Source organism: Kogia breviceps, chromosome 5 (genome assembly GCF_026419965.1).
Source record: "Kogia breviceps isolate mKogBre1 chromosome 5, mKogBre1 haplotype 1, whole genome shotgun sequence".
In the NCBI taxonomy this organism is placed as follows: domain Eukaryota; kingdom Metazoa; phylum Chordata; class Mammalia; order Artiodactyla; family Physeteridae; genus Kogia; species Kogia breviceps.
In genome coordinates this window covers 149,206,486-149,276,580 of record NC_081314.1, presented here as the reverse complement: position 1 = coordinate 149,276,580, position 70,095 = coordinate 149,206,486, and the positions used below count along the sequence as shown (strand labels likewise).

The window sequence follows — 70,095 nt, the reverse complement described above, 5'->3', positions numbered from 1 at the left end:
CCTTTCTCCATATTTCCTTCACCATTTCATTGTGAAATAGAAGATGCATTCAGGAAGGTGCGTGTCCTGATCGGCTCTCACCCTGACCCCTGACCCCAACGGCCCTGCTCCACGGTGACGGCACCCTGGTTTCCTGTAGGCCATCGGGCACAAGTGCACACTTCCCACACAAAGGCCCAGTTTCCCCTGTGGGCTGACATTTGCGTAAATGGGGTCGTGTGTGCCCTCGGCATCTGCTGTGTCTCTCCACCTTGCGTGCATCTTGCACAAGGCTCACGGGGTGGGGGGACCGCCAAGTCCCGGGGTGTCACCCTCCCGGGCAGCTGCACCACTGCACTCGATCTCGCCTTGTCCCCGTGGCAGAGTTTGGAGGAGCCCTAGTTCCCACCACTGACGGTGGAGCGTGTCCCCAGCTCTCAGATGTTGGGATGGGGGCTGAGGGGGTGAGCATGGTGCCCACCGGGCCAGAGGAGACTACCTGTTTCTCACCTGTTGCCTGTCTGGGAACCCCTGACCTCCATCCGAGGACAGCTTTCCCCAGGTGGCCACTGCCATTTCCTGAGCCTCCCCACTGACCCACAGCCCCTTAGCGAGAGTCGGGCCTGAGGCAGCCCCAGCGATCTTAAGCAGAGCTGCCCTGGCTGATTCAGGAATGAAATAAATTTCAACTGTCCCATCCATGAGACGTCGTGGCTGGTTGTTATGTAGCAGCAGCTGACAGATACACTTCCTAACTGAGTGTATTGTCAAACTTTGGGGGTTTTGCCTTGAGAGGTGGAAGATGGGTGTCAGCCTGGTTTAATTATCTTTTGTTATATCTGAGGTTGACTGTCTCTTCATATCATTAACGATGGATTTCCTTTTCTGCAGTCTGTTCATGTGCGTAGCCTGTTTTTCTTTTCTTTTTTTTTCTTTTTTTTTTTGCGGTACATGGGCCTCTCACTGCTGTGGCCTCTCCCGTTGCGGAGCACAGGCTCCAGACGCGCACGCTTAGCAGCCACGGCTCACGGGCCCAGCCGCTCCGTGGCACGTGGGATCCTCCCGGACCGGGGCACGAACCCGTGTCCCCTGCATCGGCAGGCGGACTCTCAACCACTGCGCCACCAGGGAAGCCCTAGCCTGTTCTTCTGTTGGGCACTAGACTCGCCCTAAATATCCACCACCTCCAGCTCCTTCCCGGGGGGGTGTCCTTGGCTGCATTTGATCTGCTCTCCTTACGTAGTGAAGGAAGAATGAAGAATATATATTCACGTGTTTGTGTTTGTAGCCTCCTGCCTCCAGGAAGTTCCTGTTAAAAATAATTTGAAAAAATCATCACACCCTGAAATTCCTTCCAGACAGGCTGTGCACATGGAAAAACAAAAAATCTGAATGTACTTGCTAGGTAACCATACAAGATACTAAAAGAAAATGATTTGGGGAGTATATCCTCCTTGAGCAAGGCAGAGAACCCAAATGTTTTACAGGGAAGTCTTACTATCTAAAAATTTAAAAACTTGTTTTGTGGGCTTCCCTGGTGGCTCAGTAGTTAAGAATCTGCCTGCCAATGCAGAGGACACGGGTTTGAGCCCTGGTCCGGGAAGATCCCACATGCCACAGAGCAACTAAGCCCGTGCGCCACAACTACTGAGCCTGCACTCTAGAGCCCGCGAGCCACAGCTACTGAGCTTGTGTGCCACAACTACTGAAGCCTGCATGCCTAGAGCCTGTGCTCTGCAACAAGAGGAGCCCGCGCAGTGCAATGAAGAGTAGCCCCCACTCTCCTCACTAGAGAAAGCCGGCACACAGCAACGAGACCCAACACAGCCAAAAATAAATAAATAAAAAAAATGTATTTTAAAAAACGCCCCCAAACCCCAAAAAACTTGTTTTGGTAACAGACATCATATCCCAAAGTAAATGTCAAGAACCTGTTGGAAGGAAAAAACCCAACATAGATAACAGGTAGAGTTACTATGACCAATAGAAAAAATCCTACAAATTAAACTGACAAAGGACAGTGTCTGAGCAGGTGTGGGGTGGGTGTGCTTGTCTGCGTGTGCAAGCTGGTGTGCGTGTATATGTGCAAATGCAAGGACAGCTCCAGGAAAGTCCTCAAGGGGTGAACTCTGGAAAGGGCGTGAGCTTGGGGTGCAGGGTCTCCCTTACCTCTACCGTATTCTCCCAGTGGAGTGTGGGCACAGGCGAGGGGCCTGCAGCCGCACAGGCCAGAGGCTCTCGTAGGGGCCTGGCCTACACGTGCCAGAAAAACAAAAAGTCTGAACGTACTTGCTAGGTAACCATACAAGATACTAAAAGAAAATGATTTGGGGAGTATGTCCTCCTTGAGCAAGGCAGAGAACCCAAATGTTTTACAGGGAAGTCTTACTATCTAAAAATTTAATGTGGGGGCGGGGGGGGGGGTGGGGGGCTCTCCTGGGGAGGGGACCCGCAGGCCCGTTTGGGGAGGGACGGAGTTCCTTCCAAGAGGTTTAGGGGAAGAACTGCAAGTGCGTTTAAAATCCACCCCCCAGACGGCACATTGAGGGTCCGGGCTGCCCAGGAGGCGCCGCGGCTCCTTCCCGACTCCCTTCATCCGCTCTTTCTTGCTTGTATCTGAAGCAGTTGTAATCGCTCATGGTCGTTATTTTTCTTGGAACTCAACAGCGTCCCCGAGCAGGAGGCCCTCCTCGTGATCCGGGAGCGCGTCCGCTGCGCGGGCCCCACTCCAGCCCAGCCCACTGATCCGGACTCCCCGCGTCTCCGCCAGGTCCCTCTGCTGCCTTTGAGGGCTTGGAAGGCGAGGCGCCTGGGTGTGTGTGTGTGTGTGTGTGTGTGTGTGTGTGTGTGTATGTGTGTGTGGCGGCTCGGAAACGCGGGTCTCCGCTCTCCTTCCCCACGGCCCCGGCTCGGCTGACCCCGGACATCTCAGGGCGGCACCCAGGACCCTGCTTGGCGCCCACCGCACTGCGGGACCCGGAGCACCGATCCCTGAGCGAGCGGAGACCCGCCGCGCCCACCCTCTCCTGCAGGACCGGGTGCGGGGATTGGGGGGGCTCGTCCGGCTCTGGGGAGCTCACGGGAGGCCCTGCAGCCCGCCCGCCTCGCCTCCCGCCTTCCCCGAGGGCCCCCCAATGCTGCTCCGCGCCCTCCCCCTCCCAGGTACTGCCCCCTCCTCCCATGGTGCGACGACCTTCTGCAAGACCGAGGGGGCCGGGCTTCTGCCTCCAGACACCTTTCATCCTCAGCCGCGACCATGTGGCCTGTTTCTTGTGACAGACCAGGGGGGACCCTGTGGGCAGGTGGGAGGGACCCTCCCCTGGTGACACTGAACCCAGGGAGACTCTGACCTGGGGAGATCCTGTCTTTGGGGACTCTGGCCTGGGGACACCCTGTCTGCAAGGGACCCCCACCTGAGTTGGGAGAGACTCTGCTGGGAAAATCCAGGGGTGTCCCTATGCTGACCCCCCACAGGAGACCATCCCCAGGTCTCAGGTATTTCACAGGCTTTGGGACAAATGCTTGTGCTTCCAGATGCTGCTGGAAAGATGCTCCAGTACACGCTTGGGTCTAATTGATTATTAATGATTTGTCGTATAAAAGCCTGTGCCTGTTGGCCATTTATACTTACTTAGCTTTCTGTCTGCTGATGTTCTTTGTCCATTTCCTTGGAGTCACTTTCCTTCCTATGAATCTGTGGGTTTGTTAGAGTGCAGACACAGCCCTCGGCTTGTCATATGTCCTGTAATGTCTCTCCAGTTTGTTTCTTTTCTTTTTTTAAAAAACAATTTTATTTTATTTATTTATTTTTATACAGCAGGTTCTCATTAGTTATCCATTTTAGACATATTAGTGGCTACATGTCCATCCCAATCTCCCAGTTAGTCCCCCCACCACCACCCCCCACCACTTTCCCCCCTTGGTGTCCACATGTTTGTTCTCTACAACTGTGTCTCTATTTCTGCCTTGCAAACAGGTTCATCTGTACCATTTTTCCAGATTCCACATATATGCGTTAATATACAATATTTGATTTTCTCTTTCTGACTTACTTCACTCTGTATGACAGTCTCTACGTCCATCCATGTCTCTACAAATGACCCAATTTCATTCCTTTTTATGGCTGAGTAATATTCCATTGTATATATGTACCACATCTTCTTTACCCATTCATCTATCGATGGGCATTTAGGTTGCTTCCGTGTCCTGGCTATTGTAAATAGTGCTGCAATGAACATTGGGGTGCATGTGTCTTTTTGAATTATGGTTTTCTCTGGGTTTATGCCCAGTATTGGGATTGCTGGGCCATATGGTAATTCTATTTTTAATTTTTTTAAGGCACCTCCATACTGTTCTCCACAGTGTCTTTATCAGTTTACATTCCCATCAACGGTGCAAAAGGATTCCCCTTTCTCCACACCCTCTCCAGCATTTGTTGTTTGCAGATTTTCTGATGATGCCCATTCTAACTGGTGTGAGGTGATACCTCATTGTAGTTTTGATTTGCATTTCTCTAATAATTAGTGATGTTGAGCAGCTTTTCATGTGCTTCTTGGCCATCTGTATGTCTTCTTTGGAGAAATGTCTATTTAGGTCTTCTGCCCACTTTTTTTTTAACATCTTTTTTAGACTATAATTGCTTTACAATGGTGTGTTAGTTTCTGCTTTATAACAAAGTGGATCAGTTATACATATACATATGTTCCCATATCTCTTCCCTCTTGCATCTCCCTCCCTCCGACCCTCCTTATCCCACCCCTCTAGGTGGTCACAAAGCACCGAGCTGATCTCCCTGTGCTATGTGGCTGCTTCCCACTAGCTTGGGTTGTTTGTTTTCTAAATATTGAGCTGCATGAGCTGTTTATATATTTTGGAGATTGATCCTTTGTCTCTTGATTCGTTTGCAAACATTTTCTCCCATTCAGAGGGTTGTCTTTTCGTCTTGTTTATAGTTTCCTTTGCTGGGCAAAAGCTTTTAAGTTTCATTAGGTCCCATTTGTTTATTTTTGTTTTTATTTCCATTACTCTAGGAGGTGGATCAGAAAAGATCTTGCTGTGATTTATGTCAAAGAATGTTCTTCCTATGTTTTCCTCTAAGAGTTTTATAGTGTCCAGTCTTACATTTAGGTCTTTAATCCATTCTGAGTTTATTTTTGTGTATGGTGTTGGGGAGTGTTCTTATTTCATTTTTTTACATGTAGCTGTCCAGTTTTCCCAGCACCACTTATTGAAGAGGCTGTCTTTTCTCCATTGTGTATGCTTGCCTTCATTATCAAAGATAAGGAGACCATATGTGCGTGGGTTTATCTCTGGGCTTTCTATCCTGTTCCATTGATCTATATTTCTGTTTTTGTGCCAGTACCATACTGTCTTGATGACTGTAGCTTTGTAGTATAGTCTGAAGTCCGGGAGCCTGATTCCTCCAGCTCCATTTTTCTTTCTGAAGATTGCTTTGGCTATTCGTGATCTTTTGTGTTTCCATACAAATTGTGAAATTTTTTGTTCTAGTTCTGTGAAAAATGCCACTGGTAGTTTGATAGGGATTGCATTGAATCTGTGGATTGCTTTGGGTAGTACAGTCATTTTCACAATATTGATTATTCCAATTCAAGAACATGGTTTATCTCTCCATCTGTTTGTGTTATCTTTGATTTTTTTGTTTTTGTTTTGTTTTGTTATGTCTTGTTTATCTTTGATTTCTTTCATCAGTGCCTTAAAGTTGTCTGACTACAGGTCTTTTACTTCCTTAGGTAGGTTTATTTCTAGGTATTTTATTCTTTTTGTTGCAATGGTGAATGGGATTGTTTCCTTAATTTCTCTTTCTGATCTTTCATTGTTAGTGTATAGGAATGCAAGAGATTTCTGTGCATTAATTTTGTATCTTGCAACTTTACCAAATTCATTGATTAGCTATAGTAGTTTTCTGGTGTCATCTTCAGGATTATCTATGTATAGTATCATGTCATCTGCAAACAGTGATAGTTTTACTTCTTCTTTTCCAAACTGGATTCCTTTTATTTCTTTTTCTTCTCTGATTGCCATGGTTAGGACTTCCAAAATTATGTTGAACAATAGTGGCGAGAGTGGACATCCTTGTCTTGTTCCTGATCTTAGAGGAAATGCTTTCAGTTTTTCACCATTAATAATGATGTTTGCTGTGGGTTTGTCATACATGGTCTTTATTATATTGAGGTAGATTTCCTCTGTCCCCTCACTATGGAGAGTTTTTTTTTATCATAAATCTGTGTTGAACTTGGTCAAAAGCTTTTTCTGCATCTATTGAGATGATCATATGTTTTTTATTCCGTAATTTGTTAATATGGTGTATCACATTGATTGATTTGCCTATGTTGAAGAATCCTTGCATCCCTGGGATAAATCCCACTTGATCTGTTGTATGATACTTTTAATGTGTTGTTGGATTCTGTTTGGTAGTATTTTGTTGAGGATTTTTGCATCTATATTTATCAGTGATATTGATCTGTAATTTTCTTTTCTTTGTAGTATCTTGGTCTGGTTTTGGAAGATTTTTAATCACAGTTTCAATTTCATTACTTGTGACTGGTCTGTTCATATTTTCTATTTCTTCCTGGTTCATTCTTGGAAGGTTATACCTTTCTAAGAATTTGTCCATTTCTTGCAGGTTGTCCATTTTATTGGCATAGAGTTGCTTGTAATAGTCTCTTATGATGCTTTGTAGTTCTGCATTGTCTGTTGTAATGTCTCCTTTTTTGTTTCTAATTTTACTGATTTGAGTCCTCTCCCTCTTTTTCTTGATGAGTCTGGATAAGGTTTATCAATTTTCTTTATCTCCTCAAAGAACCAGCTTTTAGTTTTATTAATCTTTGCTATTGTTTTCTTTGTTTCTATTTCATTTTTTCCTGCTCTAATATTTATGATTTCTTTCCTTCTACTAACTTTGGGTTTTGTTTGTTCTTCTTTCTCTAGTTCCTTTAAGTATAAGGTTAGTTGCTTTATTTGAGATTTTTCTTGTTTCTTGAGGTAGGCTTGTATTGTTATAAACTTCCCTCTTAAAATTGCTTTTGCTGCATCCCATAGGTTTTGGATCATCGTGTTTTGTTGTCATTTGTCGCTAGGTATTTTTTGATTTCTTCATTGATCTCTTGGTTTTTTAGTAACGTATTGTTTAGCCTCCATGTGTTTGTGTTTTTTACGTTCTTTTTCCCTGTAATTTATTTCTAATCTCATAGTGTTGTGGTTGGAAAAGATGCTTGATATGATTTCAGTTTTCTTAAATTTACCAAGGATTGATTTGTGACCCAAGATGTGATCTATCCTGGAGAATGTTCCATGTGCACTTGAGAAGAAGGTGTAATCTGCTGTTTTGGGATGGAATGTGCTATAAATATCAATTAAATCTATCTGGTCTATTGTGTCATTTAAAGCGCGTGTTCCCTTATTAATTTTCTGTCTGGATGATCTGTCCATTGGTGTAAGTGAGGTGTTAAAATCCCCCACTATTACTGTGTTATTGTCAATTTCCTCTTTTATAGCTGTTAGCATTTACTTTATGCATTGAGGTGCTCCTATATTGGGTTCATATATTTAATTGTTATATCTTCTTCTTGGATTGATCCCTTGATCATTATGTAGTGTCCTTCCTTGTTTCTTGTAACATTCTTTTTTTTTTTTTTTTTTTTTTTTTGCGTTATGTGGGCCTCTCACTGTTGTGGCCTCTCCCGTTGCGGAGCACAGGCTCTGGACATGCAGGCTCAGCGGCCATGGCTCACGGGCCCAGCTGCTCTGCGGCATGTGAGATCTTCCCAGACCGGGGCACGAACCCGCGTCCCCTGCATCGGCAGGTGGACTCTCAACCACTGCGCCACCAGGGAAGCCCTCTTGTAACATTCTTTAAAGTCTATTTTATCTGATATGAGTATTGCTACTCCAGCTTTCTTTTGATTTTCATTTTCATGGAATATCTTTTTCCATCGCCTCACTTTCAGTCTGCATGTGTCCCTAGGTCTGAAGTGGGTCTCTTGTAGACAGCATATAGATGGGTCTTGTTTTTGTATCCACTCAGCCAGTCTGTGTCTTTTGGTGGGAGCATTTAATCCATTCACATATAAGGCAATTATGTGTGTTCCTATTACCATTTTCTGAATTGTTTTGGGTTTGTTTTTGTAGGTCCTTTCCTTCTCTTCTGTTTCTCATTCAGAGAAGTTCCTTTAGCATTTGCTGTAAAGCTGGTTTGGTGGTGCTGAATTCTCTTAGCTTTCGCTTGTCTGTAAAGCTTTTGATTTCTTCATCAAATCTGACTGAGATCCTTGCCAGAGAGAGTAGTCTTGGTTGTAGGGTCTTCCTTTTCATCACTTTAAATATATTGTGCCACTCCCTTCTGGCTTGTAGAGTTTCTGCTGAGAAATCAGCTGTTAACCTTATGGGAGTTCCCTTGTATGTTATTTGTCGTTTTTCCCTTGTTACTTTTTAAAAAAATATATAAATTTATTTATTTATTTTTAGCTTCATTGGGTCGTCGTTGCTGCACACAGTCTTTCTCTAGTTGTAGTAAGCAGGGGCTAGTCTTTGTTGTGGTGCATGTGCTTCTCATTGCTGTGGTTTCTCTTGTTGTGGAGCATTGGTTCCAGGTGTGTGATCTTCAGTAGTTGTGGCACGTGGGCTCAGTAGTTGTGGCACATAGGCTCTAGAGCGCAGGCTCAGTAGTTGTGGCACATGGGCTTCATTGCTCTGCAGCATGTGGGATCTTCCAGGACCAGGGCTTCAACCTGTGTCCCTTGCATTGGCAGGTGGATTCTTAACACTGCGCCACCAGGTAAGCCCTCCCTTGTTGCTTTTAATAAGTTTTCTTTGTCTTTAATTCTTGTCAATTTGATTACTATGTGTCTGGGTGTGTTTCTCCTTGGGTTTATCCTGCCTGGGACTCTCTGTGCTTCCTGGATTTGGGTGGCTATTTCTTTTCCCATGTTAGGGAAGTTTTCAAATATAATCTCTTCAAATATTTTCTCAGGTCCTTTCTCTCTCTCTTCTCCTTCTGGGACCCCTATAATGTGAATTTTGGTACATTTAATGTTGTCCCAGAGATCTCTTAGGCTGTCTTCATTTCTTTTTATTATTTTTTCTTTATTCTGTTCTGCGGCAGTGAATTCCATCATTCTGTCTTCCAGTTCACTTATCCATTCTTCTGCCTCAGTTTTGCTGCTATTCATCCTTCTAGTGTATTTTTCATTTCAGTTATTGTATTACCCATCTCTGTTTGTTTGTTCCTTAGTTCTTCTAGGTGTTTGTCCTTTAATTCTTCTAGGTCTTTGTTAAACATCTCTTGCATCTTTTCGATCGTTGCCTCCGTTCTTTTTCCAGAGTTCTGGATCATCTTCACTAACATTATTCTGAATTCTTTTTCTGGAAGGTTTCCTATCTCCACTTCATTTAATTGTTTTTCTGGGGTTTTATCTTGTTTCTTCATCTGGTACATAGCCCTCTGCCTTTTCATTTTGTCTATCTTTCTGTGAATATTGTTTTTGTTCCACAGCCTGCAGGATTGTAGTTCTTCTTGCTTCTGCTGTCTGCCTTCTGGTGGATGAAGCTATCTACGAGGCTTGTGCAAGCTTCCTGATGGGAGGGACTGGTGGTGGGTAGAGCTGGGTGTAGCTCTGGTGGACAGAGCTCAGCAAAACTTTAATCTGCTTGTCTGCTGATGGGTGGGGCTGAGTTCCCTCCCTGTTGGTTGTTTGGCCTGAGATGATCAAGCACTGGAGGCTATAGGCTCTTTGGTAGGACTAATGGCAGACTTTGGGAGGGCTCACGCCAAGGAGTACTTCCCAGAACTTCTGCTGCCAGTGTCCTTGTCCCCATGGTGAGACACAGCCACCCCCTGCCTCTGCAGGAGACCCTCCAACACTAGCAGGTAGGTCTGGTTCAGTCTCCTATGGGGTCACTGCTCCTTCCCCTGGGTCCCGATGCACACACTACTTTGTGTGTGCCCTCCAAGAGTGGAGTCTCTGTTTCCCCCAGTCCTGTCAAAGTCCTGCAGTCAAATCCCGCTAGCCTTCAAAGTCTGATTCTCTGGAAATTCCTCCTCCCGTTGCCGGGCCCCCAGGTTGGGAAGCCTGACATGGGGCTCAGGACCTTCACTCCAGTGGGTGGACTTCTGTGGTATAAGTGTTCTGCAGTCTGTGAGTCACCCACCCAGAGGTTATGGGATTTGATTTTATTGTGATTGCGCCCCTCCTACCATCTCATTGTGGCTTCTCCTCTGCCTTTGGATACGGGGTCTCTTTTTTGGTGAGTTCCAGTGTCTTTCTGTTGACAATTGTTCAGCAGTTAGTTGTGATTCTGGTGCTCTCGCAAGAGGGAGTGAGTGCACGTCCTTCGACTCCGCCATCTTGAGCCAATTGCTCCTCTCCAGTTTGTTTCTAATTCTGTTTATAATAGCATTTTGGTTACAGAGTCATTTAAAAATTTTACAGTCAAACTTATTATATATATGCTTATCAACTTCAGGGAAGGGGAGAAGGATCTAATTACAGTTTTTGTTTCTCTTTTTTCACTGAGAATGCTACTAGGACCCCCCCCCCCCACTATCCCCACCTGGATGGGTGCCCTCCCGGGCCCTTCACACCATGGCCAGAGGTCCTGGCATCAGCCCCTCGCCTCTGACCTCCCTGGACAGCAGTAGGCCCAGCCGTGCGAGCACGGCTCTGTCCCCGGCTGCCCGGAGGTGGGGCATGGGGCCTTGGTGGCAGGGAAGGGAGATGGGCCCTTCTGTCTGGGGAGCACAGCTACAGCTTGACAGGGTGGTCCTGGGAGAATCTTACTTCCTGATGGAGGCAGCCGAGTGCAGGTGGGGTGGGGCACAGAGGCCACCCTGGGAGGGTCAGCTGGGCCTGGTCGGACCTGGAGGGGGTCGTCCCGGGGGTCTGGGAAGGGCCTCAGGCGCTCAGGGGCAGCCGTGATGGGGACTCACTGAGTCAGGCCCGAGTGGCCACCGTCGAGCTGTGGGACTGCGTCCCGTCGGCCCCGGGGTGGCCTCCTGGTCCTCGCAGCCTCCTTGCTGGGGCTGCAGCTCCGCTTCAAGCCCAACCGAGAGCTGATGGGTCCCTGTCCCAGCCCTGTCCTGTCCTCTCCCTGTCCCCCAGCCCTGCACCCTGCCCAGGCCCTTCTAGGGATGGCTGGAGCCTGTGCCTGGGGAAGGTCTGGGGAGGTGACTTTGGGAAGAGACGCTGGTGTCGAGGTGTCACTGGGAGTACGCTGGAGAGGTGGGGTGTGACGGTGAGCGGTGTTACTGTGGGAGTCTGGCGAGGGTCCTGGGTGAGGGGGTGTCTGTGCAGAGGTGTTGCTGGGGGGGTGCTGGAGAGGGGCCGCAGTGTTGGGCTGGCCACGAGGGTGTCGCTGTGGGGAAGCTAGGGAGGGGTGTACCACTCTGAGAGACAGGAGTGTGGCTGGCTCCTTACGGACACTTCGAGGGCCTAGAGCGCTCTGGCCCGAGTCTGTCCTTCCTGTGGGAGGTGGGGTTGACAGGCATGACATCCACTCAGGCTGAGGGACCACCTCGAACACTGTGTCTCGGCCACAGAATGAGGGCGTGGGTCCTCACTCTGAGGACCCACGGCCTTGTGCACACTTTTGAGGCCTGGGGAGTCCACTGGGCCCCCCCGAGGACGGCACGCTGGTGATGCCTGCACAGCGGCCGTCCTGGGCGGGTTGCGTGGCCGCTCTGCTGGCTTCCTTCTGTGACCTTGGCCCCAGGTGAGCCCATCTGGGTTCGTCTGTGCCGAGTCTCCTTCACTCATGTCCCCTGCTCTCAGGGGACAGGACCCATGTCCGAGTGGGGCTGGGTGGCGGTGAGCAGGCGGTGAGCAGGCAGAGCGGGGGCCCAGGTAACCCCGGCTGTAGAGGAGGGCCGGAGGGTGTCCCGTGTGTATGAGGGAAGGCTCTTGTAGGAAAACGCAGAACCCTAACTCAGACACCACACGTGGCAGGGAGCGTGTCTGAGCGTCCCTCCAAGGGGCTGAGGGCTGGGGACATGAGGCCTCAAGGAACAGCCCTGAGAGGGAGCTGGTGCCCTTGGCCTCCAGGGAGGTCGGGGCCCCAGGGGAGAGCGCGGGGGACACCAGCATGGCGGGCGCCCTGCAGGTCCCCACGGTTGCTTGCGCCCTGGAAGGACCCCGCCCACCCGCTCACTGGGGTCGTACGTAGGCCGGAGTCACGGAGAGGGACGTCCTTTCTTCTGCGGAGGGGACCCCGTGCAGGGTCCAGCGGGCAGAACTCCGGATCAGTGGAAGGAGGGGCCCCTGCCTCCCCACACCTCCGCCCCCGGGAAGTTCACAGGCGGTAGCCCTGCGGCCTGAGGCCTGCGGCTGCCGGGCTCTTCTCTCTCTCTCTCTCTCTCTCTCTCTCTCTCTCTCGTAGGCGTTTTGTACGGTTCTGTACGGTTCTTTGCGGGGAGGGAGGGGGACGGAGGAAGAGAAGATACTTGGTGTGACACCCTGCATTTCAGCTGCAGGCCATGTAGGCAGATGACAGGAGAGGCGGAAGTGAGTCAGTCACCCCCAAGGGGGGGTCAACAGGGTGTCATCGTGTTCTGGGCTGAACTGTGTCCCCCTCCCCCAAATTCCCATGTCGAAGTCCTAGCCCCCAGTACCTCAGAATTTGACCTTATTTGGAAATAGAGTCGTTGCAACATAATCTGTAATTAGTTGAGATGAGGTCATCCTGGGGTTGAATGGGCCCTAATCCAAAATGACTGTGTCCGTGTCCAAAAGGGAAACGTGGACGCAGACGGGCCCGGGGAGATCACGTGTGAAGATCCGAGGGTCGCTGCGAGTGGAGGAGCGACGGGGCTGGGGCGCCTGGAACAACCCCTCCCGAGGGCCGTCAGCGGGGGCGTGGCCCTGGGCCACCGGGACTCCGCCCACTGCGGGCCTCCAGGCTGTTGTTTAAGCCCCCGGATGGAGGTACTTTGTTAGGCCAGGCCCCGCAGACTAAGCAGCCTGGGGTTTAACAGGGCACTTCCCAGAGGGTGAACTTAAAAGACCTGGGCGTCTGGACAAAGAGTCACTGAGGCTGCCAGAAAAATAGAGCCTCTCTCTCGTTTCTCCCGTCTATCTATCTATCTATCATCTATCTATCAATCATCTATCTATCTATCTACTTCTCTCTCATCTGTGTACCTGTCCTCTATCTATTATCTATATATCAATCATCTATCTCTCATCTGTGTACCTATTATCTATATATCAATCATCTATTTTCCTCTCTCTCACCTGTGTACCTGTCACCTGTCTACTGTCTATCTGTATCACCTCTCTTTCTATCATCTGTCATCTCTCTATCATCTATCTCTATCCACAAATATCCTCATGCAAACCAGCAAACATCCCTAAAGTGCTCTGGCCCCGTTTGGGGAACAGAGTGAGACTTCACTGACCAAACACTTTGTTTTCAGCCCAAAGCCAACTAGACAAAGGTGGATTCCACGGTTGAGGCCACCCAGTCAGTGCCCTTGGGAGCGGGGTGCCTGTAAGGACAGCAGGCCAGGCCCGGCACAGAGCAATACGGGGGACCCCGGGGTATGATCAGTCCTGGGGCTTGTGGGAACGGTCCCAGCATCCCCACTGGCACAGACACTTGGAAGCTGGGGAGCGAGCGGGGTTCAAAGCCTTTATTGGACTGGGGTTGTGCACACAGGGAGGTGCAGGGCCTGCTGTCACAGCTCAGTCTGATGGGGGAGGTGACGCCCAGAGACCTGGGAGCGGGGCCAGGAGGGCTGGCAGGGAGCCTCTGGAGGGCACTCGGGGGAGGACAAGTCTGGGAACGAGGCTGGGCCGAGGGGGGCCCCAGATGTGCTCCCGGGAAGCCTCTGGGGTCCCGGGAGGGCACAGAGGGCAGGACGACGGTGGATGGTGAAGAGGGGCAGCGCGCTCAGGGTGTCCGGGGCTGCGGGATCCCCGGTAGGAGCGGGGCTGGGCGGGGGTCCTGCGCTCCTCACTTTACACCCACACGTGGAGAGATTGAGCCCTCAGTGCGCCGGAGCTCTCAGGTGGGGTCTGAGTAGCACCACGGACAGGAGGGCAGCGCCCGCGGGGCAGGGGGCGCGGGGCTGGCGGAGGCGGCGGGCAGGGGGCGCTAGCAGATCCAGCGGATGAACCTGTCGAAGAAGCCAGGCTGGGCCAGGCTGTCGTAGTCCTTCTCGCGGAAGACGGCGGCCGGGTCGCCCAGGCTGATCTTGGAGAGCACGTCCGCGTCCACGTCGCTGCCCACGGCCACCACGGTGGGCACCACGTTCTGCTTGCGCATGGAGTGCACCGCCTCCTCCAGGCTGTCGTTGCCCGTGACGCCGTCCGTGAGGAACACGAAGTCCAGCTCGGCGTGGCGGCGCGCCCCGGCCCGCGCGCCGCGCACCACCTGGTTGATGGCGTGCACGATGCCCGCGCCCACGTGCGAGAAGGAGTTGAGGTAGCGCGCGCTCGCCAGCGCCTCCTGGATGACGGTCAGGTTGGAAGTCAGCGGGAAGGCCACCTGCTGCTCGAGCGGGCCTCCGAACTGCAGCAGCGCCACGCGCGCGTTGAGCGGGTCGTCGTCCCTGCGCGCCAGGGTCAGCCGCCGGGACACCTCCTCCACGAAGCGCCGCGCCTTGTCGAAGTTCTGCTCGCCCAGCCGCTCGGAGCCGTCCAGCAGGAAGACGATGTCCACGGGCCGCTGCGTGCACTGGGCCACGTACAGCTCTGGGGGCGAGACGGGGTGGTGCGCGGGCGACCTGGGTGAGGCCCCGCTGCCCCGCCCCAGCCGCGCTCCCCGGGCTGCGCCCGCCCCGGCCACGCCCCGCGCCCGCCTCTCGGCGCACACCCCACCCACAGGAGCCGCTCAGACCGCGGGAGCGTCACGCAAGATCACCGGCGGTCGGGAGCCCCCGGGACGTGGGTCCAGGCTCCTGCCCTGTCTCCCCGGGACCGACACCGTCTCTCCTGGTTGTGCTCCCACCAGGAAACGTCCCCAAACCCGAGGCTGAGGGGTCCCTTTCCACTTTCCCAGCACCATCTCTGCCCAGCGACCTCCTTCAGGCCTCACGGACAGGCAGGCAGGCAGGGAGGGATCAGTAAAGCCCCTTCTTCTGGCCCAAGAATTGGATGCGCCCCGAAGGACCACGGTCCATGGGGAGCAGGAGTGGAGAGAGAGGTGTCATCACACCTGTGATTGTGTAAACAAGACCTCATGGAGATCCCCAGACGCAAGGACCCACCTCTGGAGGCTGGGCCGTATCTCTCCCAGCCCTGGGAGCATCAGGGAGCGAAGGGGCCTGTGTCCCCTCGACTGGCCAAGGCTTTGGTGGGCAGGGCACACAGGTGTGGCCAGGCCCCTGTGGCAGCCCGGGTGACTCCCTGTTACCTGACACCCTTGCCCTCATCCGGGCACTCACCAGCCCAGGACATGCCAGACAGTGTGAGGGCAAGGCTGCCACCAGGGCTGAGGCTGGGCCTCTGAGGGACGTGGGCGTCTCTGCACAGCCTGAAAACCCGCTGCACACATGGGACCACAGGCTGGGTCTCCACCCAGGAACAAGCAGCCAAGCCCCTCGCCCAAGGCACTGCTGAGATCTCAGCTCTAATGGCCAACGGGGCTCGGCAGGGGCGGGGCTGGTCCTCCCTCTTGGGCCCAGCCCCTCAGCCCCGTGGGCACCCTCCTGACCTGGGCAGGAAAGGACTCCGGGCACAGCCCAGGCGTGCTGACCCAGGGCTGGAAGCACGGGGATCCCATCGGAAGGAGGTCCTGACCTGTGGCACCAGCACGAGGGGCTCAGGATCCCCCCTGGGCCCCGCAGGTGCCAGGTGCCCCCCTGCATGGGCAACCCCCGAGGTCCAGGCGAGCAAGCAGTTCGCCCCAGCAAGTCGCTGACCGCAGCACACATTCACACTCCTTGTTTTTCAGCTTTTATAGAATGTATGAGATGCGCTCACAGCACCTGGAGGACACCCTCGGGTGTGTTGCCTGCAGTACTGGGCTACCCGCGGAGGAGCGAGGGTTTCTGGCAGTTTTTTTTTTTTTTTTTTTTTAAAGGAGCTTATTTATGTGGCAGTGCAGCTGAAGAGCAGCTTTGGCTTTAAACCCACAGAGCTGGAGCTGGAGCTGGAGCTGCCCAGCGAATTCCCTGTGCGCCCCTGGGCCTCTAAGTCCCTGCGGCCAGAGTCAAATGCAGGGACTGGTGGTTTGGGGGGTTTCTCAATGTATCAACCAGGGGGACGAGAGAAGCGCACAAGGGGTGACCTGGGCACAAAGGCCAGAGGTGAAGCCGGGAGTTGGGGCTGTTTATGAGGCTCTGGTCTTCCCTCTTTCTTTTTGGCTAAATAACGGCCCCCAAGAGATGCCTACGTCCTAATCCTGGAGCCTGTGACTGTGACCTTATATGGCAAAAGGACTTTGCAGATGGAATTCAATGGACTTTGCAGATGGAATTCAATTAATAATTCCCTTGAAATAGGGAGACTCTCCTGGATTATCCGGCCCTAAATGCCACCACAAGTGTCCCTGTAGGAGGGAGGCCGGGGCGGGGGGGGGTGGGGGAAGGGGAAAGGCCATGTGTCCACAGAGGCAGAGACAGGAGCTGGAGAGGCAGGAAGGGCCCTCCCTTAGAGGCCCAGAGGGCACGCGGCCCTGGGATGCCTTGCTTTTGGACTTCTGGCCTCCAAACCGAGAGAACAGCTTCCTGCTGTCTCAAGCCCCGCGGTGTAAGGCAGGCGGCCCCTGGGAGCTAATGCGGCCGGTGGGGCTGCACCCCGTGGGTTCAGCAGAGCGCCAGCACGGTCTCGGGGTCCCCCACGATGTCCCTGTGCACCAGCTTAAAGGTGTCAATGAACAGGTCCATCCAGTCCTGCCGCTCGCCTCCTGTGGCGAACTTGGCCCGCTCCGCGGTGTAGACCAGCACGGCCACCAGCCTGGAGTAGGCGGCTGGGTCCTGTGTGAGCTCCGTGGCGTTTAGCAACTGTTGGATCAGGGGGATGGTCCTGGGGAAGGAGGCGTCCGGGCCCTCTTCCGTGCGGAGGAAGGTGACCGGGGGCTCGCCGCCAGGCCGCGGTCCATCTGCAGGGGATTCCAGAGAAGTCTTTAAGGGACTTGGTCGGCGTGATCGGGGCTCCAGCCACCTCTCTCCTCGGAGACGAGGAGGGGCCGAGAGCTCAGCGAGGGGGTCAGATGAGGAGCCGGGGAGGCTGCAGCTCCCCCATGGTCAGCACGGGGCGCCGAGGAGAAATAAATGGGGCTTTGGGGAGCCCGGAGGAGGCGGAGAACAGAAGGTCGAGAACTGTAAGACGCTTGGCACAGGCGGCTGCTGAGACTAGCCAGGCTCTGGCGCTGCTGACAGCTCAGGGCCCTGCCCTGGGATGACCCCAGCCCCCTTGCGATGCTCAGCGCTACCGGGAGAACTTCCTGCCTGTTCCAGCCCCGCCTGGCGATAGGCGGGGGCCCCCTAGAGCCCCTCTCAGGGCGGTTTCTCTGGCCGGCTTGTGATTACAAATCCTCCTCCGCCCTTCACCTTCAGACGTAAACCTCCCCGCCCTGCGTCCCGTCCCGTCCCGGGGGAGGTCAGGGCCTGCCCTCCGGGCCCCTCGCTCCAGGCGCACCACGGCCCCCTGTCCGCACGGTGCCTCGGGCACGTCCAGTTAGCTCGCCTGGGTGGCCTGGCCTCACGGCCCCAGCCCTGCCCTGCGCCCTTCCTTTGGGGCGCCCAGCCTTCCGGAGCCTCCTGCCTTGGCGTGGGGAGCAGGGCTCAGGTCTCCCTGGCTCTCCGCCTCCCGCAGCAGCTGCCGCAGAAGAAAACCCGCCTTGGCCGCCCTTGACTGGTGTCCACCTTTGTTTCTCTTCGACAGCCTCGTGGTTCTGCCCCAGTTGAGCTGCCCCCCTGGCTCGGTCCAAGCCCAGATGCGGCTGAGCCTCGGGGTAGAAGGGGCCATTTGGCCCAGTAGGTCAGGGCTGTGCCAGAGCAGGCAGCGTCCACCTAGCGCCCCTTTGCTCTGCCCTCAGCGAGCGTGCCAGGGTCCACTCATGTCAAGGAGGTCCTTTGTAAATGCATATTCTGTAGTTACATCTACTTTCTTCCCTTCTGGTCACAACGTCTAATTTACTTGGAAATTTCCAATTGCTTTAAAGGAGAACGAGATTGTGAGCTTAGCAGAAGGGGGGCTTAGGAGAACAGGGGAGGGGTCCCTAAGGGGGCTGGCTCCCTTTCACTGTCAGGTCCTGGAGGCTCAGGGGAAGTGAGATCACCAGCATTACTCTAGCATCAAAACCAAAGACATCACAAGAAAGGACACGACAGCCCAAGATCTCTCACAAACACAGACGCAAAACTCCTCAATAAGATATTAGCAATCAACTCTAACAATATACATGTATTATACATCCTGACCAAGTGGGATCTATCCCAGGTCTTGGAAGGCTGGTTCAGCGCTCAGAACTCAATGAACATAATCCATCACATCAGCAAGCTAAAGGGGAAAAACTACCTGATTATATCAACAGGTACAGAAAAAACATCTGACAAAATCCCACACTCGTTCACGATAGACTCTCAGTACCTAGGAATGGGGGGCCACCCTCAGCTTGATAAGGAACATCTACAGAGACCCTCAGCGGACTCCCCCATGGTGAGAAACTCACAGCTTCCCCAGCAAAATCACCGCTGGGCCCTGGCACCAGGGGCTGGGTCAGGTTTCTGCCCTCGAGGGGCCAAGCTGACCACGGGACCCGCACCCTGGGAGGAGTCAGGCACCCTGAGGACAGGGGCACAGACCAGGGGTTAGCTGGGTCTCTGCGTGGACCCCACCCCCTTTAGCCCCCGGGGGAGACTGGGGTTGGCGCTACTGGGCCAGCCTCTGGGGTTTGGGGTGGCACTGGGCGCCACACACAGCCGTCTGCAGCTGGCTCTGGGGACCCCAGGCCCAGGCCGTCTCTGGGATGACCCCACAGCTTGCCAACAGCCATGGCATAGCCACCGGTACAACCTCGGCGAGCACTTCCTTGGAAGGTCTCTGTCAGAATAAGTGTGCGGATGGACCCGTCCCCAACTCAGCACGGCCCCTTACCTGGGGCGGCCTTGGTGCCTTTGAACCTGCCCGGGGCCCCCTGGCGCCTGGGAGGAGCCTGCCGGGACACTGACCTCGTGGCAGACGCGGATGTGGACGCAGGCCCCAAGGCTCCCCTCAGTGTTGGACCTGCCAGCAGTCCAGCCCGACTCACCCTGCACCCCCGCCTGCTGCAGAGGCCCCACCACCCAGAGCTGGCCCCGGGGGCCCCTCTGAGGCGGCAGCAGGATGCCCAGAGAAGCTGGTCGAGGCCTCCTGCCCCTTCCCCGCCCCGAGGGACCCCTTGGGGGCAGCCTCCGTGGGTCCCCAGCCCCCAGCCTCCTTCTAGTGCAACCACGTAGGGCTCGAGGCACAGCCCCCTAAACATGTCTGCTCCGGAGGGAAGAGCAAACCCCAGCCGCCAGACAGCAGCTCAGGGCGTCAGGGCAGAGGCCCGCTCTGCAGCCGCCCCTGTGGCTGTGGATGTGTTCGCCTCCCTGAGGGTTTAAGACCAGCCATTTCACTTACTGGATCCAGGGCTTCCGCCTGCAGGAGCCAAGCGGCCCTGGGGTGTCTGTGCCTCTGGGCACCTCAGCCCATGAGGCCATGAATCTGTGTTAGAGACCAGCGGCCCGAGAGCTTAGCGCACCCCCTCCCCACATGCGCCAGGTGGGTGGGGTGGCCGAGCGACTCCAGACGTCAACTGCACCCGAGCCCCCTCCTCGGAAGTGCCGGGGTCCCGGAGGCCAGGCCACCGCGGGTCGTCTGGAATCCGAGGCTTCTCGCTGGGGCGGCTGCAGCGGCAATTCCTAGGGTCCCTGCACGGCCCTCCCCCCGGCCCTGGCTGCCGGCTTGCCTGGGGGGCCAGCGGCGCCCGCGTTACCTGTTTGGCAGGGAAGGTCCGGGCACACGATCTGGGGGTCTAGGAGAGAGGAAAAGAGGCGGGGGTCCCGGTGGCTCCCTTGGAGGCCTGCGGAGACCCGGCCCCTCCCCGGCCGCACGCCACGCCCCTCCCCTCCCCTCCTCCGGACTCACCCGGGCACAGCACGTCCTCCATGTCGTCGATGAACTTCTCGGCCACCAGGTCGGAGAAGAGCGTCATGTTGCGCACCTGCTGCGGCTTGTCGCAGGCGATGGAGTACAGGTTCTCGCTCTCGTGCTTCTCGTGGAACATGTCCCCGATGCCGATGGCCGTCACCGTCACGTCGTGGTTGCACAGCGCCCTCAGGTTGAGGTCGTCGTCACGGGGGTCGTGGCGGCCGTCCGTGATGACCACCGCGAACACGCGGGTCTTCTGGCGCCGGCTCTCCTTGATGAGTTGGTTGTAGGCGAACTTGAGGGCCGAGGGCGTCCAGGTGCCGCCCGCGATCCACTCAAGGTTCTTGACGGCCTCCTTGAAGCTGGCCAGTGAGTCGATGCGCTCGTCGTCCAGCTGGATGGCCTCGAAGGTGCCGTCGTGGCTGTACTGCACGACGCCCACGCGGGTCCCTGCGGGTGGGCGCGGGCGTGAGGGCGGCGCTTGGCAGAGCTAGGACCATTCCAACACCCCTCCCGTGGATTTCTATCCGGACCTCAGGCGTCCTGCGGCCCCTCTGCTCGAGAATGCGGCCTGGCGCCCCCTGCCCCGCCGGACCCCCACCCCACTGCGGTGCCGCTGACCCGTCTCCGACTTGGGGTCCTTGGCGATGGCTCCCAGCCTGTTGACCACGTTGATGACGAAGTTCTTCTCCAGGGTGAAGTTGGTGTAGCCGATGCTCTCGGAGCTGTCGATGACGAACACCACGTCCAGAGCGCCACAGCGCTTCTCACAGTCTGCGGGGGGCGGGGTGAGCGTGCGGGGGGCGGGGTGAGCGTGCGGGGCGTGGCGAGAGGGGGCGTGGCGAGAGGGGGCGTGGCGAGCAGGCGGGGAGGCGTGAGCGGAGGGGCGTGCGTGCAGGTGACGGCGCCGACCCCCGGCCCAGGGAGACAGCCTAAGACCCCGGGGCGTGCAGCCAGGTGCACCGTGGGAAACAGTGAACGTGAGCGGGAGGGCAGGACTCGGACGGATGACCCTGACCCCAGGACAAGAGCCCCCAAGGACACAAGTGTCCCAGTGCAGCCGCGTGGGGGCCACGACTCACCACAGCACCCGCACGTCTCCCTCACGTAGGTCATGACGTCGCACTCCTGTGACACAGCGGGGTCAGCCCCCAGCCCAGAGCGCAAACCCGGGGGAGGGGCTGGAAGAGCTTCTGCAGGAAGCCTGTGGCCCCTGCCCCCCTCCTGCTCTGACCTCACCCCTGCTGACCTGCCCTTCAGATTTTTAGGAGGGAGGACCACCCTGAGTGCCACCCCGACTGACACCTACCGTGAGGCCGGGGTCTCCTGGGGGGCCAGGCTCTCCCTGGAAGGAGGAAGGGTATCAGTGAGAGGTGACACCTCTCACGGCCGAGGCTGGGAGGGCTGGACTGGTTCTCACGCGGCCACTCCAGGATCCCTGCATGGTTCGGGGTGCCTGGTGGCCTGGCTGGCCCAGGGACTGTGGCCCGAGGGCCAAAGGGATGGGCGACTGACCTACCTCGGGTCCTGGAGCTCCTCTCTGGCCCCGCGGGCCTGGCTCGCCAGGGGGACCAGGATCTGCCTGAGAAGGAAAGGGCAGGTGGGCTCCAGCAGTCCCAGGGTGGCCCACCCCGCGGCCCTGCCCCGGGCAGCTGTCAGCAGGGACCAGAGGTACTCACAGACTCGCCCTTCTGGCCTTTCCTCCCGGGCTCTCCTTTGGACCCAAAGTCTCCTCTGCCCCCCTGTGACACAGGGCACCGTGTTAACAACGCAGAGAGCTCGGCAGCTGGCACTGCTCCCTGCCGCCCCCCAGCCCTCCAGGGATCCGCCCGAGAGGGACACGCCTTTTCAGGAGGAACCTGCACTCGGCAGTGCGGGGCGGTCAGATGCAGCCCCACAGGGCAGCATTTCAGGGCGTGGCCCGCTCCCACCAGCAGGGCTCAGCACGGAGGCCCACTGCACAGACCGCCCGCGGTACGTACCTCGGGGCCGCGGGGGCCAGGCTCGCCTTTCTCTCCCTGGGAAGCAAGCACAGGGGTCACTCAGCACCGGGCCGAGGGCTGATGGCCGTGCAGCCCCCTCCCTTCCCTGACGGGTGGGCTTGGGTATCAAAATCTGTACAGAGCCACAGAGGCTATGGGAGAATGTTTGATTCCCGTGGGACCTGCCTCTGCTCTTGATGGCCCCCCTCCGGACCCAGCCTCACCAGGGCCCGGCGGGGGGCCCTGGCCGGAACGAGCAGGAACCTTCCAGTCAATGGAAGCCCCTCTCAACGGTACCCACCCCTCCCCCAGTCCCTGTCCCAGCCCAGGACTTACAGGCGCTCCTCGGGGTCCTGGGTAGCTGAAGCCAGGCCTGCCAGGGTCTCCCTGGAGGACACGGGAGGCCAGTCAGGGCAGGGCCAGTGGAAAAGGGGGAGACTGAGTCAGTCGGCCTGGACTGGGGGTGGGTGGGCAGGGCCCGCCTTGGGAGGCCACACCCCCCCTGAGGGTGAGAACACGGGCTGGGGTGGGAGGTTGCTGCCCCGGCCCCTGATGGCCTCCCTCAGCAAGGGGGCAGGGCCGGCATGCTCCCAGCAGCCTCACTCAGGAGGCCTGGCCCGTCCTGCCTGCCGGGTGGGGAGGGGCATACCTTGGGGCCAGGCTGTCCCGAGTCTCCGCGGGGGCCAGCGTCCCCAGGCTCTCCCCGAGATCCCTGGGGGAAGAAAGGACGCAGGGAGTGGGCACAGACGGGGCTGACCTCATCCAGCTCTGAGCCCAGGCAGCACCGCTGCCCTGCAGGGCTGGCCGTCCTGAGGGTCTCTCCTCTCCGCGTGCCACGTCCCGGCTCCCCCTGGTACCCCACCCCGCCTGGTAGAGCCCGACCCCTCAGGGCAGGAGGATGGCGTGAGGTGCATGGGGGCACTTGGCTCCCTGTCCCACCGCCCAGGTTTACTGTGCGGACAGCATCCTGCCTGCCCGAGGACAGGAGGACGCAAAGCCATGGGCCCTCCCAGGCGTCCTGCTACTGACCTGCTTCCCGGGCTCTCCAACAGTCCCCTGGGGACCTCTGGGTCCAGGTAAACCTCGGTCTCCCTGGAAAGAAGAGACGAGGGCGCTTCAGAGACGCTGTTTTCACTCACTGTGGACTTCGGCAAGGGCAGGGGGCCTGCTGCCCTCCAAGAGGCCCTTAGCCCTGACCCCACTGGCCCCAGGCAGGGCCTGCAGGGTGGAGAGGGGCAGGGGGCCCTGCTGCCCTCCAAGAGGCCCTTAGCCCTGACCCCAGTGGCCCCAGGCAGGGCCTGCAGGGTGGAGAGGGGCAGGGGGCCCTGCTGCCCTCCAAGAGGCCCTTAGCCCTGACCCCAGTGGCCCCAGGCAGGGCCTGCAGGGTGGAGAGGGGCAGGACCCTCCCAGGAGGGGATGTGGCCTTTGTGGTTGCCCACCCGCTGCCCCACTTGCCTTGGCTCCTTTGTTGCCAACCTCTCCCGCCAGGCCCCGGGGCCCCTCAGGGCCAGGATCCCCCTGTGGGAAGAGAGGCCAGGTTAGTCTGGGGGAGGTGAGGAGGGGGAATCATGAGCTCCCCAGGGATGAGGCCCCAGACGGTGGGGGGTGGTGCCGGGACAGCAGGCCTGCCTGCTTGGCCTCATGCAGCAGGGCAGGGGTCACCAGTCCCAGAGGAGGGAGCCCCTCCTTTGAGACCTTCCCCCACACCTCACAGGGAAATGGCCGTCCTTGGATGTCACCACAAAGACAAAGACCTCCTGCGCCAGCTACAGGAGCACATGTGTGCAGGGGGGATGCTGAGGGCGTGGAGCAGTGCACAGCCTGCACAGCTGTGCATGGCGTGCGTGGACGTGTCCTTGCCCAGGCCTCTCATCGGGGAGTGCCTCCTGCTCTCCCACACCCTGCAGGGAGCCCCCCTGATGGTCAGGCCCCGGGGGTTGCCTTTATTCTCCTAGGTGGACCGTGGAGGGGGTGTTGGTCATCCCTCGTCACGGGGGCTCCACTGGCACCACGGTGAGATTCCGGCGTAGACACAGACACCGCAGACAGCGCCCGAGGCTCCCCGTGCGGACACTCACCTTCTCGCCCTTGGGGCCATCACTGCCTGGGCTGCCCTTGGTCCCAGGGTCTCCCCTGCGCCCCTGCAGAGAACAGGCACATGGGAGCATGGGGTTCCAGGGTGGCAGCCCCACTGGAGCCCCACACCCTGTTCTCCCCACAAGGAGTCTGGCTGTGAGGTCTGGGGGCCCCTCCAGAGGGCCTCAGCCTAGACCCTGTCCTCTGCTGCGTCGGTTTGGTCCCACATGAGCACTTAGGAAATGACGGAGGCTGGTGAGCTTGTAAGTCCGGGAGTTCGGGTGACTTGACTGGGACCGAGCCTGGACCGGCTCTTCGCGAAGTCCCTTTGCTCCCTTCGGCTCGGGATGTGTCCCCTCTGGGGGTCAGCCCTGGGACTGGGCTCCACCCACCCCGTGGCGGGTCCCTGAGGGACGCCTGGGTGGGGTCGCCGTGGGGACCCGCAGAATGTGTGCCTGGGTCTAGGTTGAGCCCTCGGGGGGTCCTGCGGGGGGTGGGCAGGGTGGGGCCCCGGGGCCACTTCATGGGCACCAAGCGTCCGGCAGGGGCGTGCCTGGGCCCCGCAAGCCCCTCCTCCGCGGCCCTCCATGGCGGCTGCCGTGTGCGGCCAGGAGGCTCAGCTGGAGAGGCCGGAGGACACTGGGCTCACAGAGGCCCAGAGCAGCGCGCGCCGAGGCAGCCCCGCGGGAGGGTGCGGCAGGCCGGCCGCGGTGCCCAGGGCCTGTGGGCAGGTGAACTCACGGGCTCGCCTTTGGGGCCTCGGGGCCCAGGCCCACCCTTGGCTCCTTTCAGGCCGGGACTTCCTGGGGCTCCGGTGTTGCCTTGGTAGCCCTGCGGGGAAGAGACAGCTCAGCTGCGGCCGTGACCCGCCCAGGCGGGTGGCCGGCTGTGGGCAGGGCCCAGCCCGTGTGGACACATGCCCGCCGTCTCCGGCGGGGCCGCGTCTCCCTCGCGGCGCGGTGCGCCGTCAGCTGGCAGCAGGGACAGGAGGCTGGGGCCACTCAGGGCCCAGGGCTGGCCTGCCTGCCCAGCCCCCGCCATGCGGCGCCACGGTAGTGCGGCTGGAGCCCGCCGGGAATACTCGCCTTGCTTCCTTTTGCCCCGTTTTCCCCCGGGGGCCCTCTGCGTCCGGGGCGGCCAGGGTCCCCCTGGAAAGGTTTGGAGAAGTTAGCCTCGTGCTCTTCAGATGCCAGCAGTGGGGCAGGACCCCGGAGGGGCTGGGGGCGCGTGCTTCCCCTCCCGTGTCTGTGGAGCAGGTCCCCCTGTGTGGGCACCCACGGCCCCCTGCCCGGTTTGCAGGGCCAGGGCCTCTCTGCTGGGCATCTCGGCCCAGTGCTGCAGGCAGGGAGAAGGCCCCCAGCGGGGTGGTGACCCCCTCAGCTCTGGCCGGCCCGCCACCTTGGCCAGGCCGCCTACCTTGGAGCCTTGATCTCCTGGCTCCCCAGGGCTGCCAGCTTCCCCCGTGTAACCATCCGGGCCCTGCGAGAAGGGAGAGGGTTGTGCTGGGGCTCGGGCTGGGAGCTGCGCTTGCATTTTCCCCGTGGGGTCAGTGCCAGCTGAGCAGCACCCCATCGCTGGACTGGCTGCCGGGACCCCCTGCCTGGGTGGGCAGACTGCACAAGCCGCTGGCACGGGAGCCCCTCGGGACTCTGGAAGCAGCCACCCTCCACCTGACCCAGGAGCCCCTGAGGCCATTCGTCATGTTGTGACCCCAAGCCCGGCTGAACCCTGGCGGGGTTCTGGGACAGGCGGGGGAGGGGCTGAAGGGAGGAGCCCAGCTACTGGCTTCCCGCTGCAGCTTGCCGGGCTGGTGGCTGCCCTCCCCAGCCCTGCCTGGCGCCGGGCATCTCCCAGGACCAGGGGCTCGACGCAAAGCCTCAGCGCTGTGCTCACCCGGTCCCCGGAGTCTCCCTTGCAGCCAGGAGGCCCGATGCGCCCCAACTTGCCCTGAAGGAGAACAGGGGAACGGAAGTTGCGTCAGGGCCAGGATTTGGAGGCCACGAGCCCCGACGACAGAGGCCAGTGGTGCCTGGTGTACGTGCGCGTCAGTGGCTGTCAGGGTGGCGGTCCAGAGTCTCCGGGGTGCGGCCAGGACCATGAGTGTCTGTGGTGCCCCCTCCAGGTGTGTGCACGCGTGCGTGCATGCATGGTGCGTGCTCACCTGTGACATCTGTGTGTGTGCTGTTTGTGTGCACCTGTGCATGTGTGTGAACCACCAGTCAGGCCAGACGTGGGGTCTGCAGGCCAGGCAGGGAGATTCCTGCAAGGCCGGGCCCTGCTTTTCAGGAGCAAATGTCCACTTCCGCTCTTGCAAGGTTCCTGTGTGTCCCGTGTCCACCGGGTAGATGCAACCAGGGGCCACCCAAGCCACAGGTTGTGCGCAGTGGCCAGAGAGGCCCAGAGGCCTGGCCCCTGGAAGGACCTGAGAGTCGCGAGGGCGTGGCTGTCACTTCACGGGCACCCTCGCTCCGCCCAGGGACGGAGTCCCAGCGCACCTACCTTCTGTCCATCCGTCCCGTTCTTGCCCACCAGGCCGGGGGCGCCCTGGAGGAGAGGGGAGGAGGGACTCCGTTAGCCCCGAAGCTCCTTCCTTCTGAGCGGTGGGGAGGTAGGCGCCCCGCCCCCGCCCGCCTGTCTGCTCACCTTCCGCCCTTCGGCTCCAAACTCGCCCTGCACAGGAGCAAACGAGGCCAGTTAGCGCTGCTAACACATCACAGATGCCACAGCATTAGGCCCAAGTCTACCCTTGGACAAAACACGAGGCCAGAGCGGCCCCAGAAGGCTACTACCGGCACCACACCGGATCCCATGCCCCGGCACGGAACCCCGGCTCGCTACCGGACACTGCTGCCAGGGTTGGGGCCGTGTGAGGTCTGGCCACCCAGAGTCCAATCTCACCTTCTCTCCTTTGAAACCAGGAACACCCTGAGGTCGGAAGGAAAGAAAAGCAGCATTATCAGAGTGTGTGTGCTGGGATCCAGCAGGCCTGGGGGAAGAAGGGGGGATGGGGAGGTGGGGGGGGATAGAGGGTGGGGTGGTGGTCGTCAGGCTTGGGTGCAGAGGTGCCAGCAGGGCCGTCGTTGGAAGTGCAGAAGCGCTTCATTTCCTTGGGGCAGGGGTAGGAGCAGTGGGCCACGACAGACACATCCTGACCCCATCAGCTGGCCCCGCCTGGAGCCAGGGAGCCCTCGGCTTGTCCCCATGTCCCCCGCCCCCAGGGCACGCACGGTCTGCAGCAACTTGCCTTGGGTCCTGGGAATCCAATGGGGCCTTCGATGCCTGGATCTCCCTGTGGGAGAGCAAAGGGCCGTGGATGTAACCTCAGCCGTGGGGAGTGGGGGCCGCCGGGACGGGGTGTGGAGGGTACTCACCTGTCGCCCCTTCTGTCCAGGCTCTCCGGGCTCACCCATGTTGCCCTTGGCACCCTGAAAGCAGATGAAAGAAAAAGGAATAAATCAAGGTGAGGAGGCAGCAGATGCGTCTGGCCAGTGGCCTGGCAGATGAGCAGACACCTCTCTCCCGAATTTAGAAAGAAGCCATTTAGTAATAACTTTCCCTGTAACGGTATTTCAAACGCTCTGTCTCATGTCCTCAGAGGTTTCTTTCCCCTCTCCTGCCTTTACAAATTTTGACATGAATCATTGGTGTTTCTGATACCCTGGCAGAAATTTTGGAAGGATTTCATTTGATACACCTCTGTTGTTACGAAAACGCAAGGCCAACCTAACCCCTTAAAACCTACTTATTTAACAAATGACAGGAGTGAGTGCCCTGTATGAATTAGCACCATATTACCAAGAGTAACGGAGTTCATGTTTCCTTATGTACTTGAGCATGCTTGTTTACTTTACAGGAGTCTTTTATGGGCAAATCTTAATTAAAAAGTATTCCTACTTTTCTCAAAATGCCATATAAAAGGCAGCTGATAAAGACTGTATTTTAGTTCTGCCAGGGTGAGAAGTGGTGAGTCCATCTGAGGTGCAGTGGCCCTAAACTTGGAGTTCAAGACAGGTTGGGGGCTTTCCTGGGAAACAGACCCCTCGGGTGGTCTGGGCATCTTACCTTCTGTCCGCGGTAGCCCTTGGGGCCGGGGGGCCCGGGGATCTCCAGACAGCTCACCTTGTAGCACTGAAACAGGAAGCAAGGGGCAGCGCGTGAGGCTAGCACCACAAGTCCCAGGAGGGAGGGAAGGGGTGCGGCCTGTGGCCCGCTGGACACTGGGTCACCCTGAGCTGGGGGCTGCGCGATGGAACAGACTTGGGAGGTACCCAGGAGGCCCCTGTGCCCACCAGGGGCGGGTTCAGGGGTCCACACCAGTGCTCTAGTCAAGTTTTGGAAATCAAGGCGGCATTAAGCAATGACCAACAGTAGAAAGTATGAAATCGCTGCTGGCCACTCCCCACTGTGCTTGCATAGTAAATTGCCGTGGTATCGAGCAGCTGCTCCGGGAAAGGGTGTGCTTGTAGTATCCTGGGCTGTGAGCTGGTGCTGGGGAAGCACAGGCTGCAGGTCCTGTGCTGCAGGTCCTGTGCTGGGCACCCAGCTGGCCACCTGCCTTCTCCTCCTGGCCTCCCTCAGGTGGATGGAGCCCGTCAGCCCAGAGGGCAACCCTCAACCTCGACCTTCATCTTTTGGCTGTGTAGACCCTAACACTGACCTCCTGCGTTTAAACAGCCTGGTTTTGGCCAGGAGCCCTTTGTCCAGACTGAGTCTCAGGCCCCACATGGAGCTGAGGGGGTCTTGCTCCCTGGCCGCCCCCCCTCATTGTCCTAGACCTTGGGAGCCCCAGGGAGTGGGGTGTGGGTGATCGTCTCTGCTGGGTCAGAGGCCCCAAGCAGCTCCCGGCAGGGCTGGCAGAGACGGAAACGCTCTCACCTCTCCGTAGGCTTCATGTTTCTGCGGAAAAGACCAGAGAGAAACCCTGGTTAACGAGGAGCTGGAGACATGGTCAGCTCCGAGTCTGGGCGGGGACGCAGGACACCGGAGTAGACAGGACCCTGCCCGGGGGCCCACCCTCTTCAGCCACCCCACTCAGAGGGGGTAAACTGAGGCCCGGAGCAGTGGACTGCCCCCTGCCACGCAAGTGAGCGGATCCCAGGGCTCTGGGCCCCACGCTTCGTCCCTGCTGCCGGCGGGTGGGCGTGGCCTCCCCGGCCCAGCGGCTCACCATGACCTTGATGATGCGGTTGATGGTGTCCTGGTCGATCTCGGTGGAGTCGGGCCGCATGGTGGCGTAGTTGTTCCGGTAGAGCTCGTGCGGCGTGTTGGCGATGTCCCGCAGGCCCTGCTCGTTCAGCTTCAGGTTGGGCGGCACCGCGAAGAGCCGGATGCCCTCCTCGCGGGCCCGCTCCGCCTGCAGCTTGATGCCCCCGCACGGGCTGCCCGTGACGTGGCCATCGGTGATGATCACCGCGAAGTTGACCACCCCCTTGCCCACGTGCCGCCGGACCTCCTGGGTCATGTTGGCCAGCATGCAGTCGGTGAAGGTGCCGCGGCGGAAGGAGCTGATGCCCTGCAGACTCTTGGTGAAGGAGGCGCGGTCGCTGCCGGGCGGGCTGAACACCTCCACCAGGTCGGAGAAGTGCAGGCCGCCGTAGCGCCAGCTCAGGGCCACCTGGTCCAGGTAGAGCTCGTCCTGCAGCTGGCTGATGAACTGCAGCACGAACTGCTGCATGTGGTAGAGCAGGCTGTCGGTGGGGGACTGCATGGTGATGCTCTCCGACGTGTCCAGCACGAAGTACACGTGGACCGGGCAGTCGGCCTTCTCTGGGGACGCACACGAGTCACCGCGGCACCGGGGGCCCTTGCGCGGGCTGGTGCGGGTCTCCGCTCGCCCGGCCTCGCCGCAGCCCGCCCCGCCCCCGCCCTCCGGCCCCGCCCAGGCCTCACCGGCCTCGCCGCACCCACCCCGGTGGTACCTGGGCAGCTGTTCCTCTCGGAGGTGCCAGGGCTGATGATTTCCTGCTGCTGAGCGTGGACGGCCCCCAGGAGGCCCCAGAGCAGGAGGGCGGAGCAGGGGCCTGGGAGCATCTTGGCAGCGCCCGTGCGCCCCGACATCCTGCAGCAAGGGAGAGCGGCGCTGCAGACGGTGCCCCGCGCGCACAGCACGGTCCGAGCCCTCCTCCCCAGACAGTGGGGGCGGGACGCACGCGGCCGGCCAGCAGCTGGGCTCAGGGGGCCCCTCTCCCCCTGCCCTGGATGGGCCACAAGCATTGACTGGGCGCAGAGACCGCAAGTTTTGGGCTCCGCTCCGCGTGGGACGCTCACCACTCCTCCCTGCCCTGCGGAGCCTGGGTGCGCTGGGCAGACAGGTGCGTCCTGGGAACTGAAAAGCCCGTGACTGGCGTCAGTGGGGACAGAGGGGGTCCTGCGGTGGGCAGGGCAGAGGGGTCGCTGGGGGCGACTGGGAGGAGGGGCACCCGGGGTGGGGAGAGAGGCCCAGGCTGGGCCGGGGTGCGCCTTGGTACTGGACACCATGCTGACCGGGGAGGGGGATGGCCTGGGGAGAGGAACGTGGGCGCTGACGAGGACAGGCCTGGAGGGTTGGCAGGCAGTGGCCTCCGGGTCCTGCTTTGTTGAGGGACGTGGGGACAGCTGCACAGGGTGGAGGGGACCCTTCTCCAGAGGGGTCACTGAGCCCTGGCGTGTCTCCGTGGGGCCTGAGGTGGTCCTGATGCTGTGGCCTCTGCACTCGGGTGCACCCTCCGCCGGACAAATGCAGCGAGAGGACCTTGAGGTGCGGCGGGGTGGGCTGGCTGGGCTCTGGGGACACGGTGTGAGGGAAGGGGGACCCTTCGTGGGAAGGCGAGGAAGGGGCTTGTCACCCTGCTGTTCCAGTGGGGACCCTGCAAACTGGTTCACTTGGTGCCCCTGGAACAGAGGGTGAACCTGCTGAAGATGCAGCCCTGCCGGGGACCTGGGCTCTGCTGGAAGCCTGGGCCCCCGCATGGCTAGGGGCGAGAGGAGGCACCTGGAGAACTCTGGAGGGAAGCTCCCGAGGCGTCAGGGGCGCTTTGGTGCTGTTTTTGTGGTAATGCCCCTCAACACTGTGGAAACCTCTCATTTTTGAGAGGAGGTGAATTTGCACTTGGGTTTAAGGTGAGAGGGGTTATTCCTGGCGGTTAGGGGTGCGCAGGACATGGTCCTGCCTCCTTCCGCATGGGGTCATGGTTAGCTCAAGAGGCTGTGAGGCTACAGGTAACAGTCATGACCCCACAGGGTGGCGCCAGTTGCTGAGATTAAAGCAAGCCCCGTGGGAGTATCAGGAAATCCAGGAGGGCTTCCTGCAGGAGGTGATGGATGTGCCCAGACTGAGGGAATGGCCAGAGGAAGGAAGCTCCTGGCCGAGAGGAGTCTGGTTTAGGGAGGTCTGGGGGCAATGCTCAATTGAGGTGAGGACTAAGAAGGTGGGGTGAGGGGCAGGCCAGGGGCTCTGAAGTACCCAGGAGCCAAGAGGGAGTTGGGCTGCACCAGCCAGAGCCAAGGGTCCAGAGCCATCAAACACTGGCGACGGCCACCGTGGGACCTTAGTCAGGGGGCCAGTCAGGGCTGACCACTGGGATGTGGGCACAGCTTTGTCCTCCACTACCCCTCATCCTGCTGCCCCATGGAGGAGAGACTGCAGAGAGGGCCCATAAGGCCCACTATGTCCTGTCTGCTACAGGTGAGAGGGGACAGAAAGGAGGGGAGGCTTGCCCAGCTTGGCACTGTTCTCCATGTGCACACATGTCACGCGCCACACACACATGACACACACAGCACACACACAGACATCACACACACATCACAAACACCACACACACACAAAGCACACACACAGCACACCACACACGTCACATGCCACACACAGACATCTACACACACATCACACACACACAGACATCACACACAGCACAAACACCACATCACACACACACAGCACACCACACGCAGACATCACACACACATATCACATACATCACATGCCACACAGACATCACACAGCACACACACCACACACAGACATCACACACACAGCACACCACACATCACACATAGACATCACACACCACACACAATCACACACCACACAAACACCACACACACACCACACACACACCACACACACACACACATCACCATACACACACACCGCACACACACACCACACACACACAGCACACTACACAGACACCACCCACACACAGCACACACACATCACTCACACAGGCATCACCACACGCACACACTCAGCACACCACACATGTCACACGCCCCCCACACACATCACACACACTCACACATCATACACCACACACAAAAACACACATAATAAATTAAAAGAGGCCCACATAATAAAGTGTACTGGTGGAAAATCTTACTCTCAAATGTAATGAAAAATTCTAAAAATATCTACCCAGGGGAAAAACACAATAGCAACAACAAAATACAGAAAACACCCAAAGGGAAAAATCACTTTGGCCTGTGGTAGGCAGCCTCCAAGGTGGCCCCCAACAACTCTTGCCCATACAGAGTCCTTTTACCCCCCGAATTGTCTCTGGCCAGTATGAGCAACAGAATAACGTGGAAGTGATGCTGTGTGACTTGCACGACTGGGTCGTAAAAGGCAGGGTGCCTTCTGCCTGGTCCCCTCCTGACTTGCTCGCTATGGGGGAAGCGAGCTGCTGTAACATGAAGATGCTCAAGCAGCCTTTGCAGAAGCTCGTGGGGGAGGTGCTGAGGCCTACAGCTGACAGTGGTGAGTGAGCCATCTTGGAGGCAGACCCTCCATCCCGGCCAAGACTTAGATGACCGAGGCTGCGGCCAGTATCCTGACTGCACCTCAAGGGGGGCCCTGAGCGAGAACCACTCAGCGAAGCCTCTCCTGAACTCCTGGCCTGAATAAATTACCAGATAGTAAATGCTTATTGTTTTAAATCACTATGTTGTGGGTACTTTATTACACAGCAATAGACCACTAATAGAGGCATAAAACTTTTTCTCCACAACGTTGTAGACAGAAGATGAGACAATAATTCAGAATCTTGACAGGAAAATAAAATGACCCAAGGATGTCTCTCCAGCCAACTTATCTTTCATGTATAAGGATAAACATCTCAGAAAACTAAAAATAGAGCTACCATATGGTCCAGCAATCCCACTCCTGGGCACATATCCAGACAGAACTCTAATTCAAAACGATACATGCACCCCTATGTTCATAGCAGCACTATTCACAATAGCCAAGATATGGAAACAACCTAAATGTCCACTGACAGATGAATGGATAAAGAAGATGTGGTATATTTATACAGTGGAATATTAGCCATAAAAAACCACAAAATAATGCCATGTGAAGCAACATGGATGCAACTAGAGATTATCACACTAAGTGAATAAGTCAGAGAAAGACAAATACCATGTGGTATCAGTTACATACGGAATCTAAAATATGACACAAATGAACTTATCTACGAAACAGAAGCAGACTCGCAGACATAGAGAACAGACTAGTGGTTGCCAAGGGGGATGGGGGATGGGGGAGGGATAGATTGAAAGTTTGGGGTTAGTAGATGCAAACTATTATGTATAGAATGGATAAACTACAAGGTCCTACTGTATAACACAGGGAACTATATTCAATATCCTGGGATAAACCATAATGGAAGAGAATTAAAAAAAGAATGTATATATGTGTATAACTGAGTCACTTTGCCGTACAGCAGAAATTAACACATCATAAATCAACTATACTTCCATTAAAAATAAAAAAAGGGTAAACATCTCAGATGTAAATGGGCTCAGATCTATGCCACCCACACACCATTCCTAAAAATATTCTGTAAGGAATTTCTGCAAATACAGAAATGAATAAAGATAAATGAAAAGCAAAGAAACTTGAGACATACAGTAAAATATAGAAAATGAAGGGAAAAGAACTGAAGCATAAAATTAAAAGCCAGAAATTTCACATAGATCAGTTGTGACAATAAAGGTGTATGGCTTAAATTCTCCTGTAAAGACAAACTTTCCTAAATTGGGTCAAAAAATGAAACCCATCACAATGAGGTTTATGAGTCACATTTTATATTGAAAGTCACAGATGGTGCAAAAAAAATGGAGTGGGGAGGGATGGATGCAAATGGAGAGAAAGACAGGGGCAGTGTTGTTGAGACACTAGAATTTAAGACAGAGGATGAGGGATGGGGCCCAGGAAAAGATAAAAGCTGCTGCCGTCCAGTTATAAATCTTTATGTACCTAATTTCATAACAATATTACTTAAAGCACAATCGGTAAAAAAGCAAAGAAAAAACGGACAGACTTAGACTTTAACTCATCTTTTTATGTTATTGACAGATCATATTAAAAAAAACAGAGGATCTGAATGTCATGTTTTATAAAACTTTGATAGTAACAAGCAGGGAATATGTATTTTCTAAACATAAAGGATTTGGATAATGTGCATAAAACACACCCACATATTACATATATACCTATGTTTTCAAAACCTACAAGTAGGGAACATACACTCTTTAAAAATTTTTTACAGAATTCAATCCTAGAGTAAGCCACAAAGAAAGCTTCAATTTATTAAAAAAATGGAAATTTTACAGATAAAATTCTTTGAGCTACAGTGCAAAATTTGTTACTAATAAGACATAGGAAAAACTCCCCCAAAACAAAGCACTTGAAATTGAAAAACTCTCGCAAAAACTACATAGGAATTAGTGACAATGACGATGTACCCTTAAAAACAAATATGAGAAGGCCAAAACTGTAATCGGGGGAAAATACATAGCCTCAGACGCTTTATGTTATAAAATAAGAAATTAGTGTAACAAATGAGGCATGTGGTTGAAGAATAGGGACAAGAAATACTTAAAGAGATAAATCTCAGGAAAGCAAGAGAGAGAAAGTGGTAAAAAACCCCACAACCAATTGGTTGAAAAAAAACGCACAGTAGAATAATAAATACATCTAAGAGCTGGTTCTTCAAAAAGGCCAATAAAATAGAAAAAAACTTTAGCAAGTCTAAGCCAGAATAAAAATGATGTAAACACAAATATAGAAATATACAAATTTAAGGAGTAAAATAATGATAGATGAGGAGAGTTTTTATTGTTTGTTTTTAAGAGCATACCAAGTGCAGCTTTGAGCTAGTAAAAGTGAAAGACCGTTTTCTGGGAAAGTGGTCTCACCTCTAGAGAGGAGGTGAGGAACTGGCTGGACTCTGACTTGGAAGGAATGGAAACACTGGAAGGAAACAACGTTCCCAAAGACTCTGGCCCAAACAGCTTTTGGGTGAGTTCTTTTGCATTTTCAAGAACAAACACTTCTCTATTTAACTTATTTCAGAACATAAAAAGATAAGCTTTTCAATTCATTTGTTAACTTGGCAAAACCTAAGACCAAAACTTGATAAAAGGTATCCCTAAAAGGAACTCTATAGATAAATATAGATAAATAATATAATATAATAAAAATAATATAATATAATATAAATAATATATAATAATAATAATAAATAATAATATAAATAACATATAGATATATAACTTTTGAATACAGTTGCAAAAATCCTAACTGATATTAGAAAATAAAATATAGTAGCATGTTAAGGACTACTAAACCAGTACTAAGATGAAGTTAGTTAAGAATACAATGATGCAACATTAGGAAACATATTAATGTAAGTCACATTAATATAAAAAAGTAAATCATGTATAGGCATACCTCAGAGATATTGTGGATTTGCTTCCAGACCACCATAATAGAGCAAACATTGCAATAAAGGGAGCTGCAGGAATTTTTTGGGTTTTCCAGTGCATGTAAAAGTTATGTTTACACTATACTGTAGTCTATTGTGTGCAATAGTGTTATGTCTTAAAAAACAATGTACATAACTTAATTAAAAATACCTTATTGCTAGAAAAAATGCTAGCCATTATCTGAGGCTTCAGTGAGTTGTAGTAGTAACAGCAAAGACTGCTGATCACAGATCACCATAACAAGATAATAATGAAAAAGTCTGAAATATTGCAAGAATTCCCAAAATGTGACAGACATAAAGTGAGTAAATGTGGTTGGAAAAATGGCGCTGATAAACTTGCTCGATGCAGGGTTGCCACAAACCTTCAATTTGTAAAAACCAAAATATCTGCAAGGTGCAATAAAGTGAAGTGCATTAAAATGAGGTATGTGTGTAATTGCTCTAAAAGAGCCCCAAAACATCCGTTTGTGGTTAAACAAACAAACAAACAAGGCAAAACCTCATAAGAGACTTAGGAGTTGGATTAACATTATAAAAGTAAAACCTCATAAGAAACTTAGGTGTTGGATTAATATTATAAAGGATATAAATTTCAAATCAACAGCCACTATCAAATTTTACACAAAAACTAAATAGGTGTTCTTATCTTTGTGGGTCACAGACTCCTTTAAGAATCGGGACAGTTTCACCTGACACATACGCACAGATTTTACTCACATATAGAAATCACAGTCCTCATTAATTCAGGGGGTCCATCTATGGAACTGACGCTGGATTAAAAACTCCTGCACTTGAAGAATGACCATTAGAGTACGAAAAATGAAAAATAAAGATGACAAAGAGTGTTGATCTCATTATATTATTCAGTGTTGTGTTGGAAGCCAGTGCAACAAGACAGTAAACAGAAATAAAATGTAAGTCTTGGAAAGGAAGAGATAGGAACTGTCCTTATTAAAGATGGGACTGTCTACCTAGAAAATCCAATAAAATCAATTGAACAAAGTTTAGGGGAGAGAGAAAGGGGTATTCAATGAGGCAATTATAAGAAAAAAAAATACACAAAAATCCATAGATTTTCTTCTATCAGCAACAACCAATTAGAAAAGGTAATGGAAAAAATACTATTTACACTAGCAAGAAAAACAACTTAAATCCAAGGAATAAACAATAAGAATCTACAGATGTGCAGGACTTATGAAAAAACGTCCCAAATTTTTAAGGAACACAGTGGAGAGACAAACCTTGTTTTTGGATGAGAGACACAATATTTAAGAGTATCAGTTATTTCTAACTGAATCTATAATTGAATGTAATTTTGATTAAAATTTCCAATAAAACTTTTTACTTCTTTTGCCATTACATGTTGACAAAATGAATCTAAGATTTACCTGGAAGAAAAAGTAAGAGTAGCTGAGAAAAATAAAAAATGAAGGGTGATGAAACTTGTGTTATCAATTGCAATAATGGAATACAATTACAGTAATAAAGCATTAGTGGTTTTGGTGCTGGAATGGCCAACAGACCACACAGCAGTGGCATAACACCATATGGGAACTGAGGAAATGAGACGGCTGCTTTTCAGAGCACTGAGAGAAGGCTGGGAAAAGAGGTCACGATGTGATTAGAGATAAAGTAATCCCACCTCACACAGTACACCCAAATAAAGTCCAGGAGAAGTAAGTAACTAACTGAGTGTAAAACATGGACCAAAAAGTCTTTGAAGGAAATAGAAAAGATGAAATGACAGTGAAATGTCTTATGATTACTCTGCACCAGACACTATGCTACATCTTTTAACCCTCACAAGTGCCCTTGCGGATAGCACACTGGTGCTATTATAATCTCCATTTTATAGATGAGGAACTGAGACTGAGACAGGTAACTTGTCCTCAGTGCTCAGATAATAGCTGAGATCCAAATCCAGGCAGCATGGTTCTGAGTCCACACTCATGATAACTGGGCTCCCACATATTATCTTCGTTAAAACAAAACAACATGAGCAGAGTGGAAACATACCAAGAGCCAGGCATCCATATTCCCAATGCATTATCAAGATTTCATATTCTTAAGGTTTAAAATGTTTGATGGCCTATTATTGTTTAAATGTTTACAAGTGTAATATATGTTTGTTGTTTTAAACTTTTTATTAATATATAAGGTCCTTCTTTGCCTCTTGTAACCTTTTTGATTTAAAGTCCATTTTAATCTGGTGTTAGTATAGCTACCCCTGCTCTCTTTTGGTTCTTATTTGCATGGAATAACATTTTCCATCCATTCACTTCAAACCTATTTGTGTCTTTGGTTCTAAAATGAATCTTTTGTAGACAGCATATAGTTGGATCTCATTTTTTTAACATCTGTTCTGCCAGTCTCTGTCTTTTGCTTGGACAGTTTAATCCATTTACAGTTAAAGTAACTACTGATAAGGAGACACTTACTTCTGTAGTTTTGCTATTTGTTTCCTATGTAATTACAGCTTTTTTGTTCCTCATTTCCTACATTACTGTTTTCTTTTGTGCGCAGCTGATGTTTTTTGTTGTAAAACATTTACATCCCTTCCTCATTTCTTTTTGTGCATATTCTTTTGGTACTTTCTTTATGGTTACCATGGGATTACATTTAACATTCGAAAGTTATAACAATATAATTTGAATTTATGCCAGTTTAACTTCAACAACACACAAAAAAATCTGCTTCGTTAAAAGCTCCCTCCTTATCCCTTTCAGTTATTGATGTCACAAAATTACATCTTTACACATTTTGTGTCCCAAAACACAAGCAAATATTATTTTTAATGCGTTGGTCCCTTAAATTATGTAGAAAACAAAATGTGGAGTTACAATAATGCTAGTTTTAAGAAGAATAGGCTGGACGAATCACGCACCCTGACTTCAGACTATACTACAAAGCTACAGTAATCAAAACAGCATGGTACTGGCACAAAAACAGACACATAGATCAGTGGAAAAGAGCAGACAGCCCAGTGCATAAACCCATGCACATACGGTCAATTAATCTATAACAAAGGAGGCAAGAATATACAATGGAGAACGACAGTCTCTTCAATAAGTGGTGCTGGGAAAACTGGACAGCTAAATGTAAAAGAGTGAAACTAAAACATTCTCTAACACTACATACAAAAATAAACTCAAGGTGGATTAAAGACCTAAATGTAAGACCAGATTCCATAAAACTCCTAGAGGAAAACATGGGCAGAACACTCTTTGATATAAATTACAGCAATATTTTTTTGGCTCTGTCTCCTAAAACAAAGGAAATTAAACCAAAATTAAACAACTGGAACCTAATTGAACTTAAAAGCTTTTGCACAGCAAAGGAAACCATCCACAAAACGAAAAGACAACCTATTGAATGGGAAGAAATATTTGCAAATGATATGACCAATAAGGTGTTAATATCCAACATATATAAACAGCTCATACAACTCAACATCAAAACCACAAACAACCCATTTAAAAAGTGGGCAGATTTCACCAAGGAAGACATACAGATGGCCAAGAAGCACATGAAAAGATGCTCAACATAACTAATTATTAGAGAAATGCAAATCAAAACTACAATGAGGTATCACCTCACACCAGTCAGAATGGTCATTATCAATAAAGCTAGAAACAATAAATGCTGGAAAGGGTGTGGTGAAAAGGGAACCCTCCTACACTGTTGGTGGGAATGTAAATTGATACAACCACTATGGAAAACAGTATGGAGGTTCCTTTAAAAAGTAGAACTAGAACTACCATATGACCCAGCAATCCCACTACTGGGCATATACCCTGAGAAAACCATAATTCAAAAAGAGACATGCACCACAATGTTTATTGCAGTACTGTTTACAATAGCCAGGACATGGAACCAATCTAAATGTCCATCAACAGACTAATGGATAGAGAAGATGTGGCACAGATATACAATGGAATATTACTCAGCCATAAAAAGAAACGAAATTGAGTTATTTGTATTGAGATGGATGGACCTAGAGTCTGTCATACAGAGTGAAGTAAGTCAGAAAGAGAAAAACAAATACCGTATGCTAACACAGATAACATGGAATCTAAAAAAAAAAAAAAAGGTACTGATGAACATAGTTGCAGGGCAGGAATAAAGAAGCGGGTATAGAGAATGGACTTGAGGACATTGGGTAGGAGGGTGAAGCTGGGGCGAAGTGAGAGTAGCATCAGCATATATCAGCTTATACACATTACCGAATGTAAAATCGTTGGCTGCTGGGAAGCAGCAGCATAGCACAGGGAGATCAGCTCTGTGCCTTGCAATGAGCCAGAGGGGTGGGATAGGGAGGATGGAAGGGAGGCTCAAGAGGGAGGGGATATGGGGACACGTGTATGCATATGGCTGATTCACTTTTTTGTGCAACAGAAACTAACACGGTATTGTGAAGCAATTATAAAGAAACAATGGGCAGAAGAACTGAATAGACATTTTTCCAAAGAGGAAATGAGGAAATGGCCAACAGGCACAGGAAGAGATGCTCAACATTTCTAATCATCAGGGAATTGCAAATCAAAACCACAATGAGATATCACCTCACACCCGTCAGAATGGCTATCATCAAAAAGAACACAAATGACAAATGTTGGTGAGGATGTGAAGAAAAGGGAACCCTCATGCACTGTGGATGGGAATGTAAGTTGGTGCATCCTTTGTGGAAAACAATATGGAGGTTTCTCAAAAAACTAAAAGTACAACTACCATATGACCCGGCAATTCCACTCTTGGGTATATAGTAGATTAATAATTTAAAAAAGTGTATTAGTCTTTCAAATCATATAGGAAAAAAGGCAAGTTACATGCCATTGTTACAATAATTATTGTTATAATAATAAGAGCTTTATAATTGCTCATGTATTTACCTTTACTGAGAGCTTCATATTTTCATATGGCTTCAAGTTACTGTCTAGTGTCCTTTCATTTCACCCGCAGGACCCTCTTGAGCATTTCTCACAGGGCAGGTCTAGCAGTAACGGACTCTTTCAGCTTTTGTTTATCTGGGAATATTTTATGTTTGCCCTCACTTTTGGGGGACAATTAGGCTGGATATAGAATTTTCAGGCAACGTTTTTTTTTTCCTTTTAGCATTTTGAATATATCAACCCCCTGCCTCTGGTCTCCAAAGTTTCTGATGAGAAATCTTCTGGTAATCCTATTGAGAATCCCTTGGATATGATGAGTCACTTCTCTCTTGCTGATTTCAAAATTCTCTCTTTGTTTTTGTCTTTTGACAGTTTGATTATAATGTGTATCAGTGTGAGTCTCTTTGAGCTCATCCTACTTGTCTTGGATGTTTATATTCAGGTCATTCATCAAATTTGGGAAGTTTCTTCACATATTTCCTCTGCCCCTTTCTCTCTCATCTCCTTCTGGGACTCCCAAAACAAGTATGCATGTCCTTTAGGTTCTGTTCACTTTTCTTTTCTTTTTTTTTTTTTTTTTTGTGGTACGCGGGCCTCTCACTGTTGTGGCCTCTCCCATTGAGGAGCACAGGCTCCGGATGCACAGGCTCCAGATGCACAGGCTCAGCAGCCATGGCTCATGGGCCCAGCCGCTCTGCAGCATGTGGGATACTCCCGGACCGGGGCACGAACCCGCGTCCCCTGCACTGGCAGGCAGATTCTCAACCACTGCACCACCAGGGAAGCCCTCACTTTTCTTTAATCTTTTTTCTTTCTGCTCCTCAGACTCATAATTTCCATTGTCTTATCTTCAACATCACTAACACTTTCTTCTGTCTTCTCAAATTGGCCTTTGCAACCCTCTAATAAATAACTAAAAGTCATTGTACTCTTCAGCTCTATTATATCATTTTGCATTCTACCTAGGTTTTCTATGTATTGATATTTCTATTTTGTTCATACATTATTTTCTTGACTTTCTCCATATCTTCCTTTAGTTCCTGGAGCATCTTTAAGATGGTTGTGTTAAAGTCTTTGTCTAGTAGATCCACCATCAGGTCTTTTTCAGGGACAGTTTTGGTTGGTTTATATTTTTTCCTTTGAGTGGGCCATACTTTCCTGTTCCTTTGCCTTTTGATTTTTTGTTAAAAACTGGACATTTGAATCTAAAATGGTAACTCTGGAAATCAGATTCTTCTCCTTCCCTAGGGTTTGCTGTTCTTGATTGTTTGTTTTCATTTTTATTTTTTTGTTTTTGATTGTCGTAGGCTGTCTCTGCACCAAGGTTCAGCCTGAAGAGTAAAGGTGAGGTCTTCTCATTTCCTTCCTGAGCCTGCACTTTCCCCCAGGCATGTGCAGTTCCTGTCTAACTTTCCCTGTATATGCAGTTGCTTTTCAATGTCATAATCTTCAATGTCTGGCTCCCAAAAGGAGAAAAAGAGAAAAACGAATGGGGGAAAAAAAGGTGCCAGCCCTTTAAATCTCCTGGAAGTCAATTCAACCAGAGAGGGAGAGGCTTGCAATGATGAGAAGAAGTGTAACAACAGTGAAAGCCTCAATAAATTTAAAAAGAAAATAACATAAAAAGCATCTTCTCTAATCACAATGGGATGACTTTAGAAGTCAATAACAGAAGGAAAACTGAAAAATTCACAAAATTGTGGGAATTAAACAACTCACCCTTAAACAACCAATAGAACAGGTCAAAGAAGAATCACAAGGGAAATTAGAAAATACTCAGAGACTGATAAAAATGAAAACAAGACATAGCAAACATATGAAACACAGTAAAAGCAGTATGAAGAAGAAAATTTACAGCTACAAATGTTTACATAAAACAACAAGAAAGATCTCAAATTAACAACCTAACTTTACCTTTACAACTTAAGGAACTAGAAAAAGAACAAATTAACAGCTAGCAGAAGGGATGAAACAATAAATACTAGAGCAGAGATAAATGAAATAATAGAAAAACAACAGAGAAAAATCAATAAAACCATAAGTCAATTCTTCAAAAAGCTCAACAACACTGACAAATCTTTAGCTAGATGGACTAAGAAAAAAAAGAGAATACTCAAATTACTAACATCAGAAATGAAAGTGGGAAATTACTACTGATTCTACAGAAATAAAAAGAATTATAAGAGAGTACTATAATCAGTTGTTTCCCAACAAATTAGATAACCTAGATGAAATGGACAAATTCCTAGAAATACAAAACCTACAAGGACAAAACCATGAAGAAATAGAAATTCTGAATAGACCTGTAACTAGTAAGGAGTTTGAATCAGTAATTGAAAATCTCCTGTCAAAGAAAAGCCCTGGACCTGATGGCTTTACAGGTGAATTCTAGGAAGCATTTAAAGTAGAACTAACATCAATACTTGTCAAACTTTTCAAAAAAATGAAAGAGGAGGGAATACCCCCAAACTCATTCTATGAAGTCAGCATTACCCTGATACCAAAGCCAGACAAAGACACTACAAGAAAAGAAAACTACAGACCAATATCCCTTATCAACATGGATACAAAAATCATCAACAAAATATTAGCAAACAGAATTCAACAGGATATAAAAAGGATTAAACATCATGACCAAGTGGGATTTATTCCTGGAATGCAAAGATGATTCAACATATGAAAATCAATTAATGTAACACACCACATTAACAGAATGAAAGAAAACCCACATGGTCACCTCAACTGATGCAGAAAAATCTTTTGATAAAATTCAATATCGTTTCATGATTAAAGAATTCAACAAACTAGGAATAGATGGAAACTACCTCAATATAATAAAAGCCACTTATAACAACCCCACAACTAACATCATACTCAATTGTGAGAGACTATAAGCTTTTCCTCTAAGGTCAGGAAGAAAGAAAAGATGCCCACTTTCACCATTTCTATTCAACAGAGTATTGGAAGTCCTAGCCAGAGCAATTATGCAAGAAAGAGAAATAAAAGGCATTCAAACTGTAAAGGAAGAAGTAAAATTATCTCTGTTCACAGATGATATGATTGTATAGGTAGAAAATTCTGAAGAGTCCACAAAAAGAAACTGTTACAATAAATGAATTCAGCTAAGTAGCAGGAAACAAAGTCAACACACAAAAATCAGTTGCATTTCTATACACTAACAATGAATAACACAAAAAGGAAAATAAGAAAACAATTCCACTTACATTTGCATCAAAAGAATAAAATACTTAGGAATTATTTTTACCAAAGAAGTGAAAGACTCACTGAAAAATATAAAACATTTCTGAGAGAAATTAAAGATATAAATAAATGGAAAGATATTCTGTGTTTATGGATTGGAAGAATTAATATTAAGATGTCAATACTACCCCAAGTGATTCACAGATTTAATGCAATCTCCATCGAAATCTCAATAATGACTTTTGCAGAAATGGAAGAAACCACTCTAAAATTCGCAAAGAATCTCAAGAGACCCTGAATAGCATAAACAATTCTAAAAGAGAAGAACAAACTGAAGAACAGACTTCCTGATTTCAAAATTTACTACAAAGCTACACTAATCAAAACAGCATGGTACTGGGATAAAGGGACATAGAGACAAATGGAATAGAATAGAGTCCAAAAATAACCCTCACGTATGTAATCAAACAATTTTCAACAAGGGAGTCATGACCATTCAGTGGGGGGAAAGACAGTCTTTTTCAACAAATGGTGCCAGATAACTGGATATCCACATTCTAAAGAATGAAGTTGGACCTTACCTAACACCATACACAAAAATTAACTCAAAACGGATCCATGGTTTAAGTGTAAGACCTAAATTTATAAAACTTCTAGAAGAAAACAGAAGGCACAACTCTTCACAATACTGGATTTGGCAATGTTTTCTTGACGATGATACCAAAAGCACAAGTAACTAAAGAAAAAAATAGGCATACTGGATTTCATGAAAATTCTAAAAATTTATGCATCAAAAGACACTATTCAGCCTGGTCCAGGGCACTCCTTTTTGTGTCCTTCCACCAGTCGCAGGCAGGGTCTGAGTGGTTCACTGGGGGCGGAGATGCATCTTTGGGGAGGGCAATGAGGCTCTGGGGCTGTGAGGGGAGGGCAGCCTGGCACCAGAGGCGGCAGCGAAGCCTCAGAACGTGAGGCTTCGGGACCCAGGATGTGGAGTCCCAGGCCAGCTGCTGCCTTTGGGACCCCAGGGTAGCACAAGAGGCGAGGTTATTGTAATTCAGGATGTGAAGGGCAGAGTCGATATGTACCATCTTCTGGAATGTCCACCAAGGAACTCTAAAAATGATGACCTAGCAACCAGTTTGGTTCTTGATCCCTATTTTGGTTTTCAAACACACAAAATGAATACCAGCTTTTGGTCTGTTACAGGAAGGCAAGAAGAACTAAAGGAAGTGATTGAACATTTTAAGAAAGACGAGCACTTGGAGAAAGCCGTCAAATGTCTGACTTTGCAACAACAAAAATAATGCAGGAGGAGCAACTAAGCCTGTGCACCACAACTACTAAGCCTGCGTTCTAGAGCCCGTGAGCCACAACTACTGAGCCCATACACCACAACTAATGAAGCCCACATGCCACAACTACTGAGCCTGTGCTCTAGAGCCCACGGGCCACAGCTACTGAGCCCACATGCCACAACTACTGAAGCCCGCATGCCTAGAGTCCGTGCTTCACAACAAGAGAAGCCACCGCAATGAGAAGCTCGTGCACCACAACAAAGAGTAGTCCCTGCTCACCGCAACTAGAGAAAGCCCACGTGCAGCAACAAAGACCCAACGCAGCCATAAATAAATAAATAAACAAAATAAATTTATTTTAAAAAATGATGCAGGAGAATTTATTCAAGGAACACGTATTTATTTACTTGCAAATATTTGCAACTGACAGTGGATCTGAAATAATGCCTTGTAATAGATTCTCATTAGAACAAAACAGAGCCAAAATAATTGCAACAAAAGAGTGTAAATGCAATGACAAAATAGAATTACTGACGGATTGTGTTGCTGAGCTTTCAGAAATTGAGTAGAACATCCTACTTGGACCCAGAGAAAACAACTTCAGTGTTGTGTATTCCAGAAAGAAAAACTGCTCAGCTTGCCTTGGTCCTGCTGCATTTACAAACCATGACTGCAGACCAAGTGCGAGTTTGTGTCAGTTGGCCAAGACACAGCAAGTGCGAAGGCTCTAAGAGATACCGAACCTGGAGAAGAAATTCTTGTTATTATGGAGATGGGTTTTTGGGGGGCAATAATGAGTTCTGCGAGTGTTACACGTGTGAAAGATGGCGACTGGTGCTTTTAAATCCAGAGCAGGGCTGCTTGTTTCTGCTCCTGTTATCAACAGCAAATATGGACTCAGAGAAACAGTAAACCTTTAAATAGGCTTAAAAAGTTAGGTGACAACAGTAAGAATTCAGTCAATCTGTCAGTTCTAACACTGATGCAGACACCACTCAGGAATAAAAACAAGGCAAGGTTGTCACACGTTTGAAAGAAACCTCTCCACGGTGTTAGATTCTCTGTGATGATGTTGTCAGGTCCCACGAGAAGACAAAGGACGAGGTGGCATCACACAGGCACACATGTGTTCCATGCCTGGCCAGTGTGTTAGGCTGGATGGTGGACTTGGGGAGTTCATAGCATCTGGCCTCAAGGCTCCCCACCCCCTTTTACAACTTGCTTGCCTTTTTCAAAATGAGCTGACCCAATTCACCAAACCACCAGTTTCCAGACTCAGAATTGTGATAGAGGAGCATTTTGAATGTTGCTCCACTGTGACGTGTTGTAATAGCCACTCCTCGAAGTAGCAAGAGAGATGAAGCGGGGAAAGAAGTGAGCTTTAAGATACCAGTGGTGGGCTTCCCTGCTGGCGCAGTGGTTGAGAATCCGCCTGCCGATGCAGGGGACACGGGTTCGTGCCCCGGTCTGGGAAGATCCCACATGCCGCGGAGCGGCTGGGCCCGTGAGCCGTGGCCCCTGAGCTTGCGCGTCTGGAGCCTGTGCTCCGCAACGGGAGAGGCCACAACAGTGAGAGGCCCGCATACCACCAAAAAAACCAAAACAAAACAAAACAAAAACCAGTGGTGAGTGGGGGTAGAACCTAATGGAAACTGGAGAAAGAGAGAATGAAGAATAAAGAGAAAAGAAAGAGAAGAAAGCCTAAACAAGCAAAAGAAAACACATCATGTTTGTGGAGCTTTTGAAGTCCTGGAATCACTGTGATCGCTACTGTTTTTCATCTGGGTGACACCAGTTTTCTCTAGTTGCCCCTAAAGCAGTAGACTCTTTAGTCTGACTTGTCTCTGAAAGGAATAAAGTTTAAAAGTTTTAACTTGATGGTCCCCACGGTACGCCTGTTTTGGCACTATAAATGTCCATACATACCTCTCAGCACGCCAGCACCCTCTGAGGTCTGATTATTTCGGCTCTTCTCCCTGTCTTCAGATGTCTTCAGCCCAACTCTGGCTGCTCCTCTCCACTACAGAAGATCCCAAAGAAAAGGGAGGGTGTCTCCCATGATGGTGACTGTCACTGCTGTGAAGTCTGACTCTACCTGCTGCTGGGGGTCAGAGGCCAGGGGTAACCTCCGCTGTGGAAAAGTGATACTGTGTTCCTATTCCAGTCTTTAAAGTCCAAAGTGAACAAAGACGGGCAGTCAGTCTGTCATTTACCGTTGACTGTTGGTTTTAATAATAAATGCAGAACAATACAAAAGAGACACTATCCAGAGAGTCAAAGGCAGCCTACATAACTGGAGAAAATACTTGCAAATCATATATCTGATAAGGGATTAATATCCAGAGTATATAGAGAACTGAAACTCAACAACCAAAACCCCAGCAACCACGATTCAGAAATGGGCAAAGGGCTTGAATAAACATTTCCCTAAGTTATACCAATGGCCAATAAGCACAGGAAAAAATGCTCAACATCACTAATCATTAGGGAAATGCAAATCAAAATTCCAATGAGATAGCACCTTACACTTATTAGGATGGACTGTATCAGAAAGCAAGAAATGTTGGAGAGTGGGAAATTAGAATTGTTGGTGGGAATGTACAAATGTAGAGCTGTATGGAAAATAGTATGGTGGCTCCTCAAAGAATAAAAATAGAATTACCATATGATCTACCAGTTCTACTTCTGGGGATATACAGACTCAATGGAATTGAAAGTTGGGTCTCAAAGAGATATTTGTACAACAATGTTCATAGCAGTATTACTCATAATAACTAAAATGTGGAAGCAACCCAGGTGTCCATCGATGGATGAATGGATAAGCATACTGTGGTCCATCCATACAATGGAATATTATTCAGCCTTGAAAAGGAAGGACATTCTGACACATGCTATGACATGGATGAAACTTGAGGACATTATACTGAGTGAAATAAGCCACACACAGAGAGACAAACACTGTATGATTCACTTATATGAGGTACTTAGAATATCTCAGAAATCATAGTGACAGAAAGTAGAATGGTGGTTGCCGGGGGCTGGGGGAGGGGGGATTGGGGAGTTAGTGTTTAATGGGACAGAGCTTCAGTTTTACAAGATGAAAAGAGTTCTGGAAATGGATGGTGGTGATGGTATCACAATATGAAGGTACTTAATAGCACTGAACTATACATTTAAAAATGATTCAGATGGTAGATTTTATGTTATGTGTATTTAACCACAAGTTTTAAAAATTAGGGAAAAAAATCTCTTACAAAGTAGTAAAAAACGAGCACCCCTTAGGAAGATGGGGAAGTCATAACCAGGAAAGCAACAGCAGTACAAATGGTCAGGGACTGAGCGACATAAAAACCAAGGACGTGCAGACAAACCAAAAAGGCACCATCCCTCATCTGTGAAACTGGCAAATTGGACAGAAAACCAGACACTGTCCACAGCCAGAGCACCAGGGCCCGTCTCCACTCCTCTGGTGGCTCTGACAACAGGTTTGGAAGCCTTGACACTTTTCAGAACGTTTGACCCAGACTCTGCTCTCCAAGGAGCAGCCCCCCCCCCCAGCTGGAAGCCCACTCCCCGTCTGCCCGTCGCGGGATCTACAGTGGGCCCCCCAGGCTACCCGCTGGGGGGCGTGGGGCTGCCGGCCTGTTCCGGTCTCCAGGCGGGTCCGCACCCGGTCCTTGCCGGGGGTTGCTTTCTGATTTGGCCCAATCCTAGCACGTTTCAGGGCGGTGCCAGCCCCCTAGCCCCTGTTCAGCGAGCAGCACCCCCCAAACCCTGCTTCTTCGCGGGTGTGCCCCACACCAGGGTCCCCTGGCTTTGCACAAATGTTTGAAAGGAGCCACAGGAAGGAGAGACCCACTGGGACATGGGTCCATGTATAAAGGAAAAGAATCAAACTATTTGAGTTTCTCTCAAAATAATCACAAGAGCTAGGTTTCCCAGCATTGTAAAGCACTTGTGGCCGCAAACACGGTCTCCCTATACCCTGTGCAACTGGAGACCTTGCTCTACAGATGAAAAAGCAATGCCAGAGAGGAGGCTGGGCTTGGCCCACACCCTCTGCTGAGGCCCCGGGAAGACCCCTGGGTCCTGCTCCTCTCCCAGGCACCGGCCCATCCCAGGGAGCTCATCTGACACCTGAGGGACCTCAGGCGGGCCTGCTGCACAACAGAGCTACCTGTGCTGGCTGGCGATGCAGAGTCTGCTGGCGTGGATGTGCCCTGCCCAGTGCAGGGCCGCACTCCACCGGACCAGGTGACCCAGCGGCTGGAGCCTGGCTTTCACCTGGATGTTGCTTCCCCTGTAGTTTCCACTGTGGACATGCCCAACAACGGCCCCCAACCTGCCGCGGTCTTCACAGGCCTCCCAGGTCACTTTCATCAGCCCAGGGTGGCAGCTTCCCAGTGGCCCACTGAGACCCACGTCCTGCCAAGGGGACACATCTGCGCCCCTTGCATCCGGCCCGTCCAGTCACCTATGCCCCGGGGGCCCAGGCCCTCTCCCCCGCCCAGCTCTCCTGCCTCGGAAGGACAGAAGGAAAGGCAGACCACTTCCCTCCCTCCTGGGAGCCTCCAGGGCCCGTCCAGCCTCCTGGCCCTGGTGAGGCAGACAGGGAATAAACCCCAACGTAAGATGGCCTCCAAGCCAGAACTCCTTTACTGGAAACAAAACGCAGGGAAATCTGTGTACCTCAAGCCTCCTTCTTTTTGGGTGTCCCTCTACAAGTGCAGATCCTTCCCTTGGGGCCAGCTGGGTGACCTGGAGGTGTGGGGGCCATCAGCTTTCTCCCTGGGTTCAGGGGACCATTCTCCGGGCCCCGAGCAGGATGGCAGGCACCCCAGGGTGCCGCCCTGCCATGTTTTTGTTTGTTTTTTTTTTTTTTGGTTAGCCTAAAGTTTTTTTTTTTAATTTTTTAAACATCTTTATTGGAGTATAACTGTTTTACAATAGTGTGTTAGTTTCTGCTTTACAACAAAGTGAATCAGTTATACATATCATATGGGAGATATCATAGATATCTCCCATATCTCTTCCTTCTTGCGTCACCCTCCCTCCCACCCTCCCTATCCCACCCCTCTAGGTGGTCACAAAGCACAGAGGTGATTTCCCTGTGCTATGTGTCTGCTTCCCACTAGCTATCTAATTTACATTTGGTAGTGTGTATATGTCCCTGCCACTCTCACTTCGTCACATCTTACCCTTCCCCCTCCCCATATCCTCAAGCCCATGCTCTAGTAGGTCTGTGTTTTATTCCAGTCCTATCACTAATCTCGTCATGACTTTTTTTTCTTAGATTCCATATATATGTGTTAGTATACGGTATTTGTTTTTCTCCTTCTGACTTACTTCACTCTGTATGACGTTTTTTGGTTGTTGTATGAGCTGATACTCTCAGCGGTTGACCTCCCTACCCCCTCAGTGGGCGCTGGGCCCTGTCCCGACTCTGCTGGGCCCGTGAGGAGCCCTGGGGGGGTGTGGGGCCCGACCAGCAGGGGGGCCGCCCTGGCACAGTCCGCCTGGCCTCCCACCTCCCTCCGTGTGTCCCGCTCAGCGCCCCGAGTCTCCCTTAGCAGACTTTGTCGGGGGGATGCCGGTGCGCCCCTCCCGCCTCAGAGGAATAGGGGCAGGCTGGGCTCCTGCTGACTCCTGGGGAGGGTGGGGTGCGACCTGTGCTCTCCTCCTCCCTGCTCACCCTGCTTCTGGGTAGCAGAGACCCCCTCCACCCCTGCAGCCCGAGTGCCCGGGAAGCTGGCCCCTCAGAGCTCATTCTAGGGGCCAGTCCTTCCAGGGGGAGCAGGGACATCCGCTCCCTCTCAGCCGAGCGGAGGAGGGGGGCCAGCACCCCTGGGGACCCTGTGCTCAGTTCCGAGGGCGGCGGGGGGGGTCCTCCCATGGGAGTGAGCTGGGCTCCTGAACCTCCGAAGATGTCCGCGGGCCCGAGACAGAACCAAGCCTCCCAGGAGCGGCCAAGGGTCTGGCTGCAGATGGGGGACCCGGGCAGGGACGGCAGGCGCCGTGGCCTCAACACCGCGCCGCGAACCGGGAGCCCAGCTCGGCCCCAGGAGAGGCGGGGACAGACGGACGGGCCCCCGCGCGAGGCGCCCCAGGCGCGGGCCCGGGGGCTCCGAGCGAGGCCGGCGGCTCCGAGCGAGGCCGGCGGTGGAAGTGGGGGCACCGCGGCGGGCGCGTCCCCCGGCGAACGCCAAGTCCCCGCGTCCCGGCGCCGAGGCGGACCGCGCTGCCCAGGGCCTTACCTGACTGCGCGTCGGGCGCTCTCGCCGGATTCTTCCCGAGCGCAGAGGCTCCGGGTCCAGTTGGTACGAGACGGCGCCCGCCGAGTGGGCAGGGGGAGGGGCCGCTGCTAGACCCCGCCCCCGCCCCGCGCCCCCAGAGGCCGCCGGGAGGCGCTGCGGCCCCGCGCATGGAGGCGGGGCGGGGCCGACAGGCGACCCGAGGGGCCGGGAGGGGCCCGGAGGGGGCAGGGGTGAGGGGAGTCGGGGGACGGGGCGGGAGAGTGGCCCCTCGAAGACAGGACCCCCTCCCCGCCCTCGGACTGCTGCTCCGACTGGACGCCCGCCCACCTCCCTGCCTGCTGCCCGCCCCCGCCCATTTCCCCGCGACCTGCGGGTCTACTCCGGGGCCTGGGGCGCCTGGGACTCCCCACTCACTCGCGCCTTGGAGGAGCAGCCCTGGGAGGCCGCAGGGTCCTCCCGCCTGGCGTCCCCTCCCCATGTCTCCCTTGCTTAGGACCTGCGGGCTGGGGTCTTCTTCCTCGTGCAGGGACACGCAGCTCTGTGACCCACTGATCACAACGTGTGTCCCGCTGTGGGGTCCCCGCCCCTCAGAGGTGAAAGGCCGGCCGGGGACGGTTAAGGGCAGCCAGGACAGTGGGAGCCTTAGGTGCTCTGGGTGGGGAGCGAAGGCCTAGTGGTGCTGGCTGCGGCCCGGTTTCCTTGCAGGAACCCCACAGGTGCTCTTGGGGCTGGGCCCTGGAGCCGCTGTGATGGCCCTACCTGAGCCGAGTCTGGGAGAGGGTGAGAAGGGTCCCTGTCAGGGCTGCGGTGGGGATCGCCACTCCCCCACCCACCCTGGAGCGGCAGCCCCCCAGGACCAGTGCCCCTCCTCAAGGGAGGGTGCAGGCGGGACTGGGGGTGAGGTCCCTGGGCTCTAGGATAGGGCGTGCCACCACCATCCTTGAAGGGGGCCCAGGCAGCAGGAGATGTGGCTCCAGCCTCAGATGAGCAGCTTTGCACAACTCTGACTTAGCCCCTCCACCCAAGAGGAGAGAGACCCCAGCGCTTCTTGGTCACCTGTGTATGCCCAGGAGGACTTCCCCTCTGCGTGCAGCCCCGCTGGTCTTCCTGACCACCTCTTTCCGTCTGTGCCCTGACTCTGGTGCAGCTGGGCCCCATCTCCTGCTGGGGTGGTACGGTGGCCGAGGTCAGGGGTCTTTGTGTCCTCAGTGAGCCCAGCAGTAGTGACTTGAAGCAGAAGAGGAGGGACACGCAGCCCCTGCAGCCTCGAGACAGGACACCCCACTCTGCCCTCTGAAGGGCTCGCAAGTTACGCCTTGGCTCCAGCATGCTGCCTTCCACCGGCTGCCCCTCCCGGAGCCCCTCCGGCCGCGCCCCCATCCGTGCCCACTCCCCCGCCCACTGCCCAGCCGCCCCTGGGCAGCACCAGTCACCATCTCCTCCCCAGGGGCCTTTCCCGTGTGGATGGGCGCCAGAGCCAGGGGGCACTGAGGTGGGGTGTGGCTGTGTGAGTGTGTGTATCTGTGTATGAGTGTGTGGGTGGATGTGCAGTGTGTGTGTCTGTGTGCAAGCGTGTTGAGTGTGGCAGCTGCGTGGTGGCCAGGAACACGAGCCCAGGCTCCCTGTCCCTGGAGTGCTGCCGCCTAGGGCCCCGCACGGTGCCGCCCCGCTGGGTCCACCTGTGCTCTCTGGGGCAACACTTCCCAGGGGGGCTGCTCCCAGGGCTATGGACGCAGGCCCATTCCCACAAGACCCAAATCCTTTAAGGGGCTAAGCTGGCTCCAGGTGTCCCTGTCAACATGGCCAGGACAGTCTAGGAGCTGCTCTGTGGGCGGCCACTCGCCTTCCCCAGGGCCCTCCCCGTGTCCTCCCAGGGGTCTCACCTCTGGTCTGAGGGCTCCCCCGTCATCCTCAGCCTCCTCCCCTGGATCCTTTGCAGCCATCGCCCCAGTGAACCTCCGTCACATCCTGCCTGCCTTGGTGCCTCCTTCTCGGAGGGCCCCAGTGGACACAGGAGTGCAGGGGGCATTGGTGCCCCCTCCCAGCACTGGGGACCCCGTCCCGGTTGATGTGGGGGGGGGCAGGGAGTTCTTGGCACAAGGTGGAGGCCCAATTGCCAGATTCCACCAGGGGTGACCTGGGAAAATGTCCTGTTACAAGGAGCACCTTGCACGTATGACGACTCGGGAGTCCGAAGGGGTCGGAGGTCTACCCGGCTAGTGCCGAGTCGCACCGATGGCCCTGCCGGGGGTAATGGGAGACTGAGGCAGTCAGCCAACGGTTAAGGGCTCAGAGTGAGCGCCAGGGGTCTCTTTGTCCTAAAAAGAGATCCCGTCTCCTTCGGGGGAAGAACTGAGGGCTGAACAGCGGCTGAGAAGGATGGGAGCACCCGGCCCCAGGCGCGGTGACTGCTCGGCCATCGCTGGTCTGCGACGGTCAGGCCCCGGCCGAGTGAACCCGAGACCCTGAACCTGGGTGGGGACATCCGGGTGGAAGCCCCGAGGACGAGGCTCTGCAGACCCCCGAGCCCTCAGAGCTTGCGGGTCCCCGCTCTTCCCTGGTAGAGCCAGCACTTCACTGTGCTGGGAGTTGCTGCAGGGGCCTCCCTGCCGCAAGGCAACAGATGCCCCCCTTGGAGGCCACCCCAGCCCATCTCCTGGCTGCCAGGCCAATGACTGGGAGAGAGTCCAGTAACCTGATGGGGACCTGTGGGCCGGGCCAGAAGGACAGAGGTCGTACGTCAGAGGAGGTGCGTGCGGCAGAGCCGGCCCACCTGCCGGCGCCGGGCAGCAGTCCCGGGGTTGGATTTGAGGGTCCTTGACCCGGAGGCCAGAACAGAAGACTGTGAAAGCAGGAATTCTCAACTTGGAGGCGCTTTCTCGGAACTTAGGATTTAATCTCCTGGCAAGTCTTCAGGTCCCAGGGCGCACTCAATTCTGAGATGACTCACAGAGGCCTGGAGAAAGTTCTGGCCCACAGTGAGCAGAATAGACGTGCCGAAGCTGCCCTGCTAGATGGCAGAGGAAGGAACGAAGAGGCCGAGGGCAGGGCCTCCAGTGAAAAGGCGGGATCCCGATCCTGTTCCCAGACTTCACGAGTTTCCCATCGGAACCACTGACTGCAGAGGTGGCGGGCGGCCAGGAGGAAGGACCGGGCCACGCCTTGACCAGTTTTTACTGTGAGGCTCCCCGATTCTTCCAGAGACCTACAGCATTTACTTGCGTGGCCCGAACTCTCTGGTAGGGAACTGTCAAGACGTTCTGAGGACAATTGGACGCAGAATCTGAGTGGACACTGACCCCTGGAGACCCACAATGTCACCATGGCCTCCCTGTTGGAGGAGGGGTTTACCAGGCCGCGTCATAAAAGAATCCTGGCCAAAGTGTTGGTCAGACCACTCAGTGGCCATTTTCCTTGTCCCCAAGTGTGCAGCTGGCCACTGGAGTAACTGCACATTGGCCTCCCTGCCGGTGTGGTCAGAGACAGCCCAGCAGGAAGCCGAAGGGGAAGCCTGGACACTGCCCCCTCGTGGCCCAGAAGGTAAACCGCAAACTACGTGTTGTCCTGGAGGTCACGACCTGGAGGAGGCAGGCGGGGTGGGCTGTCGGTCTCTGTGGTGACAAGGGCTGCGGAGACCCGCTGGTCCTGGAGAGTGTGGACCCCTGAGACTTAACCGGGGAGCAGCCCAGCTGCAGCTGCTGTGCCAGGTGTGACATCCTTGTGACATCCTTGTCACAGGTTAGTAAGGCCGTGGATCAGTGATCACGTTCTTTTACATCCCAGTTAGAAGAAGCGCATCAGAGAAGGTTTGCGGTCACGTGGGAGGGGCCGTAGCGCTCATTACGGTTTGGCCTCAGGGCTGTGCTAGCTCTCCCCTCTGTCCTAACACAGTCAAGGAGACTGGGCCCCTGGACGTCCCCCGGGACAGGACATAGGCCCGTTGCAGTGGGGACGTCAGGCAGCGGGCGGAGCGAGCCAGGAGGCTGTGAGCGGAGCACCTCAGGACACGTGTGCTCCCGAGGTGGGAGGAGAGCCTGTGACACGCAGAGAGCTGCACCTCAGGCAGGCGGTAGGGCCGGGGGCCAGGGGTGAGCCAGGATGTCCCCCCAAAGCGAGAGGCGAGTTGCTGCGCCTTGCGTCCCCTTTCCAGGAAGAAGCACAGGCCCGGCAGGCCTTTTGGGTTCTGAAGGCGCACCTTCCACCCTTAGGAATAGCGCCCCGCCCCGTGTCTTGGGCGCCTCGGACGCAGCTTGGAGGGGCGGGGAGCAGGCCGGGCTGGGCGCGAGCGGGCCCTGCGCTTGGACCCCCGGCATCGGAGGTGTCAGTGGGAAGCGCCCTGCGGGCTTTGGGCGCCCTGGGCTCCGGAGCGAGGCCGTGTGTCTGCGGGCGATCCTCACCTGTAGAGAGACGCTTCCCGACTCCCCAGGACGGGGAGCGGCCGGGCCTCGCGGCTCTGCCCCGGGGGCGCCAGGCTCCGGGCACTTCGCGGCCTTGCTGGGAGCCTGCGTGCCCACCGCGTCCTCCGTGGGGGACCGTCAGCACCGCCGTGCTTGCCGCTCTGTTTGCCTATCCAGGCGGTCATGACAGCGTCAGTCACGCGATGGCTTCCCACTTGCTGCCAGACACGGCACGCCCGCGGCTCATGGCACGTGCTGCCCGGCGCCCTGGGCTGCGGAGGAAACAGGCCCAAGGGCACAGGTAACCTTCCTGGGAAGAGAACCTCAGCCTGGGAGGCGAGGCCGGTCTCCTGTGCCTTTGCACCTGCGGGGCAGGGCCCGGCTTCGGCGCGGGGAGGGGGCCGCTGAACCAGTAGATCCTGAGCCTCAGATGCAGGCTTTGCAGGGCCCCGATATTCTATGGAGCTTCGTGGGGACCAAGACCCTCAGAGCTGCCTTCTGCGTCCAGCCCATCTCGGCTGGGGGTCTGCGAGGTGTCCGACGCAGCGAAAGCAGACACCCCGCGATCCCCTGAAAACCACCGGCGCCTCCTGCCGTGGCTGTATTTAGAGAGCTCTGGAGGCATCACTTAGCCTTTGTGGTCTCTTGGGCCTGAGGAGCCTCCCCCTTTTGCTCCTGCATGGCTGTTCCCCCTGGATTCTGAGGTGCAGAAGGATACAGAGGGGAGCCCGGGGCAGCCCCACCGCAGCCAGGTGTCCTGAGTCCAGCGGCCCTGGCAGCTTTGGCCCCGGGCTGCTGTCTGCACTGCCACGCTGCCCGACCCGTGCCGCATCCCGTGAGGGGCCTGGCTGAGGTCTGAGGCTGGGGGCTCACGGCCCTGAGGGGTGTCCGGGAGGAAGCCAGCTGCCAGGGTCACTCCTGGGAGTCTGTGGGAAGAGTGTGGGGGTGGGCAGCACAGACACACTTTGAGGCCTGGGGGACCAGCGATTCCTGAAGATGTGAGTGTGCCCTTGGTGAGGGAAGGAGCTGCCCTTGGCTGTGGGCCCTGCCAGCCCCGCCAGAAGGATTAAGAAGTGCCATTTCTGGGACTTCCCTGGTGGCGCGGTGGTTAAGAATCCACCTGCCGATGCAGGGGACACGGGTTCGTGCCCTGGTCCGGGAAGATCCCACGTGCCGCGGAGCAAATAAGCCTGTGCGTCACAACTACTGAGCCTGCACTCTAGAGCCTGTGAGCCCGCAAGCCACAACTACTGAGCCCACAAGCCACAACTACTGAAGCCCACACGCCTAGAGCCCGTGCTCTGCAACAAGAGAAGCCACCACAATGAGAAGTCCGCACACCGCTCCCGCAACTAGAGAAAGCCCGTGCGCAGCAACGAAGACCCAACTCAGCCAAAAATAATAAATAACTTAAAAAAAAAAGAAGTGTCGTTTCCTCCTCTGCCCACATGTTCTTAGGCCGTGGGAGGCCTTAAGTGGTTCCATGTGGACAAGCCCTCTGTGGCTTTCTCATGCTCAGTGGCTCTTGTAGGACTATTCTGGGGGGTGGGGCGGGGCTTTCACAGCCTCAGAAATGCATTTAGAAGAAGACTGTGGACTCACATTTTCCTCTCCTCACTCATGGGGCCGACAGAGTAACTCCACTCTCCGCTTTCCAGACTCAGAAATGACAAAACCCGCCATTAACGGGCGATGCCCGGGAGTCAGTGTGTCACAGCGTGTGTTCCAAGTTGGTGGGAGAGTGGCACCTTTTACGGTTTTAAGCCACAGCTACCTCACTGGTCTGGATAAACTTAGCGGGTGTTGGGCAGCAGAGTGCTTGTATTCATGACAACCTAGGGCGCTGTGACAACTTGGCATGGACCACCATTCACATCTCCGGTGCGAGCCAGGACAGAGGGGACCCCGGCGAGGGGCCCGCCTGGGGTCAGGACACCGGGTGGCAGGAAGGTTGGGGGACACGTGCTGTTGGGCAAGAGCTGCCCCCTTGATGGAAAGAGGCTGTGAGTGCCCGGTGGCCTCCGCCCAGCCATGCGACTCTCCTGAGGGTCCTCACTTCGCCTGCACGTCCGGTCATTTCTCAGAAAGTGAAGCCTGAGGATAGCAGCTCCCCAAGGTGGCATCTACAGAGCTCCCTTCTCACACCTGATCTAATGGATCCTGTGTCACGAGAGCCTCGCACACGAGAGGTAGATGCTCACAGGGAGGACAGGTGGGGGAAGAAAGCCTGAGAAGGCGGCGTGGCCTTCCTGTGCCAGCAGAAACTGAGCTGCATGACATTCCGGGGGCCCCTTCAATTCAGTACCGCACAGCTGGTCAAGAGGAGGCGTAAATATTCTGAGGCATTTTGTAAACGAATTCCATTTGGTTTAGATGTACTCAGAGGTGACGGAGGGGAAAAACCACCACCGCTGGTGGGTTGAGAAGTTCAAGACCCAGCCTTTGGTTTATAGCTGTTTTACTGTGATATACCTAGGAGTGGTGCTCTTTGTATTTACCCTGTTTGGCTTATGTAGATTTCATTTTTGAGTCTGCAGTATATATCTTTTATCGGTTTTAGGAAATTCTTGGCTGTTAGCTCCTCAAATATAGCCCCTGCTCCATTCTGTCTTTATTCTCCGTCTGGGCCTTAAATTTTACATATGTTAGACATTTTCATCATGTTCCATTTATCTCTTATGCTCTTTTTCTGTATTTTCTATCTGTTTTTAATTTGTCCTTCAGTCTTGACCATTTTCTACTGACCAATTTTCCAATGAATTTATCCTCTCTTCTGCTGTGTCTAATCTGCTGTTAATTCCATCCATTGAGTTCTTACTATTAGTTACTGTATTTTTAATTTTTAGAATTTCCATTTGATCTCCAATTTCTAGATTACAGTTCTCTTATTCAGTTCTCTATCTTACCTTCCATTTTCTTGAGATATTAACCACATTTATTTTAAAGTTCATGTATGATAACTCCAAAACCAGGGCCACTTGTGGATCTTTTTCTCTTGTTGGTTTTTTTTCCCCCATAGAGTCATATAGTCCTGTCTCTTGACTAACCTGATGATTTTTTATTAAATGCTGGACATTATTAGTGAAAGACTGTAGAGGTTCTTCTTAATGTTATCTTCCTTTTTATAGGATTTAATTTTATTTTGGTGGGCAGTTAGTTTCGGCCTGGATTCCTTTCTCCAGTCAGGGATTGATATAATTCAAATCTAGGTTTATGCCTTTGTGAAGACTGGTATATTGCCAGCTCTTCATTACTTTTAGAGCATAACTTTCTAAGTGACCCAGTTGAGAGCCTGGCATATTTACCAAGGCTCCCATTTCTTTGAAGGTCCAGAATTCTAGGTGTTGAACTGAGAGAATAGCAAAGGCTATGCATAGCTTAAGAAAAACAAACAAACAGATTTATTGAGGTATATTTTACGTAACACAAAATTCATCCTATGCAGGTACGCAGTTCAGTAATTTTCAGTAAATCTGCCGAGTGGTGTAATCATCATCACAAATCAGTTTTAGAACTTTTTCATTATCCCAGTAAGAGCCCCCATGCCCATTTAGAGTTAGCCCCCTTTCTATCCCTCGGCCCCAAGAAACCACTAGTCTACTTTTCTCTATTTGCCTTTCCTGGATGTTTCATGTAAGTGGAATCATATACTCTGTGGGCTCTCGCGTCTGGCTTCTTGCACTTGGCATTGATGTCTTTGAGGTCCATTAATGTCATAGCATGTTTCAGTAGTTTATTCTTACCGAAGCACAGTAGTTTTTCTTGAATAAAATCTTCAGATTGTTGTAATCCTTTGGTTAATCTCCAGAGCTCAGAAAAAGTTAATTTAGATAATTTTGCTAGTGATTTCATTGCTTTTAAGAAGGAGTAGATTCGCAGAGGTCCTCACTCCACCATTCCTGAAGTCCTGCCTTATAATTTACTTTTGTATATTGATTCTGTGCCTTGCTAAATTCACTTATTGGTTCTTGCAGCTTTTTCGGGGTAGATTCTGTAGAATTTTCTAAGTACACAATCATATCACCTGTGAATAGACCGTTTTACTTCTTTCCAATCTAGATTTCTTTTATTTCCTTTTCTCACCTTTATGCAGTATTTAAACCTCCAGTATGCTGTCAAGTAGCAGGAGTGAGAGTGAACACCTGTACTCCGTTCCCGAATTTAGAGAGAAAGTCTCCTGTTTGCGTATTAAATACAATATTAGCTGTGGGGTAATTTTGGGTTTTTTGTTGATGATTTTCTTTATTAGATTGAGAAAGTTACCTTCAATTCCTAGTTTTCTTACAGTATTTTCATAAACAGGTGTTGGATTTTGCCAAATATATTTTCTGCATTTATTGAGGAAGTCAAATGGGTTCATCATCTTTATTCTGTTAATATGGTGAATTATATTGTTTGATTTTTAAAAACTTTCTACCAAAATTGCATTTGGGGGAATAGACCCACTTGGTAATGGTATATTATCTTTTTTCTAAATTTGTAGGTTCAATTTACTAATGTTTCGTTAAGGACTTTTGTGTCTATATTCATGAGGGATGTTGGTCTGTGCTTTGCTTTTACTATCTTTGTCTGGTTTTGGTATCAGGGTAATACTGGCCTCATAAAATGAGTTGTGAAGTGTTCCCTTTTCCTCCATATTTTGGAAGAGTTTATACAGGATTGGTGTTACTTCTTTCTTAAATGTTTGATAGGATTCTCCAGTGACGCCCTTTAGGATAATGAACTTATTTTCCTTAATAAATGTCAAAGACTATTTCTTCTTGAGTTAGTTTAGAAAAATTTGTGTCTATCAAGGAATTTGTTTATTTCATGTAAGTTGTCTAAATTTATTGTTATAAAGATGGTCATTAGATTTCTTTTCTTCTTTCCTTTTTTCGTTTTTTTGAAAATGAAGTGGAGAGAGAAGAATTCTCTGCATTAGTGTTTAAGAACCAGGGATAAAACAAATCTGAAATCTGTAAGTCCAGGGTCTTCCGAGTGTGACTCCTATCGTGTTGACAGTTCGGTGAGGACTTTGCTTATGCTTCTCTCTTATCATTGCGTTTCTTTATTGTTCCTTATTGTCTGTCTAGTGTCTGTTGGATCTATAGTTACGTTTTTTTTTTTTTTTTTTTTTTTTTTGTGATATGCAGGCCTCTCACTGCTGTGGCCTCTCCCGTTGCGAAGCACAGGCTCCGGACGCGCAGGCTCAGCGGCCATGGCTCACGGGCCCAGCCGCTCCGCGGCATGTGGGATCTTCCTGGACTGGGGCACGAACCCGTGTCCCCTGCATCGGCAGGCGGATTCTCAACCACTGTGCCACCAGGGAAGCCCTATAGTTAACGTTTTCTCTTTCATTCCTGTTATTAATAATTTGTGACATCTCCCTTGTAAAAAATTAGTATATGTGGAGTTTTATCAAATTTATTGATCTTCCCAAGCAATCAGCTTTTTGTTTTGTTGATTTTATCTTTCACTTGTCTGTTTCCTACTTCAGTGTTTCTACTTCAGTGACTTCCCTGTGTGGCTGGGCCTGTCTCTCTGTCTGAGAGGATGAACAGTCCCGCTCAGGGCAGTCTGTCTGGGAGATCAGTGCCTCTGGCTGGCCCACGATGACAGCGGTCAGGATCACGGGGCCAAGGCACACAGTGACAGCCACAAAGGGCTCGGCTCCAGAGTCCCACCTGTGCCCCGTGGTGCTGGCCAGGCCTCGGAGCCACCCCACTTGTGGCTTCTCCTCTGTCAAAGGGATCTTCCGGGCACTTGTGTCGACAAGCTGCCCCGTGTAAGTGACTCTGCAGGGTGCCAGGGTCAGGACAGCGTTGGTTTGTGACTTGGCCCCTCTGGCATCTTCCCCCGCTCAGCTGGCAGGTGTTAGCACCACTGGGTGGACATATGTGCTGTCTGGCACGATCATGTGAAAGCCGAACCCAGGAAGCACAGCTGAGTGTCCCACGTGGAAAGGAGGAGAAGAGCCAAAAATGCCTTTCACGGCACCCAGCCTCCATCCTGACGAGCCCTATTCTCACATTTTTAGAAACGCACACTCACGCTTGGCAGTGGCACTGCGTGTGCTCCCGTATTTTCCCACTGGCATGGCGACCGGTTCCTGCCCGGGCTCACCCCTGCTCTTCCCACCGTGCGTCTCCTGCGTCGGGTGTGAGGGGCCAGCGCCTTGTCTGGTTGGCAGCCCCCTCCACGGTGCCCACCCGCTCCCCGCTCCTCCCGAACGGCCGTGGCCTGGCCACCCCGGACGGCGAGAGTTTGCCGACGCAGAGCGCTGGCACCACGGGAACCGTGGTTAGACGCGAGGGGACACCACGGAGCTTGGGGCAGGGCCCTGGGTCCTCTCCCACAGCCGGACTGCCGGGCCTGGGGCCACAACGGACCTGGGGCGATTTAGACCCAGAGACTGGACACTGACTCTCAAAGTCAGGCTGCTACTGCTTAGATGCCCGTGGCCTAACATGGGGACGGGTCAGGAGGCAGAAGGGCCCCCTGAGCACAGGGTGCAGCCAAGCATCATAAATAAAGCACCCCCTGCTTGGAAGGGACCTCAGGGGCCCCCTGGAGGGACACCCATTTCACGCCCCCCCCCCAGCTCCTCCCCTGCAGAGCCAGGTCTTGGGGACTTCTGCGTCCTCACCACCACGCCACTTGTACTGGGAGGTCCCTGTGATCAGAAAGGGGGACGGTGGTACCGGAGCCGGCCTGGGGCCCTGCTGCCTTTCCTTGGGATGAGAGCCTCCCGCCGTTCGCAGCCCCCTCCGCCGGTGTGAGCCCACTCCGGCGTCTTCGGGCCCCTCCTCTCCCCGTGGGCCGAAGCTGGGAGGGAGGCCCAGCAGCCTCAGCCATGGAGGAGGGCCCCTTCCCTTTGATGGAGCCGCCTTCTGGCAGCGAGAAAATTCAAAATTGTCTGACAAATCAAGCCTTAAACAGAACCAGCTTGTCTGAGGATTAACAGCCTTGAGACGCGGAATTCCTACGGACCTACACGTAGGGGGTGAGCGGCTCGGTGGGCGGCGACTGGAGCGGATTTGAGAGTTGGGACTTCAAGAGAGTCCTGATTCCAGGTGTCAGGGTAATCGCGGGTGTGGGATTTTCTGAAAGGCCACAGGAGCCCCATCCAGCTCCCCACAGATCAAGGGCTCCCGGGGTCGGGAGGGGCCCAGGCTGCTGCCGCCACCGCCCGGCCCTGCACGGCCCGGGGGGACGTCCAGCCCCGCTGAACAGGCCCGTCCTGGTCACGAGGACGAGGTTGAGGGAGGCCAGCGACATGTCCCCCCCCCACCTCCAGTCAGTTATTCCTGTCACTTAGCCCCCCGGGCATGGGGACACGGTGGCAGGTGTGGGAGGGGTGCTGGGGTCACTGCTTCCATCTGGGGGGCGACTACGTCCCTCCTGAGGGCAAAGCCCTCACCCACCCGGGCAACTGACGGGGAAGCAGCCGGGCTACCCTCGGGCCCCTTTCCAAGCTCAGGTCCAGCTGCTGAGTGTCTGGCCAGGGTGCCTACTCCTCTGGCTGCGGCCCGGCCGCCCCACCCGTCCTGCAGGGGCCCGTGCCCTTCACCACGTCTGAGCCTGGCCCGTGGAGAAGCCCCAGCACGGCCAGCTCTTCCTGGAGCCCCTTCCGCCGCCCCCGAGACCCCCTTACGTGGTTACCCCGGCCGCCCCGCCCCATCCCAGGTCCCGGGCAGCCTGTCCTCTCACCTGGCCTGTGTTTGGTGACCTGGCCTCGCCGTTCTGAGTGGCCTTCCTGGAGGAGGTTCTGGTCCTCTCTGTCCTGCCGATCCCAGGTCCTCCCGAGCCCTGTCTCCCCACTGGTCCAACTGGCCGCCTGGCCGCCAGGCATCTCAGGCTCAGCATCAGGCGGCGCAGGGACCCACAGCGAGAGCCCCCTAGCTCTCTGCCCAGCTCTGCCGTCCAGGCCTGGCCCGCAGGGTGGTCAGGGCTGGGAGGGTCTCTGGGACCCAAGGACAAGGCCCCCTGGGCTGCTGCTCAGAGGGAGAGAGGGTCAGGCAACTGCTGGTGGCCCTGGAGGGCCCAGCGGTGCCCGGAGGACGCAGCGGTGCCCGGTGGACGCAGCGGTGCCCGGCGGATGCAGTGGTGCCCGGCGGACGCAGCGGCGGGTCCCAAGTGCGTGGGTGAGGGTCCAGGTCACTCCCTACAGGAGGAGGGGCAGCAGCTCGGCCCTGCCTGCTCACCCCAGGACTGACCCTGGCCTCCTAGGGGCTTTGCCACGGTGGCCCAGCCTTCAGCACTGTGGCTGGAGCCATGGCTGGTGCCGGGTAAGTGGTTGCCAGGGTGGGTGGCCAGGCTTGTGGACCCAGAAAGCCATTCCTGACACAAAGCCCCTGAGGTCCCCGGCCTCTCCGCCTGGCCTCGTGGGCTGCCCTCGCGGGCGTGGGCTCTTGCACAGCCCGTGCTGGACGCTCATGGTCAGCCTCTCTGGGCCGCATGGCTGCAGCACGGCGGAGGGGTGGCTCCCCCCTGGACCTCGGGTTCTGGGCACTGGACGGTGGGCAGGGACTCCAGAGTCCGCCTCAGTGCCCGAGCCCTCAGACCTCCGCCCACACACGGCGCTGATGGAGAGCCGGGCTCCTGGAGCCCCACCTTGCCTGCCGTGCAGCCAGAGGCCAGGCGTTGGCTCTGCGTTGCCGCAGTCTCCCCGCCTGTAAAAAGGGCAGGCACGTCCCGTGAGGAGGTCAGTGAGACACGGCACATGCCCTGGCTTTCAGCTGAGGTTCTCCAGTCCCCACGTGAGGGCGCTGCGCCCGAGAACCAGGGAACGACCCACGAAGGCGAGGACGTTGCCACCCCGTGCTGCCAGCGGAGATTCCATCAAGCGGTGGGTCCTGAGCGCTGGTCAGGTTAGACCCGCCTGCCCTCGAGCTCGGGCTGCGCCTGCCCGCCCAGCCCTCTTGGGTGCGGTACCGGTCAGAGGGAGTGCCAGGTATCCGGGCACCAGAGACACGGTGACTGGCCAGCAGGGACACTGAGGCGGGGCCCCCCTCCTGCCCGCTCTGGGCCCACCTCTCAGGCCCTAGGGTTGGGGACCAGGGAAGCGCCACAGTGCTGCGGAGAGACACGGCCGCAGCCCTCCCCCGGGCCAGACGACTTGGCCACGGGGCCTCCTGTAGCAACGCGCCTTCCAGAACCTGGGCCGCTGAGCCCGATTAGTCACTCCAAAAAAACGTTCTGAAGGTAGCTGGGTCCAGGTGAATGCGTCACGGCAAATTTATCAGGAAGGAATTCGGTTGTTTGTGAGTTAACTGTGGAAACAGCGAAACACCCACATTTTCTGCAGAACCCGCCCGTGTCTGGTACCCGGTGGAGACGAAACCATTCGGCCGATGTCTTTGTGTCTCTTCCTCCGTCCCGCTGCCCCGGAGAAGTTGCTCTACTCCCCGTGAGGTTTTGGGGGGCCGTGTGGTGGCTGTCTTGGCCTTGCTGCCCAGGACACCTGCCCTTCCCGGCGTCCAGCTTGGAGGCCAGCTCTGTCCCGTGGCACAGGATTCTGAGATGGCGCCTGGGCCAGGCCTGGTGCCACGGCACGTTCGCAGCGCAGCTGAGGTTGCCAAGCAGCCGACCTTAGGATGGGGGAGCACGCGGGTGGCCTGACCCGACCACACAGCCCTCACAGAGCTGAGATCTCTCGGATGGAGCCGGGGGACTTGGCGTGAGGGAGGTGAGGGTTCTCTGCTGCAGAGATGGAGAGACCTCGTGGCAGGAGCTGAGGGCAGCCCCAGCTGACAGCGGCCAGAAGACCGGGTCCTACGGCCAGAGAGAACTGAACGCAGCCAGTGACCCGAATGAGCCTGGAAGAGGGTCCTCAGGGCCCCCGATCTCACCCTAGCTCATCTGTCCTTGCTCTCAGCATGTGAGGACAAGCTGGCCTCCTGGGCTTCTCACCCAGAGACAGTGGGCTGAGCGTGGGTGCGTTTAAGCCGCAGTTTGTAGAAAACTAATACGCTCCCGGGGGCTCCCTTCTGCTAAGTCCTCGCAAGGCTGGCGGCCTCTCTGCATCTGCCCTGCAGGTTTAGCTGACGCCACTGGACTCAAGGGCCGGCATCGCCCGGCACCCCACTGAATGTGCTCCGAGCTCCCAGAGAGCAGCTCACGTTCCAATGAAGACATGCAGATGCCAACAGGTACAAGAAAGGTGCCCAACCCTGCTGATCATCAGGGCAACGCACATGAAAGCCACAATGAGGTGTCACCTCACACCTGTCAGAGTGGCTATCATCAAAACGACGAGAAATAAGAAGTGCTGGAGAGGGTGTGGAAAAAAAGGGAACCCTTGTGCACTGTTGGTGGAAATGTAAACTGGTGCCGTCACTGTGGAGAACAGTATGGAGGGTCCTTAAACAACTGAAAATAGAACTGCCAGGTGATCCAGCAATTCCACTTCTGGGTGGAAAGGAAATGAAATCCAAAGGAAATGAAAACATTACCTCAAAAAGATATATGCACCCCCATGTTCATTGCAACGTTATTCATAATAGCCAAGACATGGAAGCAACCTAAGCGTCCACTGTTGGGTGAATAAAGAAGATGTGGTATATACACACAATAGAATATTACTCAGTCATAAAAAAGATTGAAATCTTGCCATTTGTGACAACATGGATGGACCTAGAGGGCGTTATGCTGAGATAAGTTAAACGGAGAAAGACAAATACCATATGATCTCACTTACCTGTGGAATGTAAAAAAAAAAACAGAACCAAGCAAAAAAACCAAGCAAAAAACTGAGCTCATGGATACAGAGAACAGACCGGTGGTTGCCTCAGGTGGGTGGCGGGGTGTGGGCAAAATGTGTGAAGGGGTCAAAAGATGCACACTTCCAGCTTCAAATGAAAAAGTCACAAGGATGTCATGTACTTCATAATAGGGTGTTGCATATTTGAAAGTAGCTAAGAGAGTGGATCCTGAAAAGTTCTCACCACAAGAAGAAAATTTGTAAGTATGTGTCGTAATGGATGTAAACTGGACTTACTGTAGTGATTCTTTTGCCATGTATACAAATAACGAATTATTACATTGTACGCCTGAAACTTATTTTAATGTTATGTCAATTACACCTCAATTAAAACAGAAAGAAACTCATGGCTGTTCCCTGCTCACCTGGTAGTGGGATCTAGAGCTGGGAAGCCGGAGGCCACGTGCATGTGGCCAGGGCAGTTAATCTGGACCGTCCTCCAGGGAATGAGAGCAGGTAACACAAGGGTGGGGTACAGAAGGTGCTCAGGCTGACGCGGCAGGCTTAGGAGCAGGTGGCACGTGTCCTGTTTAATCCCCTTGGTGCACGCACCCCGCAGTGCACCCCCCCCATGATTCACACCCCCCCACGGCACAGACCCCAGGGCGCACACCCCATGGTGCACACCACGGAGCAGGACTGATTTACTGTGAGCGTGAAGGCTGCTTTTCAACAGGGGATGAGGGAAGGCCATGGGCTGGCAGGAGGGACTGGGTGCCCTTTCCATCCCCACTGCAGACGGCCTGCTCTCTGCTGCGTTCTCCCGAAGCAGAGCCCCTGGAGAGGCCCGGGGCAGGGTCCTGGGAGTCCTGAGTGCTCATTTCAGTGAGCTGGGATCCCACGCCCCCGCAGGCGTGAGGAGCTGGTGGAATGTGCTGTGTGCATGTATGTAAATGTACACGTGTATCTGTGTGTGTCTGTGTGCATGCATGTGAGGGAACGTGTGTGCATATACGCACGTGTATGTATGTAACCAGGTGCTCTTGGGAAGGATGAGGAGCTGTGGTGACCCCTCTCCCGGAGTCAGGCCGGACATGCATGGGAACAGAGCCTTCTAGAATATCCCGGCTGGATGAGATCAGCTCTGTGGCTTACACATGTCAGCCAGACTGAAGCGGGGGCTCACAGGAAGTGAGCCCCCAGTTAAAAAGCCCGTGTGAGCTGGTGGGGGAGGGTGGCGCCTGCTGCCTCTGAGTCACACGTGGGTCTGTTTCTAATTACGGTCCCGCTGGCACAGAGCCTGTGTGTGAGGGGCTGGAGTCTGGGCGCAGCTCCGCGTAGCCTCCTGGATGCTCAGACCCACAGGGGCCTGCGTCCCTGGCCACCCTGGGCCACTGAGAGGGCTGGGATGGGGGAGGCTGGTGACCCGGCAGGGTCTGGTTGCAGGGCAGCTGCGTCGGCACTTCTGACCCCACATCTGGGACACCTGGCCTGGACCCTTGGTTTGGTTGATGAGCTGGCAGCGTGGCGGGCCGGGGTCCCTCTGAGAGCGCAGGGCTGTGGCTGCTCGGGGCTGCCTCTCCAGCCTGGCGGCGCCCGCTCCTCTCTGGGGCACCCCGGCGGCACTTTGCAGCCATACTAGGTGGTGCCAGGACCCGCGCTCTTCATTTCCTTACAGCTGAGCCTTCGGCCCCGGGGACCACGGCTGTTAAATCTCTGTCACCGCGAATTTCTGACCCTCTCCAGAGAATCCCAGGAGGCCCCCGGGGGCAGAGGCCCGGGCAGGGGGCAGTGGGGCCTCTGCTGGTGAGAGCCGGGGACACGCCCTGCCCAGCCCGCAGGCCCCAGTGGCCACAGTGTTTTCTCTGCCCCCGGGGGCCTCCTGGGGACTGTGGATGCCCCTTGTGCCCTGACTCTGTGCCGGGGTGGGCATTCCAGGAGGCTGCGGCCTGGGTGGCCCTGCTGTGGGGCCCCTACATCGCCCAGCCAGGTGGATGTGGGTGGCTTGCGTCAGTTCCCCTGCCAAAGTCGCCTTTCCCGGGCTCAGCCTGCGAGCAGGATCTTTCCGGAATCTTCCACCTCACCTTAGGTCCTTCCAGCCCCCTCAGGGACTAAGACTTTGAAATACGAACGTGGAAGACGTCCGCTTGCCCTCCTTTCTGTATTGGTTGGAGCAGAAGGGTGGCAGGTGCGTCCGGTGGGGAAGCAGCAGCACGGGGCGCCCGTCCGACACTTCCGACCACGGCCGCCCCCGTGGGCCGTGCAGGGTGGCCCGTGGTGGCTGCCAGGGCCGAATCGTGGAGAGGAAGGTGCAGGATGGTGATCTGCTCCGGGAAGAGGCCAGAAGGATGACGAGGTCTTGGCCTGTCACTGGCGCCTCACCCCCAGGCTGTGCGGCCTTGGCAAGAGTGTCAGTCCGGGTTCTCCAGAGAAACAGACCGTAGGATCTGTGTCTACATTCATATCTCGATCTATAGATCTATAAAGAGATCTATAGACAGTCTACAGCTCTATAGGCTCTTTATAGAGCTATAGATCCTATATATAAATACGTCCTATAGATCTATTATAAGGATCCATGTATATACAGACATACATAAGAGGAGATTTATTATAGGCGTTGGCTCACGTGGTTATGGAGGCCGAGAAGCCCCACAATCTGCCCTCTGTAAGCCGGAGGCCCAGGGCAGCCGGTGGTGTACATCAGTCCAAGCCCAAAGGCCTGAGAATTGGGGGGCTGATGCTGTAAGTGCTGGTCTGAGTCCCAAAGCCCAAGAACCAGGAGCAGCAATGTCTGAGGGCAGGAGAAGGTGGACGTCCACTCAACACGGGGGAGTGAGCTACTCCTTGAGCGTGGGCCCGTTGTCACACTTTGGCTTGCCGTGAAGCGAGCAATGCCTTGTGGACTGCGTGATGGATAAGGTGCCCTGTGAGTCCGTGGGTGGCGGTCTGGCAGATCTGAATCCACGGCGTCTATTCCTGTAAAGGGCAAAATGCTGCCCTTTCCGGGGTCGAGTGGCCCAGTATAATCAACCTGCCACCAGGAGGCGGCCTGCTCACCCCGGAAGTGGTGCCGTTTCAGGGGCTCAGTGTTGGCCTCTAATCCTGGCAGGCTGGACGCTCAGCCGTGCTAGTGGCCAGGTCAGCCTTGGTGAGTGGGGGCCCACGCGTCGCTCCCCACACCCCGCCACCACGGCTACTTTGCTCAAGACCCCCCGGGCGAGGGCAGGGCTGGCCAGGAAAGAGGCTGAGTGTGTACTCACAGGACGGGTCACTTGATAATTACAATCCTCCTCCACCGAGGTCACCCTTTGGGGAGCATTCTCACGGGACATGGTGTCTTCACGGTTTTTCTCCATTTAGGGAGCTCTATCCATATTCCTCTTTCCCAAATTTCTTTGTCACCAGTTTTCCAGTCATGGTCCTTCCAAGACCCTGACCGTCTAGCCAAACCGCTGGCCGCAGCCCGTGAATTGATGTATAACCACACAACCGGCCACTTCTCCTTCCAAGCAA

General features: G+C 53.5%; 1 protein-coding gene and 1 pseudogene across 4 annotated transcripts; one reads left to right on the top strand and one right to left on the bottom strand.

The window, feature by feature from the left end:
• Positions 1-13,606: 13,606 nt before the first annotated feature.
• COL6A2 (collagen type VI alpha 2 chain) lies at positions 13,607-51,629 on the bottom strand. 4 transcript variants are annotated; one of them, XM_067035290.1, is made up of 29 exons: positions 51,502-51,587; positions 47,174-47,267; positions 30,028-30,167; positions 29,277-29,875; positions 28,985-29,005; positions 28,172-28,237; positions 27,481-27,534; positions 27,354-27,398; positions 27,008-27,034; positions 26,753-26,779; positions 26,609-26,653; positions 26,003-26,056; positions 25,526-25,588; positions 25,195-25,257; positions 24,851-24,940; positions 24,112-24,174; positions 23,489-23,551; positions 23,063-23,125; positions 22,683-22,745; positions 22,370-22,420; positions 22,034-22,069; positions 21,731-21,793; positions 21,571-21,633; positions 21,361-21,396; positions 21,134-21,179; positions 20,673-20,825; positions 20,049-20,501; positions 19,897-19,935; positions 13,607-14,684 (listed from the first exon to the last, which is right to left on the bottom strand). In XM_067035290.1, exons 3-29 carry the CDS (start codon positions 30,164-30,166, stop codon positions 14,086-14,088), a joined length of 3,084 nt encoding a protein of 1,027 aa, XP_066891391.1. In that variant the 5' UTR covers position 30,167; positions 47,174-47,267; positions 51,502-51,587; the 3' UTR covers positions 13,607-14,085. The 4 variants fall into 4 exon arrangements, with proteins under 4 accessions (XP_066891391.1, XP_066891390.1, XP_066891393.1 ...); XM_067035292.1 differs by lacking the exon at positions 13,607-14,684 and adding an exon at positions 15,875-17,034 and having other exon boundaries at positions 51,502-51,579; XM_067035289.1 differs by lacking the exon at positions 47,174-47,267 and having other exon boundaries at positions 51,502-51,625.
• LOC131757106 (histone-lysine N-methyltransferase KMT5B-like) lies at positions 45,013-46,252 on the top strand (annotated as a pseudogene).
• Positions 51,630-70,095: the final 18,466 nt, after the last annotated feature.

Coding starts and splice junctions, on each gene's coding strand:
- COL6A2 (XM_067035289.1), bottom strand. CDS start 30,166: ATGTCGGGGCGCACGGGCGCTGCCAAGATGCTCCCAGGCCCCTGCTCC. Junction 22,070..22,369: donor CAGGACCCCGAGGAGCGCCT/GTAAGTCCTGGG, acceptor CTTGCTTCCCAG/GGAGAGAAAGGCGAGCCTGG. Junction 21,180..21,360: donor CAGGAGACCCCGGCCTCACG/GTAGGTGTCAGT, acceptor GCTGTGTCACAG/GAGTGCGACGTCATGACCTA.